Source organism: Primulina huaijiensis, chromosome 2 (assembly GCF_012295235.1).
Source record: "Primulina huaijiensis isolate GDHJ02 chromosome 2, ASM1229523v2, whole genome shotgun sequence".
NCBI lineage: Eukaryota > Viridiplantae > Streptophyta > Magnoliopsida > Lamiales > Gesneriaceae > Primulina > Primulina huaijiensis.
In genome coordinates, this window is record NC_133307.1 from 24,024,707 (window position 1) to 24,093,309 (window position 68,603).

The following is a 68,603-nucleotide window of genomic DNA, read 5'->3' on the forward strand; positions in this document are numbered from 1 at the left end:
ATTTATTCAACAAGTGACATAATCATAAGAATAAACTTTGAAATCAGCCAATCCAAGGCAAACTCAACTAATGTTTAGAAACCTGCAATCAATGGACGATTGATAAAACCAGTATGTAGTAAAATATATGCAGATAAATGGAAAATGAAATTCAATTTAGGTGCAATCCCAATTTTTTTTTAAGTAGCTTGAATAAACACCATAGCTCTCTTATGAAACATCAATAAATTTCTTCCAAATAATTTATTTTAGAAGGTTGAAATGGGAATTACTTGCAAGCGGCTGTGGACATTTAGCATAAAATCATGGAAATGGATCCTCTTTTTCCTCCAGTTGTAAGGCCTGGAAAGATGTGGAACGTGAGTGAGAAGCAGAGATAATTGTTTACTTTTTAGATCATGGAATTGGCTTATGGCCCTACAACTGACCATCGAAAAGACATGAGCCCAATAGAGTGTAGAAAATGATTAAATTAAGTAAGATCCTCATTAAATTTATTGTGATCCTTACAATTGATCGAAAAACAAGTCCATCAGCATAGTCTTGCCAGTGCCCACGCCTCCATAAAGATACAGTCCTTTCACGGGTGCATACAAAGTTTGTGGTATGAAACGGGACCATAACCACCTACTCCTGCAAATCGACGAGTGATAAAATTAATGTGTATAAGAGTAAAGAGGAACACGATTTTTTTTTTTTAAAAAAGACAGTTGAAAATTAGAGCAATGGAACTGTATAAATCTTTTGCCTGGCAATAGCAATTATGATGCTAAAAAATAGGGGCCTAGTTAAACTCACCTCCCAACTTTCTCAGAAGTGGCATATCGATCCAGACGACAAGCTTCTGCATTTTGAACTAGCTCGAGATACAGTCGCTGAAGCTCGCCTAATGTACCTAACTGCAAACAATTATTCAGTATACTTCCTGTGGAGAAGATGGCATCATAAGACACATATAAGAAAATTTTAAACAGGATGTAGATCATTTCTCAAACTCAAAATGTACATTTACATCCACAATCTATGCTATGATGAACTTGTTAGCCAAAATGCTAAAATTCAAAGTATGAAGACAAAAATTATAGAGCAATAAATGAAAGCAAGATCGTATAGATACTGACAAAGCACTAAACATAAACAGAATGCAACTGAAAGTATAAATATTAAGTATGTAAAACAATAGAATCCAGTAAATCAAACACAATCATGTACGAAGTACAATTTCAAAACAGATTTGTCTCCTCCGAAGTTGCTTCGAGGATCTGCACGGACAATTGTTTCCCAAAATACAACAACAAAATCATGTAGCAGCTTAACACGAAGTAACTTCACTTTATCGTCAAAAAACTTAACGGAAGTCAAAACAATCATGAGCTACAACTAACTCAAAAAAGTCGAGATACAAAATACACTCACACATTCATGAGTCATAATTTTCATTCAGATTTTAACTTTAGTTCAATTTCCAACCGAACTAAAATAATCAGGAACAAAATTCAATTCTTTGCGATCACGACATTTAATCATATAAAATATCCACACCTTCACCTCCATTCAGCCTTTTCTAAAGACAATGCAACAATTAATTTGCAATCCAAAAATGGCCATCGTCCTGTTGTCATCTAGACTTACTAAACAGCCACAGAGTTTGGATCTCCGTGATGACCAGAGACCATATTAACACTTGTGCTCAGCTCATCGTGTAATTACAAAATAAAAAATTGTGCAATAATTAATAATTAGCGTACTTGACAAGCATCTCCATCTAACAGTTCCCCAGCAGCAATCCTCCGTTCATATTCTACAAGAGGTCCACCTCCATTTTGTTCTGCCAATAAATCAATTAAAAAATTCAAAATTCATATTCACATAGATAACTGTTTATTCAAAAAGGTTGAGCACATATCAGAGGAACACAACCTCCATTAATAAGCTTAGCTGCGTGTACTGACATGGCTCTGGAAATCGTGTATAATGGATGTCCAAATTGGCAAATTTCTGCATTACTGGATGGGCTGTATAAACCACGGGTCTTCATATCGAACCACGAATCTTGTCTTGCCCTAGATCCATCGTAGATAAAATTCCCTTTACTCGGAAGAGCGTATCTTAATTGCTTTATAGCACGAACAGCCGTTCTCATCTCTGCCCACAGAACCTCAATAAAGTTGCAGCTATTCAAAATACAAACCACTCTAGCTCAGCATCGACGCAGCAGCCAGAAGTTCCTGAATTGGCCCCAGATTCTGAAGCAAGCAGCTGTAAACAAAATTAGAAAGAATTCCGTAACAATTAACATAATTAGATATCACAACTCGAAATCCAGTGGTGCCAATCAATATAGAATCGATCTCTGCTCTTACCACCAAGTCGTTGATTATTTAACAGCCACCTGAAACCAGATTGAAACTTTACTAAAACTACAAAAGAAACGCCAGATGAATTTTCAGTCTATTCTGGAAATATCTTTTAATAAAATAATTGATTGGATCAACCCACTCAATTATACCACAGAAACATAACCGAACATACATATGAAAACAATCCACGAATCTTCGCGTCATCTTTAACCATAATTCCCCAGATTCAGATTTGACTTCCGAATTCAGAATTCTGAACGCAAAACAAAAAGGAAAAAGGAAACGAGGAATAAGAAAAGCAAACCTGATTAATTGTGCATGTGACGAAACTGCGAGAATCTTGATGGGATCAAAAGGAAGGAATATATGTCTGCAAAAATCGAGGAGAACATATAATTTGGTAAAAATGAAATTCCTATATCTTGAGAAGAGTGAGTGGAAGGAGAAGGGGATGTGAAGTTCATGTGCCTTTCCTTTTATTATTATTACTACTACTTTTGTCTCCACTCACTCACTCACAATTTCTTACATATGATTCTGCCCATATCTAAAATTTGAATATTAAAAAAAAAAATTGAATTTTTTTCAGTTATAACAATGATAGTAGTTTGCATTATTATATTACTGACATTGCATGCATATATATTTTTATATAATATAGTTTTATTATAATTTTTTGATCTCATATAATTAATTAATTTGAATGAGAAACTTGTACATTTTTTATTATTATTAATATTAATATATATTCTAATATTAGTTATATCATAATTGTAAAAATTAACGAAGGGTCACACTCCAATTCAAAATGATAAAATTTAAAAAATAAATAAAACCACACCAAAATATCATTTTTTTCTATCAGGCAAATTATCAATAATACCGATACATATATATTCATTTCTATGATTAAATGCCGACTTTCAGAGCGATCCCCTTATTATTGTGATAAAAATGAAAAATAAATAAATAAAAACCATAACAAAAAATCGTTTTTCTCTATCAGGCAATCATTTTCATTCTTGTTTATATTAGCATTTTTCTGTTCAACTTAAGTATCGAGTAGTGAACATATTGTTGGAGAATAACAATATAAAACATATAGAATTTATCATGTTATATTACCAAGAATTGAATGATAAACTACAGCATAAACGTACTTGAAATCTTAATTTTTAAATATTTAAAACGAGTTATTGATCTTCCATATATGCGTGTTCTTCTTTCAGAACCTCTTAGATTATCCATAATCTATAGATTTAGAAATAAGAGAACGTAATACACGAGATTTGAGATTAAATAAATTATTTTTGATATTTCTATTTCATTTCATCTTCTCTGTTCGAGAGAAAGAGAGATATCTATCATCTTTTGAACATGGACCCAAGATAAGTAATGTTAGGTGATCAACCAACTCCTTAATAAATTTGTGTGGAAACCCAAATACTATAAATATATTGGTTGCCACCTATTCTACCACAATAATTCTTCATGTCAATTAATATTGTACAGCACACACACAATTATCAGATTCATTTTTAAAAAAAAGAAAAGAAAAGAAAAGAAAAGAAAAGCTGAACAAAGATTTGAACAGGTAAAACCAACAAATTCTTGATCATCTTCAAAACGAACTAGTTCATATGCTAAATCCCAGGAGTAATAAATTATATGCAGAGATAAATTTAAAAAGGAAATTGAAAATGTAATCCAATTCTAAAAAAAAATTTGGAAATGAATCCAACGAATATATGCAGAGATTTTTTTTCCCTATTATTGAATTCAATATTGTTTTTTTAAAATGAAATTTTGTCAAAATGGTAGTATATTTTTGTACGTAATGATCTACCGACCATTATCTGTAGCAGCATAAGATTACTTCAATAATTACAATATTTTAACGTAAATGGAACATCAGAAAACCGACCTTGTTAACTGTCACCGTAGCAGCCATATTTAATGCGCAGACCGAACTCAAGAGTCCGATGTAAAGCTGCGTGCCCTGCTTGATACAACAAAAAAGCCACACCTTTAGCTTTAGGCATCGTCCCGGCCATCTTCTACGTTTCCATTGTCATCCATGCAGCCATCAACCTCGTACTCCGAATCTCGAAAATGGGTGGCTGTTCTCATCTTCGTCACCCGGTGTCTCCCTTTTTGTCGGTCCGATCCCCGAATTTCGGAAGCCGGGTTGTTCTGTGGTGACTTGCGGGTGTCGCCGAACAGTAGCTACATTCCACTGTTCGTCAAAGAAATGGAAGTTCTCTCTCAGCTGGTGACAGCCCATGATTGGGCTCGTTACGTCGTGAATTCTACTAATATTTCTATATTCAGCCTTGCCCAATGCTACGGCGATTTGAGCCATAACGACTGCCTCCAGTGCTACGCCGCCAGTCGCACGCGCCTCCCGCGCTGCCTGCCGTCCGTGGCAGGGCGGATATTCTTGGACGGATGTTTTTTACGCTACGATGATTACAAGTTTTACAATGAAAGTGTGGACCCGGTTCGGGATAAGTTGAATTGTAACAGTACGATCGAAGGGGTGGAGAGAGGAGGGGTCGATTTGGATTTTGGAAAGAGAGTCGAGGAATTAGTTGATGGAGTTGCGAATAGTGCGGCGGCGGGTGGGGGGCACGCGGCAGCTGAGGTTAGGGGCGTCTTTGGATTGGCAGAGTGTTGGAAGACTGTGAGCGTGGAGGGGTGTAAGACGTGTTTGGGTAAGGCCAGTGAAGTGGTGAAAACGTGTTTGCCTAGCAAGGAAGGGAGGGCTTTGAATGCTGGTTGTTATTTGAGGTATTCTACTCATAAGTTCTTCTCGAATCCGGCAGACGAAAAGAGGCATGGCTCTGGTGAGTTTGATTCTAGTTTTCGGGTTTTGAGGAAGTATAACTTGTGTGTGATTCTTGGTTCTGTGTTTTCTTCTTGTTCTTTCCTGGCTTTGATCACAGTCTTCTATATAGGTGTGTCTCGAGTTGGAAAATCCATGGCAATTGCCTGGTCTGCAATAGCTTTCTGTATGCTCTCTCTCTCTGCTTGTTATGCTGCTTATGCTAGATGGAATAAGAGAAAACAAGGTGTGGTGCCTTCTCAAGAAACTAAGAACTGTCTAAAATATATTATATTTCCGAGTGAACTGAGAGTTTTTAAACCGCGTCACACTTTTCAATGCAGAGCGGAATAATCTTGGTCAGATTTCATATTCTTACAACAAATCCAATTTGCAATTCAAATATGAAACTCTGGAAAAGGCAACAAATTACTTTGATCCTTCAAGAAAATTAGGCCAAGGAGGAGCTGGTTCTGTATATAGAGGAACACTATCAAATGGGAAAACCGTGGCTGTCAAAAGGTTGTTGTTCAGCACCAGACAATGGGTAGACCAGTTCTTCAACGAGGTAAATTTGATATCTGGGATAGAGCACAAGAACCTTGTGAAGCTCTTGGGATGTAGCATTGAAGGCCCTGAAAGCCTCCTCGTTTACGAATTCGTGCCCAGGGGAAGTCTTGATCAATGCCTCTTCGGTATGGATCTTTTCAGATATACATAACGTTTTTGCGTATTTGGTGTAAATGTTTATCAATATTTTGTTTTCCATGTTCAGCTAGGAACAGGATTAAGATTCTGAATTGGAAGGAGCGTCACAATATAATTGTTGGAGCGGCGGAAGGGATCGCTTTTCTTCATGGAGGCTGTGAGTTTAGGATAATTCATAGGGATATTAAGAGTAGTAACGTTCTTCTTGATGAGAATTTAGATCCTAAAGTATCAGATTTTGGTTTGGTTCGATGTTTCGCTGCTGATCAAACTCATCTCAGCACAGGAATTGCAGGCACATTGTAAGGAAAAAGCATTAGTTTAATCTTAGGCTTGCCTTGCAGGGGCGTGTCCAATGCCAGCAATCCACCTCAACCTCAAAGATTTAAGTTTTACGTCCCCCAACTAAAATTCTGAATTCGCCCCTGCTAATATGGTCATACTAAAACAATGCAAGGGTTTTTTTTCACGATGCAGAGGATACATGGCTCCCGAGTACCTGGTGAAGGGACAACTTACTGAGAAGGTCGATGTTTATAGCTTTGGCGTGCTGGTTCTTGAAATTGTGTGTGGTAGGAAAAACAATTCAGTCAAGGAGGATTTTGGTTCTCTTATACAGACGGTAATCCTCTATACTTTTCATGTCTATTTTCTTCCTATCAAATATACGTAAAAGATCGTGTAGGCTAATAAACCCACACGTATCACTTAATCTGATTTCTCTGGCATCAGGTTTGGAAGCTCTACAAGACACATAGATTGACAGATTCAGTCGATCCTTGTTTGGAAGGCCATTTTCCAGCTTTGGAGACATCAAAAGTGCTAAAAACCGGGCTTCTATGCGTGCAGGCATCTGCTACTCTAAGACCATCTATGTCCGAAGTAGTTCAAATGCTTACTGATGAAAACTACGACATTCCTGAACCAAATCAACCTCCTTTCCTAAGCGCTAGCACGGTTTCGTCTAGCTCTGCAAGATCATCCTACAGTTTTACATCGAATGCAGTTAGAAAATTTGAAGAATTCGACCCCTCGACAGATTCTTTTGGTATAAGTTCTAGCGAACAACTCGAGAGCGAAGAACTGACTCAAAAGCAGGTAAAAGACTTCCGTGATTCGAATACAGAGGAGCGCTCTTAGCTATTGCAAGATAGTCCATTATACTCTTGAGTGAAATAGAAAGCTGTAAAATAACGGCTTGGATTTGGTTAAGGGTTATGACGAGTAGTTTCTGTACGGTCCGAAGTAGTGGAAAATTATTTGATGAGTTCTCCAAGCATTTAGGAAAGGGATCACCGGGTGTGGCATCAGCTTTTGTGCATGGCATTAACTTATATGTTGAGGTTGAATCATGGTAATATTCCGAATGTCCTGTTTTTTCCCATCAAATATGACATATAAAACATGTGTAAGAATATTTTGCATGGGGTTCGTTTTTTGTGATAGATGATAGAAATTACATGTTAAACTTGACATTTTTGAATGTGTAACGTGGGATCTTCTTCTGGACCTCAATTGTTTTACTATCATTTATATGCCGGCGGAACACCTGTGTGGTTTTCGGAGACCACAATTTGCTTATTCTTTATTGATTTAGGTAAACTCCCAACCAATTGTGTTTTTGAATTAATTATATGTAGGAACAGTTGTCAAAATTCATGTCAGAAAACGAAAGGAAACAAAAAATAGAATTGTAATTTTTGTACCTCCTCGTGTGTAAAGACAAACCTTGTCTTTTTAGAACCCTAATCGCTTGTGGGACACAAATTTATGACCTAGTCAACCAATGGTACCACCATTCGTAGGAACAGGGGAGTCGGAATCAATCAGCCCATTCAGAAGGTTGGCACTTGGCTTTTATATTTATGACCAGAATTCGATGTCATTTTGTAAGAGTATCTTGTTCATAGATAACGTCACTCTCCCGAATCCCGTGATGTTGAAAAAATCGTAGGGAATTTTTTGAAGAGTTTTATATATGTAATTTATATAAAATTGTGGTAGCATTTCGTGGGATATCTATTGGAAGTGAAAATTCGTGACAATAGTCTTCGGGCATGAATTCCTTCATCCGCATGCAGATTTAAAGCTGTTAATCGCACACTGAGCTTAACTCTCTGAATTTGTAACCGTGAAGAAATCATGGAATTTTTTCTCTTATTGTAAAGATTTTCACAAATAAAATATCAATTACACCCTTAGTAAATTATAAATAAAATAGTAATTTAGAACATGATGAGATGATAAATGATACATTATATATATATGGAAATCAATATATTTGAATAAGATAATGGTTCATGACAATGATATTTTGTACAACTTGAATCAAATATTAAACAAAAATAATAATGAATGACTAATCAATGACTTGTCATCCCCAAGTGGTGTGCTTAACTAAGTTTTGTTAAAAACAAAAATTACGGAGGGGGTAGTTTGTGTTTTATGTTGTTAGAGAGATTGTGTCCTGTACAGATGGAAACATCCATTAATTATTTATTATCGAATAAAAAAACATTGTACCATTGTACTTGGCTCACACTTTTTTTGTTTGCCGACGATATAGTTTGTACGAAACTAAGAATTCAACATGAACCTCAAGATCTAATGATTTTAAACAGTAGATTATGTCTCCATTCTTACAGTATATGTTTCGAATGACGTATGAACGACACTATTGAGAAAAAGTATTATACTAGTTCCAGAAAGCAAGTTGCTGAACTCATTACACACATTTGCTACGACCGAAGTGTACAAGCAAATTCCTTAGAAATCAAAAGAGAAAGGAGAAAACGCTTTCAAACCCGAGAAACGATTCTTTGCCCACCTCTCCGGTCAATGCCGGTGAACAATTCCGTATTTCCACTGAAGTTAAAGGTTGCAGCTGTTTCACAGTAGATTCACCATTATTCTTCTCCATAAGGACTGAGGGAACTTGAGATGTCTTTAGATCCAAGCCGTTAGGAGAATTTATCAAAGAAAACCCAGCTTTCGTCGAGGAATTCGAGGTTTTGCAACGCAAAGCCTGCTTTAGTTCTTGGACGTCTTCTCCAAGATTGGTTGGCGCAATACTAAAAGTTCCCTTATTATGCACAGTATTTTGGTTCGTGTCGCAATCCAGGTCGATTATTTCAGCACGAGTAATTCTAGTACTGGCTAACGCTGGGAAATTCCTTGACTTTTTCCTTATGTGATCGAAAACCGTTTCTTGATTTAGGCTTCTTGGTTCAATATCCAGATATTTAGTGGCAACCTTTCCTCCTTCACTCCAAAGCTCAGTAAGGGCTTTGCCTTAAGGGTGAGCAAACGCAGACATAAGAAAAAGAGCATAACTAGCAGAGTAGAAGAACCATTTAATGAAACTTTTATCATAATTTAACTCACCTTTGTCTATTAGATCAAAGCCATTTGAGCTGTTGAAAATAGGTCTGTTTTGTTTAGGTTCTGAAAGTTCGGGAGATTGGATCAAGACCGTGCCGGTTGGAAACTTATCGTCTCGCATGTCAACAAACTCAACGTCGTTGTCAAGTTCCATATGTTGCTCACGAGTGCGTTTTCTGATGAAAGCGAAGGTCTCTAAAGATGGAGAACAAGCATCATTTGGCACAGGTAAAGGTGGTAATTTTTTTGCCTTTTTGCGAATGTGATCGAACACTGTTCTTTCGTTGATAATTTTGCAGTCGGCATCTCCATTTTCAATAACAACATTGTCTTTGAGTTAGAAAAACAAATGAGAGCAAGTTAGAGGGATGGAGAAGAACAGCACGGGACCCAAAAAAGGACAATTCTTTACCACCTTCTAACTCTTCATCCAGAAGTTTGAAGCTGGGCCTGGAATTTAAAAATTATTAAGCTATATCATACAAAAAGAACTATTTAACTTTGCCGGTAATCGGTATTTCAAGATAAACAGCCGTCACTAAAAGAATATTGCTTAAATATAAGAATAACGTGCATAAAATTTTGTTAGCAGTACTCACATGGAATTTGATTTTTTTGTCAATTCGTTTGAATTGGACTGTTCGATCTCCTGAGCATGAGATGTGCAGTCATTGTCGTCTTTTAGGATAGTCAAGTCGTTGTGAATAATGGAGGAAGGTTTCTTTGGACGATAATTATGGACATTCAAGTCTATCTCAGGAGTGATTATGACTTTCTGATGGAGATCGATACCTACTGCATGGATATCAAATACATACAATGGATGCATTCTTAGCAAGCAATGACAATTGAAAAGTCGTAAAAGAAGAAAGGGATTTACTGAATTCTTCAACTATCAGAGCTGCCTTAACGATCAGTTTTCCTTGCCGAGGCTTCTTGTATAATGCAACAGCATTGTATGGGCTGAAAGAAAATCATGTCAGTCCCAAAAAATTCATGTGACAACAGCAGGGATCTCGTAACAAGCAAATTGTTGCATGAATTTCTGAGATCATTAAATTCAAACATGGGTTCAAGATCTGTAGTTTCCAGACCTTGAGAAATCCTCCAGTCTACAACAGCAAAAAAGAATTTTCAGAACCATAAATATGAACCAAAATTTAAAGCATGTATTGTAGTTACTGAATACCTTATCTTTTCATGAAACAGGATGAGGTTGTCTTCTTCTAGACCGACCATCTGTAAGAGAGAATTTCAATTGCTTATAGTAGCAAATGAATGTGTGGAGAATAGAACATGTTTCTGAAAGCAAAGACAGATTCCTGACATACCATATCAGCATAGTGTCGTTTTGTTGAATTGTGGGGATGTGATAGCCTCGTTAATGTTATCAGTAGCTTGGACTTCCCTTGCTTTTGGCCATCAGTTTCTTTGAATATCATCTCAACTTTTGGGGGTAGTGATTGCAAAGACTCCTTAATATGGTTCCCGTATGGATACTTTCGACCGGTAATTAACTCTATCTTCCTCGGATCAGCCTCAGAAAGGGCCTCGAATGACTTGATTCCCATTGAAAGCAGTGCCTAGTGAGTATTTCAGGTGTAAAGAGCACAAAAGGATTATACATATCATAGATGAAAGCAAACATTTCCATGTAGAACTCAAAGATAAAACAGACCTTCGCAGTCACCATTCCAATTCCTGGTAATTGTTTCAACAAGTATTGACTGTCGTCCCATAACTTCTGATGTAAACATTTGGCTAGCAGTGTTGAATTTAAAGCTCCTCGATAGCTTTTCTTGTACAAAAAATACTCTTTCATGCACTTTGCAATTCGGCACCCATTTGAGCACACAGAGTTCATGTCCTGTGACGGAAGTTGTAGGAGAATCAAGTCAATGTTTAACATGTTAAGTATCAGAAAAAATAAAGCACGACAAATCTAAAAAATTTAAAGAGGTGGCAAAACCTGGCTCATGGATAAGTCATGCACTAAAGGATCTCCAGTCAGGCAGTCATTCACCAGAATAAATATCTTCTCCTCTCTGGTTTGTATACGTTTTTTTCTTTTTCCCTTATCGTCAAGGACATGAAAACGAAGACGACAATCTTTTTCATTGTTTATGTCATTAAGAAACTTTTTTTCATTCCGCCTCAGTTGTATCCCTTCATTTTTAGATTATGTGGAATAGTTATCAACAATTCACAGCTGAAAAGAAAGCTTTCACAGCAACAGATGCATACATGCAATTTCTTCTGCTCGACATATAATGTGAAGGACATCCTCCATGCTGCAGTTTGCAGGTGCTTGAATAATATGTTTCATTGTGTCAAACTTCAGATAATATTTCGTCATCAACCTTCCAGGCTCTGAGCACAAGGAAGGGATAAACAAATTAAAGTCCTGTAGAGCATTATAATAAGACGATTCTGACGTCAAATACGTGAATATACCAAGTGGTTTTAGAAGGAATCCGTCTTCGTCAGTCCAGACCATTTGATATTGGGATAATTCGTTAACCTTCTGAACGCAAATCTCTGACAGAGCATACAGAAATCATGCAAAGTTCATGGATAATGAAAATCAATATGTGATCATCATTAATCAAATTACCTTGCAAATGTTTCTCTATTTGGTCACCAGACAGCCCTTTTAATATCGAGTAATTCTCCGGATTCTGTTGTTTGAAAACTTTAAAAAATGCAATCTAATGAAGGAAGATACAAATAGTGTCCTCTTGAAAGCTAAATGGACGTGCCTTTTTCATTCTCACGTACAAGTATGAGCATTTCATCCATTCAATCGCCATTGTTATATCCGAGACAGTTGCCTGAACTATCTCTGCGGTTAGATGCTCTGTTACGCACGGAAGCAATCTGAAGAATAAAGTATGACAGTTATCAAGTCGGTGACAGACAAAGTGCTTATGCGCAATATCAATGTAAAAACTGGCATTAGATAGTGAGGGAGTGAAGACTTACTGTGATTCCACCATCTCGCATCCATTTAATAGATTCTCGTACAAATGGACCTGAGAGACGATATTAAGCAGGTCAATAACTCGATTTTTTAACTCTTTTTTTCTGAAGGGAAAGGAAAGAGAGCAAATTACGGTTTCCTTTCTGGTCATAATTATGACCATTCCTGTGTCATCAAATGGAGGACGGCCAGCTCTTCCACACATCTGCATAAATTAGAGATGGCCATCATTTCAGGTTAAGACACACTCAATCTTTGTCCAAGTGCATGAACGCTTGGTTTACCCAGACCGAAGACCCAATCCAAGTCTTGAGTTATCTAACTCAAGAGACATACATACCTATTTGCAACAAAAAACAATTGCTAAAATGTATTTAGTAGAACGATAACGCACCTGCAATACCATGGACCGGTCATATTCCATGTACGTACCTTTCTCCTTATTGCTAATACAAGGTCAACGTTAGTACACAGTAGAGTTGTTTACAATTCTGCCTCTAGGATGGCAGATAAGTAGTTGGACAGTTGAACAAGATAGCATGCAAAGCTCCATTTAGGCATGTATAGTGAATATTTATCCAACCCATGCATTATTTATTAAGTGTTAATTTGTAAAAATGTGGCATGATCTCATTGGAAAACTAATAATATAATGGTGTCGAGTTTTCCCACTGGCAACAAATGGCAATATTAAAAAGTTACCAGGAAATGATCGATGGACATACAAGTATTGTGTTGATTTGATGATGACCGTATGTGCTGGCAGATTAATTCCATGAGCCAGAGTGTTTGTCGTGCATAAAATTTGTAGATCACCATTCAGAAAAAGACCTTCGATAAGATTCCGATCTTTCAAAGCCAGTCCACCGTTATGATAACCAACTGTAGAACAAACAACTATTTGGTGTTACGATGGCTCTCTTATCCTATATTACTCAAAAACCAAGATAGATTATGTATGTATGCCTGTAATCATCCCTCCCATTTCAAATTTCTATAGATCACATACCACCGTAAAGCATATAAGATTGCATTTGTTTGTCGCCACATGATAATGATGCCTCCCTTAATCTTTCCTGTTCTTCTCGGCCTTTGATGAAAGGACTTGAATTACCAAAAGTCATCGCTATCTGAGAGAGTCGTTGTGCTGCCTCTTGTGCTCCTTTCCTAGTTGAGCAGAAAATCAAAGCAGATTTTCCACCAGAGTATTGCTTGAGAAGATCTACAGCAAAATATCTCTATTTATGTGACACCAATCCATGAGAAGTTCACCAAAACCAACTGGAGAATTATTAACAAAATTATCTGAACATCAGATTTTTCGGCTCACCAAAAATGTAGTTCTGGAGGCTCTGAATGATCAAAAGAAACATTTTGTCAACAGGAGGTATAGAATCAATAGATCAGGAGTTTAATCATCCAGACATTCAATAAAAGTTCACATAACAAACCTTCTCAAATAAGAAATCATTTTTTGCCCGTGTGTACCCTGCAACAAATCATGTAAAACGTTACCTAAATAATATAGAGAGAATATTATTTTTTATATGCAAAGTATATATGTTACAATAATATCAAAACTATGCAGTCATAGATCTGGTGTTTCTATACTGCTCATAAATTTATGTCCTGAAAGAAATATTATGGCACTAGCATGGAGAAAAAAGTTTGCGTACCCAAAACTTTTGTAGTCAACTTTACTGGTCTCATTTCTTCTCCAAACCTGCAAATTGGCAGTCAGAATAAAATCTAACAAGTAAAGCCACGAAGACAATCACTAGATTGATGCTTGAGGTACCTTTTAATTCCTTGAGATGGAGTCACAAGCCACTCCGCTGTGAAGGTAATAATTAACTATCCAATAACCAAATCTACTGCAGAAACTTAAGCACATATGCCAATTGTTTTGATCGAAGCACAGGCTGAAAAATACCAAGATCATTGATATTTGGGATTGTAGCAGAAACAGCAAGGAATCGGACATGGGATAAAGAACTTGATCTCATCTCAGGATTACAAGCAAGCATTTTAATTCTACTGACAATTGCTTCTAGTGCTGCTCCTCGAGGATCATTCAGCAAATGAACTTCATCAATGAGCACTAGTGCTATATCACTGAAAAAACTCAAACCTCCATCTTTTATGCGATAACGCGTAGCAGCATCAAATTTCTATGTTAAGGAAGGTCAGCTCTTAGCCATTATCAAATCTATCATATAACGAAAGATAGTTTTCGGAAGGAAATAATTATCATGGCCATCAAACCTCGGGTGTAGTTAGAATGATGTCTGCCTCCTGTATGTTGCTGATTCTGTAGAACTCACTATCACCTGTCATCTCGAGACATTTTATTCCCAGTGGTCCAAGCTTCTGAGTCCAATCCCGAAGCTTCTCTTGTACCAAAGCCTTTGAAGGTGCGATGTAGATCTTCACACCATAAGATAAAATTATGCCAGTGAGTTAACACAAAATTGTGAACTTAAGAAAACAACAATTAAGTCAAACAAATCTCCATTTCTATGCTTAAATGATTTTGGAAGCAAGCTAGAGCCGAAAGTTAGTATAAAGGTTCAATGAAACAAGCTACAAAAGAACTTTACAGGGTTTTATTAAATGCCAAGAAGTGAGCATAGGCTTCATGTTCATTCTCTCACATGTCTTACCAAAATAGAAGCAAATAGAAAATATATTGTGATAATTACCTTAATAGTGGATATATTTCGTAATTCTTTAAGATGTGATAAAGGCATGACTGTTTATGGAGCAATATTATCCAGAGACATACTGTTTTAAGTGTCCCTTTAAGATGGACGAAATTTCCATCAGTGCCGATGAATTTTGAGAGAAGCCTCATAATGCATAACTCAAAAAGTACAGTTTTTCCACTTCCAGTTGGCGCAGAAATAACCATGTTTACATCAGACTGGAAGCATGTGGAGAAACATTCACTCTGCAATGAGTTGAAATACCTGCAGGTACATCATATTAGATACAATGCTGTCCATTACAGCTAGAAGCAAGACCAGGAAAGCTTCTAGATGTTCTCTTTTCCTTGGAAGATGATGTTTCCATGAATAGAAAAACTACTGAAATTCATTACTCTCCAGGATCCTTTCCAGATGTCACTCATTGTTCTAAAAGTTGCAAAATTAATTTACTTGGTCAAAGTACAAAATGGCGTAGAAAAAGAAAAGCTTACAATAGTCTGTTCTTTATCAAGGGACATGACCCTCGTAGGCACAGAATCCTTAGTGGGTTGAGGTTTTTAAAATAACTTTCATGAATCAACCACGAAAATCAAAGTTCATTCTTATTCCCATATCAAGTTTAATATTACCAGAGATATTCCTGAACCGTTTTTCCGCGACTAGGCAGAGACACTCAGTCGCTAGCATTACCATATACCGGATAGAGAGCATGGTCTAATTTAGGTCTTTTGAGATCTAGGAAGAGAGTTCTTGAGATTAATGTGATAAATGAGTGAGTACCTGAAGTTAAAGGCTGAGCGAAAAAAGACTGGTAAATCATTCACCGCCTTTAGTGTATACGAATCCATGGAAGAACTAATGATTTATGAACTGAAATTAAACAAAAGTGCTCTCAAAATAAAAATTATTGTATGAACCACCAAGAGGTTTGATTTTTATAGGTGTCAACATAAAATAGGATCAAAGCAACAACAAAATTGTAAATTATTTAAACTTATATCAAATTTTTAACGTTGTGGAACAATGATAGATCGATTGGATTCAGATAAAATGTTTCCTTTCTATTGTAATGTTTATCTAATATTTCTGGACACTTAATCTCCCATAAGATGCCCAATAATTCTGTTCACGCCTTCTTAAATTCAAGTGAAACATCATCGTAGCATTAGTTGACTAGTAATCAAAAAGTTCATGATGAAGCCTGACAAATATATATATCAAATCATTCAATTTTAGCAAAACTTCCAATCAATGTATCATTAAAATAACTTGAACTAAAATCAAGTGACAAGCTGATTATAAGCAAGAACAAGGGTAATATAACAAGATTGTAAACAGAGAAACTCAATTTTTCCACTAAATAATATGCACTTAATATTTTACATTCAATTAACAAAAATTGCATAATAGTCACTCGAATGCTCCTCATCACCAACTTACAAATGTAAATACCTTAATTTATTCCACTATAACTCAAGTTCCGATTCGAAGTACCGCAAAACTCAGTTTATACAGAAAAACAAGCAGATTCAGATTCAGCATTATTCGCAAAGTTGCAAACGTAAAAGACTTACTTTATTTCAATCTACAATTCCGATACAAAAGCTCTGCAAAAACTCAATTTACACGAGAGATGCAGATTCAGATACAGTAATGCGGGTTGGTTTGGCCTGCGGACTTGGCTCGGGGCGAAGATCAAAAGACGCGCCAGAGTATTCGAAAATGAAACGCGAGAGAATTTATAATGTATCGTGGGCCCAAAATTGGCGCGACGGTAAATTAGCCCAAGATATATGGTGAGTTGTCAGTCAGGCCCAACTTTAAGGACCAATATCATTGATTGAACAGAAATGATATTTACTGGGCTAATCGTGTATACGCCATCTACATGAAAATGGAATTATTTATTTATTTATTTTTAAAACAGAAGTATTTTGATAAATTATAAATTCATTTCATCGTGTCTTAAAAATTAAAAAATGGATCGACCATAGTCAAATGAAAAGTGATTTAATTAACTACAATAATCAATATTGTTGGACCACAAAAATATATTTTTTAAAATTATTTCAATTCAAATTATAAAATCAATAATAAGGATTCACCCCGACCCAACCAACTACATGAATTTTGAAAGGGCGTCTCCTGCAATGAGATGGCGGGATTCTTTTCGAGGAGAGCCCAAAAGTCAGTGGTGTTAATGGAACGATTCCGTGGTCTTAGACCTATTAGCATACCGGATATAGCCAAGTAGTAGTCGGGGAGGTTTACATCGATAGGTACAATCTCATTCCAGTTTACAAAAACTGCCCTATTTATTTAGGAAGAAGGTCATGCGTCTCAAGGATTACTGAATTGAGTAGATGCAAATCGATTAAAAGAACAGTCGAATGGAATTTTTTTTTCAATTTTAAAATCAACAATATTAGTCGGAATTTTTTTATAGGTTCATGTTAAGATTGGAACTTGGACCTAACTCAACCCCAAAAGCTAGCTCAAAAGGGAAGGATTGTCCAAGCCCATATATACAACTCCCAGGTATTTCATCCAACCGATGTGGGACAACTAACACAACCCCCTCACGCCCAGGAATGAACATCTGGAGCGTGAAGTTTACAAATGACCCAACTATGGGCAGAACGGGTGGTTCAATACATAAAGGTGGAACCTGAGCTCTGATATCATGTTAAGATTGGAACTTGTACCTAACTCAACCCCGAAAGTTAGCTCAAGAAAGAAGGATTGTCAAAGCTCATATATATAACTCTCAAATATTTTATCTAAACGATGTATGACAACTAACCGTTCATAACAACATTAGTTTATAATTACATGATAAAAATATAATTTCAATTAAGTTAACTATCATTGTAACGTAGCTAAGTGGTTTACAAAATTGCCACGTATCCGCCTGATTGAGCATATTTATTTCATGTCGAGTCATAAAAATAAATGCTTCAAAAAAATCACAAAAAATAAATCAAAGTTATATAAATATATATCTGTGTGTATTTGTTTTTTTTAATATTATAAATTATTTTTATGTAATTTGAAAATTGAATGAAGAATAGTCGGTCCCCCGTGTTTACTTTTATGGGGGATTTATCCAATCCAACCGACTAATATTGTCACGAGCACATGGCCGTTGAATCAGCCGTTTGAAACGCTATTTGCCCACGTATTTGTGCGCATTTTAGCATTTGTTTAAATTTTGAAATAAAATATTTGATACGTTAATTAATGTTTTTTATTTGTATCCTCGGTTTGGTAAACACCTAAATAATTTATTTATTTTTTCTACAATATGATATGTCTGGAGTACTCCTATGCNAGAAAGATGATCACCATTTTCTATATTATTATTTTCTGAATTTTATTTATAGTTTATTTTTAAAAAAAATTCTAAATTCCAGATTACTTCAGAATTCCCTTATACGGATTTCCAAGATTTGCCCCTGCGTATGGTATTACATATGTCTAAATAAAAATTATTGCGAGGCTGAGAACGTCTTACATATCAATTTTATGAAAAAGATTTCTGACTTGATATAACACATGCAAAAATATTATAATTTATACAAAAAATATTATTTTTATTATAAGTATGAATATGATCGATCTGTCTCACAAATATACACCATGAAACCGTTTCACAATAAACCTACTCGTACGTCTAACTGATATTGTGCATAAATCAATATTTGATTCTATTAAATACTTGATGTTTTATTTATAAAACTCCTTATTGTTTTCATTTTTTTAAACGATACTTTATTTTTCACCAAGTATTTTATTCTTAAAAAAGTACTAACTTCACGGACCAGCAATTCCAAGCTCTTCAATTTTACGGGAACACTGGTTCAACCCGTCACTTTTTTCTCTTGTTCTCATTCAAATAAACGATTTTTTTTCTGAGTTGGGAAGAATATTGTTATTATTACTCGTCAAATGCAAAATTATATATCTAAAATTTAAGGTTTTGGTGTGAACATAAGCTGATAAAACATTAAACAGAGATAAAATTTAAAATAAATGTAATATGTATATATATATAAAAAGAATATTCATTTCTCGGTCGTTATTTTCGAGCACAGCATTAACTTGCACGTAAGTCCAAAAAAAATTAAAATTTTAACAATGACATATTTACTATTATTTTGTTGAATTAAATAAATTTCATGGAACATTAAAAAAAGTGTCCAAGTGTGAGTATCACATACGCACATGTGTAAGCAAAGTCTTAAATGTTTTCGGGGGTGGTTGGAGGCAGTTGCCAGTTATAACAGTTACACAAATCCGTATACCATAATTGACTGAATGCTGCCACGTGGCAGTCCTTGCAGCTATAAAGCCTCCACGTGTTACGTTATCGTTTGGCTTCCGCCGTGGTCGGTGGATGGTGGGCCACACAAACCCCCCTGCTGGGTCAGCCGCCACCCCACTCCCCGGGAATTTTTTTATTTAAAAAAAACTCACTTTTATCTTTTAGGGCCCATCTTCTCTCTTTGCATGAGATAATATGTGTATTTGGGGACACTGTATACTCCCAACAATGGGGGTTTATTTCAACCTGTCCGTGCATATCACTCCACATGAGTGATCCGGGTCTACCTCCATGTAAAAAAAAAAATTGACTCAGAAAAATCCGAGCAATTAAATCGACTCTGCGGGCAGGTAGGGTCGAGTTAACCAACAATGGGAGCCACGTACCACATCCGCAGATGGGACAACGGCACAAGTCGATATTATTGTGTAGTCATTCGTTATAAATTAAAAAAATAAGGACTATATCAAGAACTCGGAGAAAAATAAAATAGATATTAAAAAACTCGTGTGAGATTATACATGTATCGCTGTTCAAACAACGACCTTTCGTAAGAAATAAGGATTATAAGAAATAAATACTACGTTACACTTGTCCTTGCGCGTATGACCCTCAATATTTCCAATTTATTGACTTAAGGAAATCACCTGTATAAACGCAAATAAATAGATAGATAAATAAATAAATCTTCTGACACTTTGGATAATCTTAATTAATCAATCAATGTTCCCACCATCTGTCCCCTAAGCTCAAACCTTTGCACTTAAATCACCAAAACTACCCACCTCACCTTCCTTGAACCTTCCCGGTCCTCCCCATTATCGTCGCCTATAAATTCATCACCATTTTTCCCAGAATCTCAACATGCAATACATTGAAGCAAATCAAGAAACCTTGAATCTTTATAGCTTCCATTTTTCCAAATCTAACCTCTAATCCATAAAATCAAAATATTGTACGTAAATCGATTTTTTTTTCCTGTAATTAGTTTCTGCAGTTCATCAACAATGGCCCCGAGTTTTAGCAAAGGTGATTCCAACGCTGCCATTCTTGCGAATGGTTTCGCAGGCTCATTGATCGCACTGGATGAGAAATCAAACTTGACTGTGAATGGTCAAGTCTTCCTCTCTGAAGTGCCGCCTAATATCATCACTGTCCCATCTTCACATCCCGCAGCCGCCGGAGATAAGGTGGCCGATCCACAAGAAACAGCCAAACCTGGCTGCTTCGTGGGGTTTGATACCAAAGATCCCAGCAGCCACCATGTAATCCCACTTGGGAAGCTTAAAAGTATCAGATTCATGTCCATTTTCAGGTTCAAAGTCTGGTGGACCACCCACTGGATCGGGTCCAACGGTTCAGATCTGGAGCACGAAACACAAATGCTTATCCTCGACAAAGAAGACGAACCCGGCAGCAGCAACTACAGGCCCTATGTTTTGCTGCTTCCGCTCCTCGAGGGTCCGTTTCGGACCTCACTACAACCCGGAACCGACGACTACATAGACATGTGCGTGGAGAGTGGATCCACCAAAGTATCAGCATCCTCATTCCGGGCTGCGCTTTACATCCACGCCGGCGACGACCCGTTCACCCTCGCCAAAAACGCCATCAAGGTGGCGCGTGCCCATCTGGGAACCTTCAAGCTCCTGGAAGAGAAAACTCCGCCGGGAATCGTCGACAAGTTCGGGTGGTGCACGTGGGATGCTTTCTACCTAAACGTCCACCCCGCCGGAGTCTGGGACGGAGTCAAGGGTCTGGTAGACGGAGGATGTCCCCCGGGGATGGTGTTGATCGACGACGGTTGGCAATCCATCAGCCATGACGAGGATCCGATAACTTCAGAGGGCATGAATCGGACCTCCGCCGGGGAGCAAATGCCATGCAGGCTGATAAAATTCCAAGAAAACTACAAGTTCAGAGACTACAGAAGCCCGACGGGTAAGAATACGGGTATGGGTGCATTTGTGAGGGATCTAAAGGAGAAGTTCGATAGCGTGGAGTATGTCTATGTTTGGCATGCCTTGTGCGGGTACTGGGGCGGGCTTCGGCCCGATGTTGTTGGGCTACCAAAAGCAAAGGTGGTAAAGCCCAAACTAACACCTGGGCTTGAGACAACGATGGAGGATTTGGCTGTGGATAAGATAGTGAACAACGGAGTTGGGCTTGTCCCACCAGATATGGCTGAGCAGTTGTATGAGGGACTGCACTCGTATTTGGAGTCCGTCGGCATCGATGGAGTCAAAGTGGATGTTATTCACGTAAGTCATTATCATATGTTATGTAAATATTTTATAAGGCTCTACTTACGTATTTTTCAAAAAATATATATGCAGTGGGTCTGTTGGGATAACTTTTTTTTTTTAGAAGACTAATTGTTATAAGAGGTTGTGATTTTTTAAGCAGAAGAATATTGATTGTTAATATTTATTCTCAAATGCAGTTGTTGGAAATGGTGTGCGAGGAGTACGGGGGAAGAGTGGAGCTAGCAAAAGCGTATTTCAAGGCTCTCACGACTTCAGTGAGGAACCATTTCAAAGGGAACGGCGTGATTGCCAGCATGGAACACTGCAACGACTTCATGTTCCTCGGTACAGAGGCCATCTCTCTAGGACGCGTTGGTACGTGATACGGATAATATCCTTGTCTTAATCCAATATATATATGATCCCATGTAAAAAATACACTTAACCTTGCACCCTGTTTTCATCATATCGTAATAAAAAAACGTACACACAGAGTTTTCGAACTTTTGCAATTCCTCAATTTAAGACAAGTTGATTGAGCTTGTGGCTGATGATTTGCACAGGCGATGATTTTTGGTGCACTGACCCATCCGGAGACCCAAACGGCACGTTCTGGCTGCAAGGATGCCACATGGTGCATTGTGCCTACAACAGCTTGTGGATGGGCAGCTTCATCCACCCCGATTGGGATATGTTTCAGTCCACGCATCCTTGTGCAGCGTTTCACGCTGCGTCGCGGGCCATTTCGGGCGGACCCATTTACATTAGCGACTCCGTCGGCAAGCACAATTTCGACTTGCTGAAGACCCTTGTACTGCCTGATGGCTCGATCCTGCGATGCGAGTACTATGCATTGCCTACTCGTGATTGTCTCTTCGAAGACCCCTTGCACAATGGCAAGACAATGCTCAAGATTTGGAACATCAATAAGGTGACACTGATTTACTAATGTGTTGATTGAAACTAAGCTTTCAATTCCTACTCAGAACCAGCATAAATCATTAAATTGAACTAACATCGTTCTTTTTCTACTTGCATCAGTTCACCGGTGTAATCGGGGCATTCAACTGCCAAGGAGGAGGGTGGTGCCAGGAAACAAGACGCAACAAATGTGCTTCCCAATACTCACGCGCAGTCTCCTCCAAGACCGGCCCAGTTGACATAGAATGGAAACAAGGAAGAAATCCAATATCCATAGAAGACGACCAAACATTTGTCATGTACTTGTTTCACCAAAAGAAATTGATCCTCTCCGAGCGATCTACCACCATCGACATATGCCTTGAGCCTTTCGAGTTCGAGCTCGTCACCGTCTCCCCCATCATGACCCTGACCAAAAAATCTGTCCAATTCGCTCCAATCGGGCTAGTAAACATGCTCAATTCGGGTGGCGCATTACAATCTTTGGCGTTTGACGATGGTGCAAATTCAGTTAAAGTTGGAGTCAAGGGAACTGGAGAACTGAGGGTCTTTGCTTCTGAAAAACCAGTGGCTTGCACACTTAATGGAGAAAATGCGACATTTGGGTACGAGGATTACATGGTTATAGTTCAAGTACCATGGCCAAATTCTCCTGGAATTTCTGTAATTGAGTACTCATTTTGATAACAATAAGGTTTTCTTTTTTAAAAAATAACTAATTTATAAATCAGGGGCGTTTTTTCTTCCTGATGACTTTGCGATGTATTACAGAATGTATTATCAATTTGATGAAATATAATGTTTAATTACTGTACGGAACTTTTGTGCAAATGTTAATTTTGGGATTATATGATTCATTCTTCTATATATCTATGAAAGACTAAGATTGTAAAGATGATTGATGTGTTTGTTTCCTCTACTACGGTTTTAAGTTTTGGATCAAACTCCAATACATAACGTGAATCATCCGTTGAAGAATAATGTTTGGATACTAGAACATTCAAGGCCTGGTAGAATTCCAAGTCAAACAGTGGATGAATATGCAAACGAAGAGCAACATGCGGATTCTACGGGTTTATGCCTATTAAACTGGTAACTTGGCCGATGCTCAGTACCATCTCATAGTTTGCACTACTAACTATTATTGTAGTCTGGTAAGAGTAATTTTTTACAAATTTCTTGGTTTATGCCTATCAGACCAGTAACTAGGCTGATGTTCAATGCCATCTGATATTTTGCCATACTTAATTTTGTTCAATATAAAACTTAGGGCCTGGCGGTGATTTGAAATAATATAACAGTTAATCTCTTGTGAGTCAGCTTATATTTGTGAAATTGTGGATGCAAAATATAACTTGAACCTACTGGCTGTAACGTCGACAACTCTGTTTATATGCATTCAAGATGTATAAGAATGTCATTTTGAAACTAATTTTTGAATACTTTGAATGGGAGGATTTGCAGTGCTGGGCCATCACAGAAATGAGAAACCATTATAAGAGGGAGCTAAAGTCAAGATTCTTAATATTCTTATGATTTGTGCTCTTGGTTTTGATAAATGTTACATGTTTTAGCTTTAAATTAAATATGGTCGCTCATGCATCTACCAGATGCATTTTCAGTAGAATTACTTGATATTTTATATTGTATGGAAACCTTGTGATCAGGTGATTTATAGTAAAAGATGCATCTCTGCTCTGCACTACACTAAGTGCAAACTATAATACTCCGTAATGTACAGGAATTTGCTACTACAGAAACTTGTACACAATGCCAAATCCTTTTCAAAAGCAAGCACAAATAATAAAAAATCGAAGCAAACTCTAGTTATTATCTAACTTACAGGTTATTTAAATTTTTTCACTATATTTGGGGATGCTGACTTCGGATGAGAAGACTGACCAGTACTTGCTTTCTTTACCTTGGAAATTGAATGCTTAACCTTTGATCCTATGCCAGATAATATGCCGTATGATTTCTTATGAGAAACTTTTACATCTTTGTCCACTGCATCCACCATGACCGGAGTGTTAGAGCTCAAGTCTGATATTTGATGCACACATGATTCCTCTTCACTGTCTTTTTCTTCGTCTGTTTTCTCTTGACATGCTCCGCCTTAGCTGATTTTTCTGCCTGCAGCTCTTCTTCTTTGGTAGTTGGCTCTTTTTTTATCAATTGAATGATCTACAACTTTTGAGACTTCTTTCATGGGCTCCTGAAGAGGTCATGACAGTGAAGGCTTATCCATCTCTGTTGATTCTGCTGTCTCCATTAGTTTAGCTGCTTCCTCATTCCCACGTTTTTCTCCTTTCTCGGGTTCTGACGGCTTCTGTTTTTCTGCTTCAGTATGTGAATTTTCTGAAGAGTCTCCATGCTGCAGTACTTGAATTTTGTTGCTGCCAAGTGAACTATCCACATTATCGATCTGATCAGCTCTGAGAACTGTAAGTTTATCCGTGGCAGATGCACGGCATCCTTCAATCTCTTCTAGACTAGCTTCATCCAAGCCATGTTGCTCTGGAGTTTCTTCATTAGTGGCTCTTAGTGCTGCATCAGTAGTGGAACCCTGAAGAATGTTGACTGGTGTGACCTTATCTAGTGCCACAGTGGGGGAATTTTCTTTTAAGTCATTAAAGTAGTGTTCTTTTATTTCATCTTCTTCAGTATTGATTCCCTTTTCTTCTGGGACAGCCTCAACGGCCTTTCATTTTCCTGGTTTCTGTTCTTTTCCTTGCTCGACAATTTGAGTTTCTTGACCCACAGCTCTTTGCCCTGCATCAGTAGGGGAACTGCAAAGTATATCTGACGGTGTAACCTTATCTGTAACCATGGTGCTGGAATTTATTTTTAAGTCACAGGAATCATCAAATTTTATTTCACCCTGTTCACTCCTTACTTCTTTTTCTTCCGGGACAGCCTCAACGGTCTTTCCTGGTTGTTCTTGTATTTCTTGCACGACAAATTCTGACACTGGGTCATGTTGAATTGCAGACGCTTCCTTTTCTCCTGCTGTAACTTTGGTCTCTATGTTCTCGTTCGAATTTGCCTCAAAAAAATTCCCCTCATCAGATATTGCAACAAAGCCTTCATCTAATTCTTTCACATCATCATTTGTATCATCACCACTTTGAAGATCATCTTCACCTCGTTCCTGAGCATTTCCCACTCAGAATCCTTGACATGAGGTAAAGGGGGAGAAGTAGACTCTTGGAGTTTGTTGTGTTGGACTTGATATTCTCGACCTTCACGTGCTAATGACATTTCTGTTTCCTTGGTTTTGCTATCTTCACTTTCATTTTCCTCTGGTCCACATTGTACTCCTGTTATTGGTAAAACACTGGAAGCAGCTCTGATTTCAGTAATGGCTGTTTCTGGTTTTATGTCTTTAACTGTTCAAAATCTTCATTGACTATAGATGTGGTGAATTATGTGCTTCCATTAGAGTATCCTTCTTCAAGAAATTCATTTTTTGCTGTGGAATTTTTGTTACCTTTTGGAATATCCTTGGCACCATCATGTTGGGTGATTTGCAGAAGTATCTTTGCCATGAGAGGAAACATCAATCTCCTTTTCCTCAATATAAGTTTTATTGGTTTCATCATCAGCTAAATTCGGTCCAGGTATCATCTCTGTCTTCTTCATCAATTGCCGTTTTCGATATTATCTCCATTTCCTGTAGATAGACGTACTTTGAATGGTTATTATCAGTAAATCAGTTTGTTATGGGGTGGTGTGCGAGTATAACATCTATACCTCTGCCTTTGCTTGCACTTTGTCTGAGGAACAAATCTCATCATTTTCTGCAGCATTAGAAGCTGTACATCTGTTTAATGTTTCTTCATCCTTTATTACTACTCTGATTATGCCATCAACTCCAATTCTGTTGGCTCATCCTCTTGAAACACTAAAACAGAGCTGCTAACCTGTAAATGAGATCAAATAGGTGATTATTAACGTGTAACGAGAAATTAGAGCGTCTTCTAACCATTTTCATTTCTGAAACTGATTTTGCAATCATTTTGGCTTTTTATACACGGTTTAAATTAGGGAAAATGTGAACAGATAGGTAAGGAAGAGGGAGAAGGAAAAAAATTGTGAAAGCTAATAAAATAGTTGAAAGCGATACTTTTTGTTGCTTCATAAGTAATCTCAAGTTTTAACAAGCAGTCTCTCGACAAAAGTTTGTTAAATAAAAATGTGTGTGTATTGGGGGGTGAAGATATTGGACTTTGGAAAAGCTATAGGTCTTCATTTTAATGATAAACCTTTGGTTTTCAGATGAATGATGCATCTTAAAAATCAATTCATGTGCAGGTTTTTCAATTAGTTCGGGTACGACGAAAATGAATTGGTGTGCTAGAAGATATCAGTGTAAATAACTAAAGTTAATTGTAAAATACTAAAATGTACCTCAGGTGTTTCTTCCCATGTTTTAGCTGTATGTATCCTTGGTCGCCCACGATTTGTATAGCAGTAGTTAGGATTTGTTCCTCAAAAGTACTTGTCGGGTCTGTCTTGACATGAAACAAATGCTTTGACAGGCTCAGATTGCTTCCTTTAACAAGGTGTCTTCGGTTTGTTGCGCACCTGTATCAATTTTGTCACCCCGAAGAAGTGTTGGCTCTTCATTCCTAGTACTCAGTATTGACGACTGACGTTTCTGTCGAAGAAGCCATTTCGCTATCCTTTTCCGAATGTTCGTCATGCTTCATTTGTGATCCATGCATCCTCTAGAATAAATGAATTCTCTTCAACTCCTGCTCAGAAAGAAATATGCATCAACTCCTAGTTTTAAAAAATAAACTTAAGCTAAACTTTGATATACTTATTTCAAATTATTGGTGTTTCCCCTACTTCCTCGATACCATTTATTTGATGAGACAATTTTTTTGAACAATAAAGATAAGATAGCTCCGTGGGAAGATTTAACCAAATAGTTAATTAGATAGCTAGTGGTTCAACTTCTATATTTCAATTTAAAAAAAAAAAAACTCTATATTTCAACTTTCTAGTTTATTACCATTCATTTTTAATAGTTCTAATATACTAAATTTTATGTCAAGTTAGATCAACTCGTTTTCCTTCAAAATACTAAAGTTGTAATAAAACTAACTGTTAAGTATGACAAGTGACATTAAATGGATGGACAAGAAGAATGATAAAATTAAAAGAAATTGAAGAGAAAATATTTGATATGTTCACATGACACATGGGATGGGTGGAATTTTAAAGAAGAATAATTGGGCTTTCAACCTGATTTGATTAGGCCCATCTTGGAAACTTTTGATACCTGTCAGCTATGAATGGTAAACTTATTGGGCTTTCAGCAATGGTCCATATACGTATTCATGGCCAATGCAAATCCGGAACTCCAGCCCGAAGTCCTTTATGTTTTGTTTGAGTTGAATAATTTATATTTCAGGAATGTAATCAGAAGCGAAATGGAGTTGACTTGAAGATGTATTTTAAATTCACTATATTTGAGAGATTTAAAATCAATTACCTCGTCAATTTGTCCAAATATTATTATAGATTTGAACCTCTTAGCTTAAATTCGATCAATCCAAATCCAACTTAAAATAATATGATTACGTAGATTTATTGCGATCTTTGTTAATTACATCAATCTTTTTAATAATGTCAAATATTCAACTTATATTGAAAAGATTATATATAAATTTTCCCGTCCTCGCCGAATCAGCAAGGAATGGCGAATGAGGGAAAGAAAAGAGTTGACCTGTGGTGATCATGCTGTATTCATTATCCACAATCAAGTTTATCAACGAAATTACATAGATACAATTAATTTATTTGGCGAGAAACTTGGCATCATCTCTTGAAAACAATTAGTCCATCACGAAACTCGTTGAATTTTCCATAAGAAATAAGGGCTGAAATATTACCCGAAGGCTTCAAAGCTTGATAACCTTACAACAATTGCGAGAGTAGCATATAAATGTACAGCTCTTCCGAAGGTTGTTCGCCCTATATTCCAGCTTTAGTTTTTTTTGTAATCACAGCAACATCATTTAGGGGTAAAGCTTTTCTGGGTATTTTTCAATCCATTCAAGAAAAGCATGAAGCAAACCCAGAAATTCCCTATAAACCTTGTTCATTGTGAAAGATTCAACTTTGAAAGTTTCTACAATGCCTTTATTGTTGAGGCCTCAAGTGCAACTTATAAGCCTGTACTTCCATGGGAGAGATAATGACGTGTCCTTCCTGCGCACCACTTCCAAACTGCTCGCTGTAGCCAAGTATATCAGTGTCTTCGTGTAAAAGATTCAGAGAAGTGGCTTTTGCATTCGAAACTGTAAGACCACTGAACATGTCAAACAGATTGATTGGCTCGTCGGCTATAGATGAACACTGTGACCTCCCTTTTCGGCAATATGAAGAATCCCAGTGTCGCCTCTGCAAAACAAGCACAAATTTGGGCTCTTCAAGGGGCTGCTGAGAGTATTTTGAAGGCCGGGGAACCTTAAAATTCACAATATGCAAATCACATGGCAAGGAAGCCACCAAGGGAGAAAAGGATCTCGGGGGTGGCTGCACAGATATAGCTTCAGCTTTTTTCGCAATGAATATTTGTAATGGGTAGTTCAAGTGTGCACCAACCAGATGAGATAGAAGAGAAGGACTCAAGGGACGAGGATTCAAGGTAGGATTTGCGGATGCAGATACGTTAGACTCCAGGAGGATGTGTAAAAGAACATTCATTGGACGATTATCCATCACCCCTTGGCCCAGACCACGGTCATCATCTCTAACCAGACGACGATCAAGCATGATCTCCAACCACCCATTTTCTAAGCTTGCCACACCCAAAGATTGCCTAGTATGAACAGAGAAGCGTTCTCCATTTGAGCCTACCATGAATGCAAGAGAGGGCATTGGATAATAATTTCCTTGCAAAGGTATCTTGTCATAAGTTTCCCTACGACTCATTTGAAATCCGTTGAGATCAGAGTAAAAGATTCTATTGTTATCAACATTTGTCTTATATCTAGCTATCAGTTCCTTATCATCAAACTCGTGCCCAATTAGCTCAACTTGATACTCTTTCTCAACCACAAATTCCTGTATGGAATTTTCGCAATTATATACACGGGTACTATGGGATACTGGGGTTTTTTCCCACGATGTCTTTGGATTAGAAAAAACTTCCCGCACCAAATGCCCTTCTGCAACCACCATTTGTCCACCAGCAAGGCTGATAGGCTCAGCATTACCATTTGGTTTAAAGAGGTAGGCTCCACTCCCGGAGCTAGAGTACATACCTAGTTCTTCTTCAATAGCAGTTATGTGACCATCCTCGCGACTTATTTTCTGCAGCTGACCATAGCTTACATTAAAGATGAGTGCCTGATGTTGATTGCTGATTTCAACTGTGTCACTTTCTAAATCACTACAAGCATATGGAGAGGGGCAAGATAGCTGCTTGGATGAAGTGAAAATTCTAACGCTTGCTGGTTTGGCCTTCTCACATCCCACAAATCCATTGGCAATATAATATGTCTGTAACCCCATGGCAGGGACAGAAGCTTTCCAGTAAAGCCGATGCCTTCCCGTAAATATCCTGTCAGTATCACAACGCAGTTCAGGAGATATTTGACTCTTCACACAAGTCCAGTTTGAGTCCAACACTGTAGCATCCGGTCTTTCCACAACCACCATCACAACCTCATTTGTTATTTGCTCCAGTGGGTTAAAAATGACTACAGTCTGCAAAGTTCCTTCATGAGCACCAATTGCTCTATGCACAGGTTGTGCATTATATTTAGATCTTGTTTGTGCAGGTTCAAAGTGAGCTGGATTTTGATCATTCTTCTCATGACGGATTCCGAACAGAACTTCAATAGCCTTGGACGTGAAAATTTGTAGGTCTTGTAAAGCCAAATGCATCCGTGTCCCATAGTCTTCAACCACATGGTCCTTAGCCGTACCAGTCACTCCATCATGATGCTGAAACAGAGCTAAGTTCCGTCTGGCAGCTGTTAGCTTATACGAAAACCCAGTAGGCAATTTTTCACATTGTACTCGCTGGCAGTATCCCAATAAAAAAGTCATCATCATTTCTGCACTGCGAAGTGTTTGCTCCAGTACCCGGTCAACAGCCTTGAAGAAAGGCCTGGAGACATAATAGCCACTCCAATAATCATTTTTCCTATCTGCATAGGTGAAGAAATCTCCTGATAGAGAAGGAAAGCCTCCGATCTCACCAGAACCAATTTCGTCAGTATGTGAATAATTTATTCGGTCAGCCTCATTTCGCAGGGTGCTGAAATAGTCATCCAAAGTACCAAATTTGGCCTCTGCATTCGAGCTAGGATCAGAATTAATATAATCGAATAACATTTGATAATTCCTGAATTGAGCTTCAGCCTCATCAATACTGATGTAGCGGAAATCATCACCAAGGGGAACAAGGAGTGTGTTTGTACGGTACAGAGTTGATTTCTTCCTATACTGATCCAATAATTTAACTGCCATCCCCTTGACATTTTCCTGGTCGGTCTCCACAGGATGTTTTCCCCAGGGGCAACGCTCATAGACAAAACCCCGCATTCGAGCAAAGTCAAATTGACAACAAACAGCAGGTTCCGGCCCACAGGTATGTGGAATATCATAAGAATAGAAGGGCATCATGTGAACAAAAATATCAGTTGTTTCTTCGGCATCCCAGCTCTGACGCCATACAAACTCCAAATTCTTGTGCAATGCCAGTTCCTTTTTCAACTCGTAATGCGTTCTCTGTATAAGCATGTTCTCGAAGCCCATGCGCCGGAGAAGATATGCCATGGTGGATGAATATCCAAATGGATCAATAGACCACGAATTTTTAGGAATAACTCCAACGGTTTCATTTAACCACATATTACCCTCTGTTATCTGCAACATGCAAACATACATATATGACTGTATTAGTAGAGAGTAGAGTTTCCGGTCAATCATAATTAGCGAAAAAAACGTAAAGCAGAACTTATCATTTGAAGCACATAAACATAGAGCTTCTGGTGAAAAAATAATAAAAAAGCCAAAGCAACTATTCCACCACGAAAACAAATAATATATAGATTTGCATTTCGGCTAAAAACTTTGTGGGTAAAGGGACATAAATACGTAAGTAAAACAGATACTCCTCCACGTTAACATCACTAAGTAAAAACATCATCATGAAACCTTGGATAACAGGAAAGATATGAAACAAGATAAACAATAGATGCTAGAATTTAACATGACACAATGACATCTAATGAATGTGATGTCATTACTTGACTGTTTCACATGAGTTTTAGAAAACTATAGACATAACAGAAACCTTTCATCTGGGACAAAATTGAAATACAAAGAGACAATTTGCAATCAAATAACTGTAATTGGGTCGGGTGAAACTAAGAAATCTGCCGCCCATCCAAGAGCTTGTTAATTATTTTCTGCGAGAACTAAAAAAGGCTCATGTGACAAGTAGTTAACAGAACTACTGATACCCATACACTTCTAACGACAAATAGAAAGTAAAAAACATACAGAAGTCTAAACGGATGTATCAATAGAGCAATCACATAAAAAATTGAACAAAGAAATTTAATCACCTGTTCGATGATAGCAAAGTAGTGTGAATTAGCCTGCAGATAAAAAAAACAGATAAACGATAGGATTAGACAACTCAACATTAATGAAAACAAAATTGTAAGACAGATAAATGGAAGATGTGAGACAAGAAAGCATTTCTAGACTTTGAAGAACAAATTCCCTGAAAATGCAGGAACAATGTAGGCATGATAGTACATAAAAGAGTAAATGATGGCAGGATGAGAAAAACAGCAAATAAATGTTTCTATGAGTCCAACTGTCCAACGGGCATTACAAAATTAGAAGCACGAAACATCAAACTATCAAAGTATAACAAATCCCCAGATAGAGAAAGGTAAAGTCATAAAGTCGTGAAACAATGTACGTCAACATGCAGTATAACAAGAGAAGCAAAGTAACTCCAATGATTCACAGAAAAAAAAAGAATATTACCTCATCATTCATCACCCATCCACCTCCGACAATTTCTAGCTGTCCATTCCTCACTAAATTGATGAACGATTCTCTTTTAACATCTGAAGCATCTCTCCACCATCTTTCTAAGTACGACATCTCTTCCCATATAAACTTCCTACGATTATCCTACAAGTGTACAAGTTCGATCAGCAAAGTATTATATTTTAAACCTCGAAGCGCTCAAGTTTCTTGATCATTTCATCCAATCATTCGGCTGATCAAATTAAAAAACGAGCACATAATCCCTCTTAACAGCAAGAAAAGTTGATAAGAGTTTTCCTCATTCCAAAAGCTATAGCTTTTATAAGAAGATAACAGCATAGAAACCATACTACACCTAATCACAAAATACACCAATAGTTAGAAATTAACAGTAATACCGGTTTATGACATAAGACGAACTGTTTTAACCTTAGAAAGTGTTTCAACTATAGTATCGAGAATGTGCCTCGACTGCCGATCATAATACTCCTCAACAGTGAGCTTCCATCCAGGATCATTATGTGAATGCGGTACCACAAAAACCTTCAATTTCTCATCATTCCACTCAGTTCCTTTGTAAGTCACGCGCCACCCTTGCTTCCACTCCCCGCCGTCCTGATCCAAGAACTGAATTTTATCGTAGAGCCCTTTGGTGGTAATATCAACAGCGGCATCCAAAACAGTGTCGTTCTGGGACTTGTGGATAACAGGTTTTCGTGGGCGTGGGACGCGGGACTTTGAAGCTCGGAAGTGGAGGGGTTTCGGAACGCCGTAGCGAAGGAGAATGAATATGAAGAAGAGGAATGTGAAAAAGAGGCCGATTGTGAATAAATTAGAGAGAATGAAGTCGCGGGATGTTGTGACGGCGGTGCGCTTTCTGGGCTTAAGACCGGAGCGGGGCTGTTTGACGGCGGGCTTCCCGGTGATGGAGATGGGGAGAAGGGATTGCGCCCATCCCCCGCCGCCGCGGCGGGAGGAGAAAGGCATGCAGTTGACGGAGGGGTGGCAGCGCGAGATCCGTCGGTATTTCTCAAGCCGTGGGGACTGCCAAGGGGGTCGGCCAAGTCGCAGTGGATAATATACTTTAACACCGAAGGGGAAAGATAATTAATACTGTTTACTATCGATGATCTAAAGCGTAATTTGATAAATTATAGTGGGATTAAATTGATATTTGAATTATTTAAATAAAAATAAAAGTGTTTGTTGAAATTAAAATAAAAAAACAAAAAACAAAAGTGTAATATTAATATCATATAAGGATAAAATTGGAAAAAAAAGTTGATGTCCTCTCTAGGTAGTTATTATCATGTCCTCACACTTAATATAATAGTATAGATAATATTCGATCTCATGATGTGAGATAAAAATTAGGAATCAACTTATGTAATAGAGTCGATCCACTTTTTTATTAAGTTTTTCTATTTTTATTAATAGATTATTGGCTACAAATGGTTCGTGCCAATGAAAGCTTTCAGGCAGTCCAATAGCACCGGATTCTTCCTTCACCCCTCAAAGAAAGGAAATCAATTAGTTATTTATCAAAGTCTTATTTATTAAATGACCGCTCTGACCATTTTTTTCATATCAATCATTGGATCGAAAATGGAATGGGCACACTCTGGGCTGCGACAAACTACTTGCCCTAAGTGAATTAACTATTTTTTTGTCGTTAATCCCACATAAAGTTCAAGTAAAGCAATTCATTTTTTTAATTGAAATGATGAATTATTTTTTAAATAAATAATAAAATATTGATAATTCAAGAAAATAAATTTTCAATTACTTTATTTTCTATTGTTTGTATAATAATAATAGAACAATGTTAAATTTTCATGTTTTTTTAATTTATGGGTTAAGGAGGCCAATTACAATTGGTTTATTTTATTGTCACTCTCCGATAAAGGCTCATTCTTAACATGTCTTCTTCCATAATCTCCTACAACCTTATTGAAGGATTCTCGATGATACTCCAGTTTATGTCATGTTTAAAAGTTGTCGATATCAAGAAATATGTGGCTCTGTTCTGGTCTCTGTAGACATGATGCATTCCGACTTCTTATTCTTTAGCGAGTAGGTTCTTACATCTGGAGACTAAATTGAACGATGACGAGCATGGTGTCCATTCGCTATGAAATCCTCTCTCTTAATCACATTGTAGCACTACCTTTGTGTGTCCTGGCTCCCAAGTAATTTCTAGTCCTTTGCACACAGCTCATAGTTCTGCTTCCTTGCTACTTACCGATTTTATGGATGAAACCGATGATCCATTCTCCAAATTCATTTCTCAAAATTCCTCCACCACCTGCTCTTTGGTCCTGAAGTTTAGCACAACCAATCACATTTAATAAACATCGTTCTTTTAGTGGAGGAGTCCACTTAATGGACCGCTCTTCGTAGACGTTCATGTTGTTTGACTATTGCCCTTTTGTGGAGAACACGGTCCTAATGTCCCAATATCGTTCCTTAATCCACCAAGCCTTCGATCTAACTTTCATCTTCTTTTCTTTGAACGCATATTCATTATTCATTTCCAGATCCATCAAATCGCAATCGCGAACATATTTTCCCAGTATGTTATGACATCCCTTATGTATATATTTTGATAGATTTCTCCTCAATCAGTCATCAAAATTAATTCTCAAATTAGCTCTTGCTTCATTGCATGTGCGAAATATATGGTTCACATCCTCAGTGTCATTTAAGCACAAAGTGGAACGATCGTCCATCGTAAACCATCTCTTTACTCTTACATCGTTACTCATGATCTTCTTATGACTCACTAGCTGCATGGATGCACGAATACGGTTTGGTACTTGTGGTTTCCATATGTGCTTTGTTCCTTGATTGATTGAGTTATTTATCATGCCATAAGCTAATCTTACTGTGAAGTGGCCATTGTCGGTGCCCCCCAACAGTTTTTGTCCTCGACACTATTATCTTCTATTAAGGTGTACGTACCCAATTTGTTTTCTGTTTCAAAAGGTAGGAGTCCTTCTAAAGCTTTCCAGTTCCAGCGAACTCATCTTTTCCAGTAATCATTGATTTTTCTCATTTTTTTTCTTCTCTTACAATATCTTTTATCAACACCTTCTGCAGCGGTTCCTCAATCATCAACCTAAATAGAGGAGACTTCTCATTTCTAGCTACCACTTTCCTCATTTTAGTAGATTCATAATAGAGAAAAATTATATATAGATACCTCGATGTGGTGTGAGAGTTCCACTTGAAATCTCGAACCATTTGATTATCATCGGCCAAGGATTTGTAAGCGAAATGTAGAATGATAAATTACTAAAAACTTTCTTTGAGAAACTAGTTAACAATATGAAAAAAAAAAAACACAGCAGACCAAAGCAGAAGCAAGCTCGTAAAAGTAAAGTCGTAACAAGGTAGTCGTACTGGAAGGTGCGGCTGGATCACCTCCTTTTCAGGGAGAGCTAATGCTTGTTGGGTATTTTGGTTGGACGCTGCTTCACACCCAAAACAAAAAGAAGGGATCTACGTCTGAGGTAAACTTGGAGATGGATGTATTCTTTCGTTTCTCGACAATGAAGTAAGACCAAGCTCATGAGCTTATTATCCTAGGTCAGAATAAGTTGATAGGATCCCCTTTGTTATGTCATCATTCCCCCCACGAGGCCTGTAGCAAGTACAGTGTCCTTAAAACATATTCTTCCCCTCCGGTATGTGCTCCGAGGATCAACTTGTACGTCTGTTTCTCGTGATACAACGGAACAACTAACAGTAACCTAGCACGAGGTATTACTATGACGAACTGAAAAAATACCTGAACCCTATCACGAGGCAGAAATGAGCAGCAGAAGCCGAAACGATGAAGAGAGTATGAAGAACGAAAATATAGGAGAGTGTGTTGTGTATTCTTGAAGGACTTGAGGATGTCACAATATATAGAACTTTTATCACTCATGCTATTACTTTTTTCCTATGTGAGACATTTCCTTATACTTGTCAATGCCTTGCTTGTCCAATATTCCATTCAAATGAACAAGCCCAATAGGCCAAAATGGTTTAAATCCAACAGGAGTTCACCCCAAGGTGTCTCTTTGACTACTTCATCAACCCCATTCAATAACTTTTCTGCCATGATCACTTCCCTTCCTTCATAGTGTCTCGGTGGATCCTGGTGATGATCTTTCTCTAGTATGGTGTCATAGAGATTGTAGGTATTCATTGGATCCTCTGTTACTGTATTGGTGATCACCTTATGTTCTATAATTTTTCCACCCACATGTTCCTCTGCTGTGGCCGCTTGTCTAGATTTATGTTTTTCATGAATCATTTCTCTGTTAGTGTCCGTTAATTGTGTCTGATTCTTCATTTCATACTAGTGGGCTCTTTCGCTTCCGGTGTTTTCTAGCTCCTTATAATTAACTTGTACATTAGGCCTTCTACCTCTGCCATCCAGGATTCTATGATTGTTCAAGCCTTCATGTGTTTTTTCTAGTCCATCCATGTAAGGGACGTCCATATCAGTGACATCTTCAAATGCAAGGGTTCATAACGATATTTATTTTTTTGGAAGAGATTTCCTTCCATTTCCGCCCCTTCTTTCTTACTTCCGTTGTTTCCAAAATTTACATAGATTTTCTCCTTGTCAAACTTGTGATTATTCCGTGTTAACATCATCCATGGCTCGAATTTCTCCTTGATTTTCGCTGGCTGAGGATATTTCCCTTGTTGATATTAATTTCGTTGCCTGCTCTACTTTGATCGTCTACCAAAATTGCTTCCAACTTTCACAAAAAAATTCCTGGTCGTAATACTTTTTTGGGGAAGAGAGATATCAAACCCAAGCAAGTAGTTTCTCTGTATTGTCAACAAGGGGGTGAAGTTGGGAGACCATTCTTTGGTGATCAAATAGTGGTCCATTATCATCCATGGGCCTTCATCCTTCGCATATTCATAGTCATCGATTGAGGCAAACTTGACGATGTAGTAGTCGTTCTCGATAGCTACCATCTCAATTGTAGCCTCAAGCTTCCATGATGCTTTGATACGCCGGAAAAGAAAAGTCCCACAACTTTGATTATTAAGGTTTGGCGCCATGGCCAATGTAGTCTTGCTTTTTCCTCCATTGACAGTTTGATCTGCGGGCATCGTTCCTTCTCAATCTGCTCTACAGTGTCTTCATTGCTATCGTCCGAGATGAACCCTTCCTCCTCCGGATAGATGGCTGTTTCCCCACTGATATCTTTTCCCATAAGTGTATCCTTGAATTTGTTTTACTCTTGCAGCATCGTTCGATAAGTTTCCTTGGTTGCCCAAATGGATATTTGGTATGCAATTACCCATTATCACGTCCCCTTTCAGATCCATGAGTTTGGTTGCCTATTGATTGCTTCGATTTCTTAGTGCTTCGTTCAAGAATGTCAGCCTCTTCTTGAAAGCGAAACGGATACGGTCACAAAAATTTAGATTTAATATTAAATAATAATGATCTGAAAAACATTATCATATAAAAATATGTTGTTGTAAATAATATCGATGATGATAACATTTTTCCAAGAAAATAATCTTCCACGTAATTTTTTATTTTATGTTGTTATATAATAATAGAACAATGTTACATTTTTTCACGCTTATTATGTTTTAACAACAAATTTCTAAAAATAATTTTATAAAGAATCTCTCTTATGTGTCTACTTATTTCAAAACACTTAATTGATTAAAATTTTCTGTTTTTAATTTTTGGTAAAAGGTCAATCTACTTTCATGTTTTGGGTATTTGGCACAATAATGAACTTATAATATAATATAAAATTAGTAGGGTTTATTGAATATGAAAAAAAAAGTTGAACCTTCAACTTAGCAGTAGGCGTTGAAACTATTGTTGGTTCGTTGTTACGATCTTCTTCTATATGGAAACAATGGGCCTACTTTCGAATGCATCTTTTATGATCAGAAGGTAACATATTTTCTTCACAAAAACTCTTGTGAGACGGTCTCACGGATCAATTTCGTGGTTCGAATCTCTTATTTGAGTCGTCCATGAAAAAGTATTACTTTTTACGCTAGAAGTATGATTTTTTATTGTGAATATCGGTAAGATTAATCCTTCTCACAGATAAAAATTCGTGAAACCGTCTCACAAGAGACTTACTCAAATTTCTTATATTTGATACTGAAATCCTCAAAACACGTGAAATATAATATATAGATTCTCCCTTTTTTTAGGGTCTGCGCATACATGCAACAATTAAAGAAAGCCTCATACAGAAAATGAAACAAATTCTGAAAGAAAGTCATCTTTTTGCAATTAAAAACGTAATTGTTGCAGACAATCGTCAGAAATACAAGACAAACACATAAATACAAACTCATGTTTATGAATAAAACTAATGTCTACGAGATTTTCGATGATACTTTTTCATCAACTATGTTTGAATTCAAGAGCTTTAGAGATTTGAATAACGATGATGTCATTGATGAGAATGAATTTTTTGGTAAGATGGTTTTGTTTTTAATTTACTTATTGATCTATTACATTTTCTATCATTTTTATGTTTATTTATAAGTTTTTTTTATTTTTTTTCTAGATGTCATTGGTAAAATAATAGCAAGAGACTCACCTCAAAATAAAGAAATTAGTGGACAAGCTACAAAACTTATCGATCTTGTCATTGATCAGATGAAATCAGTTGACTCGTCAGTTGAACTGATTTCACTCTCGTTCGGCTGCACTGATCAGCTGGGCTTCTTCATCAGTTGAACACTCATTCGGCTGGCCAGGCTTCTGAGGTTCTCCTGCTGATCCGCCTATCAATTGGACGATCAGCTGAACTGCTCATTTGACATATCAATTCGTCTAATTCAGTTTGTACGAACAGTTGGTTCTTCAGTTTGCGATTTAGATTCCTCAAAATTGATCCTAGCTTCTGCACACTTAAGATAAATTATTAGTAACAAAATAACAATTTTTGTTAATATCAAAATCAAGATTGCGAACTTTAAAAGTTCCAACAGTAAGTATCCGTTTAACATATTAAATGTTTAATAATAAATATATAATTTATAGGTTATTGTATCAATTTATAATAAATATGTTATTGTATCATGTCTATTCGATGACTTTTCAAATTTCAAATTAGAATATGAAATCCCTTATTGAAATTTAAAGCACATTAAAAATTTGTATCTTGTTTATCATTTTATTTTATTACAGTTATTGTTGTACATAGTACATAAATTTATATGTGTATACGATATAATTGACAAACACATTATGTCATTCATTGTCTAATACAAGCGTGATATTAATTTTCAACCGAAATACAAAAAATGACTCTTTTATTCATTGTTAAGATATATATGAAAACAATAAATATTTCAGTTTGATAAAAAATCACGTAATAGAAAAAGTAAAACAGATTATCATATATTAGTTTTTCACCCTTGCGAGGATAAATATTTTATCTAATTGATGATTAAAATTATATATATTTCTCAGATTCTCTTAGACCTCGGATCCGACCCATTTCGGTTCGTGCGGTCTTCTCTCTCAGGTGATGAAACCTTTCGCCATCTGCTAACCATCTCCTCTATTTTTCTTCGAGTTTTTATGTTAGTCCTTTTCGTTCCTTTTCTATTTTGCATGAGTTTCTGATATCAGGGAGAAAAATATTAGATCTGCGTGGTTCATGTTTAATCATGAGTGTCCTTTTTCGTCCGATTAATTTTTTATTATGATTTGGAGTGATGATGCCTTTTGGGAAAAGATTCAATTTTCTAACCAAATTTTGGGTAATCTCTGAAGAAGGGTTCGTGAGTGTGTAGTTAGTTTTAATTGTTAGCTGATTTGTTTGGAATAAATGATGTTATGTTTTGCGAGAGAATTGAAGTTATCGTTGTGATTGTCGAGATGGGGAATACGTAGAAGAGCGAAATCACATGCGTAGATTGCTGATTTAAGAACAACGAGACCTAATTTAGGCTTCGTTGGGTTTGATGTGTAGTGGAGAGCTCATCGGCTCAGCTTTGATCAATGGTCGCTAATTGAAATTATGTGCCCTTAGGTGGGTTGGACCAGTGGAGCAAGTAGGGTGGACCTGAAATGAAATTCAAATTCTAATTTTATGTGTATTTTTCTTTACAAATTCGTTTTCCCTGAAAATTAATTAAGCAGATCCTTGACTTAAGTCACTAAGCAGATACTTGACTTAAGTCACGGTCTTTCGCATTCGCAATGCTTGTTATTTCTCCAATTTGGTTTTATTGTAACATATCTTGTTTTGTGATGATCGGGAGACGTGCTTAATATTTACAAGTAGCTTTACTGGAAAAAGATATGACATGAATTCGAATGACAAGGGAGTTTTTTTTCCCTCTAATCAGTGACCTTTGATACGTATCACAAATTCAAGAAACCGGGAATGTGCGGTCAACAAAATGCCTGCACAGAAGATAGAAACAGGTCACAATGATGTTGTTCATGATGTTTCCATGGATTACTATGGGAAATGTGTGGCAACAGCATTATCTGATGCCACTATTAAGATAATCGGTATCAGCAATAACTCTACATCTCAACATCTGGCTACCTTGAGCGGCCATCAAGGGCCCGTCTGGCAAGTTTCTTGGGCACACCCCAAGTTTGGTTCGATTCTCGCTTCTTGTTCTTATGATGGTAAAATCATTATCTGGAAGGAAGGTAATCAGAATGATTGGTCTCAATCTCATGTCTTCACGAACCACAAATCATCTGTCAATTCCATTGCTTGGGCACCTCACAAGGTCGGACTTTGCTTGGCATGTGGTTCTTCAGATGGTAATATTTCTGTCTACGCGGCTCAATCAGATGGTAGTTGGGCAACTACGAGAATAGAACAAGCCCACCCTGTGGGAGTGACTGCTGTTAGTTGGGCTCCTTCCTTGGGCCCTGGTGAATTAGTTGGATCTGGACTGCTGGATCCTGTGCAGAAGCTGGCTTCTGGTGGCTGTGATAATACTGTGAAAGTGTGGAAACTCTACGGTGGTAACTGGAAAATGGATTGTTTCCCGGCTCTGCAAATGCACTCAGATTGGGTGAGAGACATCGCATGGGCACCAAATTTGGGGCTTCCAAAATCCACGATGGCGATTGCTTCTCAGGATGGAAAGGTTGTTATATGGACTGTGGCAAAGGAAGGTGATCAATGGGAGGGTAAAGTATTAAAGGACTTCAAGGCACCGGTTTGGAGGGTTTCCTGGTCTCTGACCGGGAACTTGTTGGCCGTGGCAGCTGGGGACAATAATGTTACACTCTGGAAAGAAGCCGTTGATGGAGATTGGCAAGAGGTCACCACAGTTGCTCCATAGAATAGAGTTTTTTTAAGTTGTTGAAAGGGAAATAGATTGTTTTATTAACTATGCTTCTGGGTTTTGTTGATGGCCATTTTATTTTCTAAAGTTTTTAATATGCCATACTTTGTTGTTCAATCTTTCTGTCTGGAATGAACATGTTAGTCCGATTTAACTTGGTTTTTGAGGATATATTTTATTACTGTGTAAAAAGATAAAGGAGAGAATATAACATACAGTGGTTAAGGATGGCAATGAGATGACACAGATTTGTCATCTCTATCCCCAAATTTCATCCTTATACCTATATCCATTCATATCTTTGTTTTTTCGGGTTTGAGGATTTCATCCCCACCCTCATATCCGTCCTGATCTCCGTTTTGCCGGGTTCCGTTTCAAAAATATTAATGAGGCAAAACGGAAGCAAGTATGAGAATTTCACATACTAAAACTTATTAGCATCTATCATTAATATTAATAATAATATTATTATTAATATTTTAAATAATATTATTATTATATTATTAATCTAATAATATTATTAATATTATTTTCGAGACAAGTTCGAAGATAGAGATATCTCTAGATTATAATTGTCTCGAATTATTTCAGGATTTTAAAAAAGTCTTGAACCCAAAAAATCAAAAGTCCCCGTCTTCGTTTCGAATTTTATCCGCAAGTCTCCAAACCCAAGGGAAAAATTAACATCACGTGGTTTTGTTTTATAAATAGAGAACATTTTTTTTTATCTGGATATGGTCAAAATATATCGAATATAATGCTAGAATGTGCCCTTAATTTTTTTTTATCATTTTTTGTAATATATTAAATTTAAAATATAAATTTTGATTAAAAATTATACAATAATAGGGAAAATATTAAAATAGGTACATATGATTTATTCTAATTATTGGTAAATAAAAAGATCTCCCGAAGTAAAACCAAATAGAAGTAAAACCAAATAAAAACATGTGTTAGTTATTTTTCGCCCGACTGGTATCTACTTTTAAAGGCATAGATAATATGCACTGGATCAAAATATACTTAATATATAATTTGAAACCTAGGAGGGAGATCTGTACAAAGCAGCCCCTCTGCAACAATGTTGCATCCAAAAACATACTACCTCATTTAGTTAGCAGCAAACCGAAAAAAACATAGAAAGAGTAAATTTCTCTGAAACAAGAATAGTTTTGACATAAGCAGGCATTGAACTGTGAACTCTATATACACATACATAATCAATAAAAACATATTTAAAAATCTAAACATAAAAGATTCTGCTATACCACTTCGCCTCACCCCATCAGTATGTAACATAACCTAGCAGAACATAACTGCAAGAAAATTCCACTCTCTAGACAGAACAACAAACATCTCTTGGCCCCGTTGAACCCCCGCGCAATAAAATAAAAACAGGACTCTAACTTAACATCGCTTAACTTAATATATATACAGAGATGGCGACTGTACCATTGACTTGCGCTTACAAGGTAATAGCATGATCCCGAGTAACTCGGAACTCTAAAGGTTATTTGGTTCGTTGAGAAGTGAATAGATAAGAATGCTGGATAAATGCCTGCTAAGGGCAGACGACCACGCACCCAAGAACTCTACAAAAGAGCACGAGATATGATGTCATTCAATCAATATTTTATTTTAGCTTACACTTGTTTGAAGGAAAACTGCTTACATGCTTGTATATCACGGCCTTGGAAAAGGGCTGACACATTCATACAGAGGCTGCCATAAATTGGTGAAACCGTTGCACCCGTTGCTGGTTCTTAAGGGAATATGTTCCTGCTGGTGTGTTTTTCCTTCTGCGTCCCAAACGAATAAAGAAGTCCTCGGTGTCAAGGACGTAAAAGATCTGAAAGCATGATATTTGGTTAGACGTATAAGAATTCCCCCACAAATAAACGGACCATCAGATATTAACCAAGATTCAGTGAACCACATTTAATCTAAGAATTGATTATGTTGCTCGAAATGAATCTAAAATTACCAAGTCTAGGTCCCAGACAGGCAATGATATTTGAGTAAAGAATTTTATGACAGCATATTGTGAAAAAGAGTGAAATTCGAATAGTAGAAAGATAGTGAATAGATAAAGCAACACAATACAAATTTTTCGCATTTCAAACATGAGAGTCTACACTCTACATACAAGTTATAAATGTCTCGTGTATCTCTTAGTTTAGATTGTAATAATCATATTTTTATGTAGACAAGAAATATCTTGGATTCACTGTGAAAGGAAATAATTCCTAAATAAGACATAAACATGCTCTCAAAGATTTATCAAAATATGAATTCAAATCTTATCCTAACATATCGTCTTTCATCGAGGAAAAGAACATGGATTACTGTGGAGCAAAATGCTCGAGCAACCAATTTAAATTTCAACGAGCATCCGTGCACTCTGCCCAAAAAATGAGAAAAGAGGAAGTTTTATCCTACAAGAAACTAATAAATTGAAATTTCAGGAATTATTTTACCCAAAATAACTACGACTATGTCGATTATAGACTACGACTATGTCGATTATAGACAAAGTGAAACAATATAACTACCGAGGTAAAAAACATCAAGGAATATACTGAACTAGAAAATATTCCTAAATTACATTAAAATAATTGGTAGGAAAGCCTTGTCACGCGCCCCTGGCGCGTGAGGGGGGTGCTCATGTGATCCTGTGCCTAAACTAGATTAATGAGAAACATACCTTCGACGAAGTCGCTGACATCTTACATTCCAACCCATTCATGATCAAAACATTTTCTGTGGCCATAAATAGAGCAGTAGACTCTTCAAGATTGGCACATGTGCGCATATTCCTGCACACCAAACAAGCAGGTCTTCTATTGAATACATAATTCCCAACATTTCCGAACGTGAACTCTGTGTTTTGTAATCTCACCTTTAATTGATCAGACTAATGGTAGTAACCATAATGACAGTAACAAAATGCGTGTTTGACCTCCCTTTTTTTCTCACATTAATTTAGCCATGTCATAATACTAAATCTAGGGAGTGGCAATAGCATCAGGATACCGAGTTTCCTAGTACGACACCCCAAATTTTGCTCCAAAAGTTACTAAAGCGAAATTATTGTGAAAGTGCTGCTTCTGAGGCCAAAAATCCATCCAAAATCAAAATTACTCTTTATGGTTATAAGTGCCATTTAAAGTACCATGAAGAAATGCATCAAATCCGTTAGTGACGGACTAATTCAAATGAAACGCTGGTGACAAGTTTATTTATGTCTACCGTTTGCATGCCTTCTAAACCGAGAAAACAGACCCCAAAACTTGTAACTACCAAAAAGGTTAATTTACGGGTGATTTCCCTTGATAATTGAGTTTATGCTGACAATGCTGTTATTTCATGTTATAAAATTTTAGGAAACAAAATATCAAAAGATAAATGATTAACATAGGTCCACATTACAGCAGATGTGCCCCATGATCCTCCTGATTTATTTCCTCATAACTATAGTAAAATAATGTCAGTGTCCACATACAAATTCTTATCACTGTCTATAAAAAGAAGCACCACTATCGTTCAAGTTGCGTGACTTCGAATTGGAACTGATATCAATACCTATTCAGCATAATCGCGGATGACTCCTTTTTTCCTTGATCGACTGAAAGATAATCATTACGGAGATAAGTTGCGAAACTAGGATCCACTGAGACTGCCACGACTTCAGACTTCTCACTTCCGTCATCCATCAGTTGTATAGATAAATGGGTAGGAGTTGATGACTACAACAAGAAAGAAAACAGCTCAGCATCCAAGCAAATTTTTCAGAAACCTCAAATGCATGTGAATAAAGTTAACTTGATTCGAAGTGAAAGGAAACATACACATTCAAGCCTGTATATATTCTCTTCGTGCAAAAAAATTCGGACGTTTTCATAATAAACCGAATCGACGTACTTTTCTGGCTTCCTAGATTTTTCATATTCATACAACTGAAGCAGCTTAATATCCACTTCATCACTCGAAACAGTTTGGAGCTGCAGAAAGAACACAGGATTCAAAAGCAAGCTGTGAAATTTGAACTCAATTGCAAAGAAGGTAAACCAAAATTTAATGAGGATACCTGTTTGACCAACTTATATATCAACTTATCCAAGGTAAAGAGCACATATGACTGGTTTCCAATCAGTGATCGACAATCATCTTCAAATTTAGTATTATCAGAAGATCCATCAAGTAACCTAAACAATGCACTCATGAACCTGCATTTGAAATTAAGAGCTATCAATACAAAGCAACATAGATTCCAAGTCTTTCAAAAACTAAAATATGCTGCTACTAAACAACCTGGAGTAGGGATCAATACTTTCATCCTTCGTGTTTCTCCATTTGGATTCGCAAGATAATGAATTCACCTTAGCTGATAATATCCTTTCATACAATTTCTGGAAGCATAGAATAGTAAAGTTTCATAATCAAAATGTAACTCGTTAATCAGCATCTTGTAAAACCTTTATAAATTAATAATGTAGGAACCATGATATTTTACTAATTTAGAGATGTATTAATTAAAAGAAAAAGTAATAAACTATTATTTAAAAGAGTCTTTTTTCGATTCAATGAATGTTGATTTAATTACATAAAAAATCATGGTGTTTCACTGATGTTCATATGATCTTTCTTAAACTAATAGAAAAATAAATTCACTGTACATATATATTTATAAAAACAAGTAAATGATATTATTTTTTAATAATTAAAAATATTCATCATATTGAATTGTAAATAAAATTCACTTGCATGTATGCCTTTAATGAGAAAAGTAAGACATGAAATCCATGAATTTATACAAGTATCCGAAAAATTATTATCTTATTAATTTATCGAAATTATTAATTTAACATATTGGCCCAAGTAGGGATCGAGAAAGAAATATTATTTTAGAGAAGTTATAAATTTATTGAGTATTAATTTATAGATGTTTTCCTGTTGATGCTACATTGGTCAAGTAGATGTAACAGATAAGAGCGAAGAGGTTTCAGAGAGAATTTCCATTATAACAAGATCAACCAAACAGAAAAGGATGTAAGCATACCTCATGCAGCCTGAAAAGCACATAAAAGGTGTCATTTCCATAAAAGATCCGTCGATCTTTTTTCTCCTCGCCCACAGATGGATAAGCTACACGCTTTGATAAAGGCTTACAACTCCGCAAGAAATGTTCAGACTGTGACACAGATGCACCATCTCCTCCAATATAGTGAGCTTCACTAGTATTCTCCGCCTCACCTTCACTCTCCACTTTGCCATCAATGTCATCAGGTTCTCCATCGTCCTCTTCCTCGTGTTCTTCTCGCGAACACTCATCGGCAGCAGACTCACTACCCGAAACATCTTCTCCTGCCTCAGAAACATTCTCGCTGTCCTCATCATCAGCATCAGCATCATTATCATTTTCACCGGCAGCATCTGGGCAAATTTCTTCATGATGGCCTGTCTGACCTTGGGTCCTGTCATTGCCATGATTTTTATCAGGCAAGGCTTGTGAACTACCATCCTGATAGGCGCCAAAATTGTCTTCAAAATCACCATTTGGAGACAGCTCGCCCTCTTCTTTCTCATTTTTACCAGGGTCAACAGAATCCTCGTTATATCCAACAAGTCCGATGCCTTCTGTGGACTCCCCATTTATTGGTTGATTCAATCTTGATGAGTCCCCGCCCTGTTGTACCAATGGAGACATGAACATGTCCAGTCAAAAAAGAAAAGACAAGCGAAGATGAACTACCACACACTCCCTTCTCCAAAATTTAGACACAAACAGTGCAGTGCCTTAAATTTTGTAAAAAAATGAAGCAATAACAAGAAATGAAGAGGGAGTGTCCAAGAAAATAATAAATAAAATGTGGAGTAAAAAAATGAGCAATGCTTGTTCCAATCAAAGAGTTTTGTCAGGTCAAGAAACTCACATGTGGTATATCTTCTGCATTAAGCTTGGATACATTGTCTTCCTCAATTGGATCATTATGTGTTTGTACAGAATTTTCTCCGCGACCTTTTATTTCAAAATAAACCTTAATTAATAATTGTCATAAAGCAAAAAGGTATACAGTGTAACTACAAAAGACGTGGAAATTACGACCAACAATGTCATCAACAATTAGCAACAACAAAATAACATCAACACCAAAACTATTAGTAAAAACAGAAGCTTCATAATTTAAAGCACAATACCATGATTAGCATCTGATCCAAATGTGACAGGTACATCAGGGTTTGTTAATCTTTCACCAGATACAACAGGTAGTCCCTCTTTAGCAAGAGAATCAACATTTGTGATGCCAGTCCTGCTGAAATTCAATCGGTGCGTTGAAGTAGGACTGCCATTGCAGATAGGATTCCGTTGCTTCAAGATTGTGGCACTACCATCGGCATTTGGACTTCCTTCACTTTCTACAATGTTTGTCCAGGTATTTTTAATGGTTTGACGCTTAGAGACACCATCATCTTCAGTAACATCAGAACCAAGAGGGCGGGAGTGAATACCCAGTATCGGCTCGAGAAAAGTGGTCCAGAATCTCAAAACTTTATTGAATTGCTCTTTTGTTGAGCAGACCTCTTCACACGAGTACTTGATAATTTTATAGACATCTTCATGAATTTCAGAATCAGCATATTCAAATTCAAGGTCTGGAATGATAGAGTGCCTATTTCCAGCGGAAACACTAAGTAGCACATCATCTTCTTTCTGTCTTTTCTCCTTGATTTCTTTGATTTCTGCCACTAATGCTGTTCATTAAAAGCATAAAAGGAAAAATGAGGACCACATCACAAATTGATAGCAACACCAGGTTAACCACATAATTTTCCACGATATCTGATCCATATCTCATGCGGAAGAGAGGATCAAAATACCATGAGGATATCACAAAATATTCTAAAAGATGAGGCACGTGCAAGATTCAGAGACAAGTGTAATAGATCGTAAATACCATTTCCTTACATTTTGTGCCCAAATTCTTTGAATCTTGTTGCTTGAAATAGAAACTGCGGTGATCAAGAGACTTGTAATGATTTTTAGAATATATTTCAGCCCAAACTTTATTAAAATCTGAACGGCACTTGGTCCACTCCTCCTGCTTCTGCTTGAGGCGGGTCAGGATAACTGGCAACGAAAGAGATGAATTTCTACGCAAAATATCCATCACATCAAGACCATGGTCACCATATAGACGTTCAATACATCTTAAATTCAGAGCTGCAGGCAATAGCACCGAACTCAGCAACAATATACATATCTTTTTTGAGGTAAACAAAAGAACGTGAATACATTTCCAATGTAAGTACAAATCTGAGATTCTACAATGCAACCTGTGAAATGGTCCTCAATACGTATGGGACCATCTGAACCAATTGAATTATTGTTAATGCCATTCAAAAGTTCCTCTGCACGCTTGGCAGTTGAACTGACAGACTCCAACAACATGTCAAGCTCAAATCTGAAACATCGAAAGACAACCCCAAATGTTAAATCAGGAATCAGCAAAACTCATAGCCATATCCAGAGGAAAACTCTAAGAAATAGGTAAATGGAAAAGACCACAAAATCAAAATCTATAATTCAATTTACAAAAATGTGAACATGGGCAAAACAATGCAAAAGTTCATTCTTTCCTTTCATCAACTGATAAGATATCCATCGGTATAAAAGACCGACGAAGAAATGGTTTGACAAAGGAGTCAAAGTTTATCAATAAAACGGACAGATTTTCCGATTTCCGTTGACAATAAGATCATACCGTCCAATAAGAGAGAAGACAGGATATTTAGATGGTATATTACCTATCATCTTCACATCTAAACAGACTTTCCTCATACTGGTTTCTGCGCATGTGCTTAAAGGAGTAATCCTCACTACCGGAGGTCACAGACACCCAATGATCATTTAAAACTAGTGCACCAAGCTCCGACCTCTGACTAGCTGAAGCTATCGGATACTGCAAAGAAATTTTTTTTAAAAGAATAATTTCATGAACATAGTTCTAATATGGCCAGAAGGTAAGATTGGGAGCAAATCAGAATTCTCACATCGTCAGGAAGAAGCCTATAACTGGGAGAACAACTTCGACAATCAGAAAGGTCAAGTTCTTGAATGGACTTTCCCCAGTATTTTAAATTGTATCTCTCCTTCTCTTTCCCGCCTTCCACCTCACGCCTTTGTTCTTTCTCTTTGTCCTCTATTTTCAAGGCTTTTGAAGAATTTTCTTCAGTCCATAATGTTTCTGCAATAAATAAAGCATTATTGCTAAACTATACAACCATAAACTGAATGGTTGCTTATAGTCCGGAGACTTTTTGTCAGGCAAGTCAGGAAGGGGAAAAGCCAGTAAATTCCACTCAAGCAGAAGTGCAGACAAATATATAAATGCTCTAAATAATAATCTACACTATGGTGAGAGGAAATACATACTTTTGCCCATGACACCAGCTAGAAATCCATCTGCACAACCCACTACCGATAAGAACATAAAATGATTCAATATATAATAAAAATTCACCCAAATGAAGATTCGCAATTACCAATTCTCTCGCAGTGTTCGAAAAATTCGTTAAATCCCTCCATAAGGTCAGGATATTTTCCAAGTAAATCAGCAACCTGAAAGAGCGTATGTAAGAGCCGGATAGAGTAATATATATTCACATTCCAACCAAATTTAAGGGTTGGAGAGGACATAGGAAGAGTTGAGAACTTAAGTTAAGCAATTATGAAAGTTAGATATAGAGAAAATTAGGGGAGCAGATAAACGATAATTTCTGAAAAATACTACCAAATTAAGCAAGTGATGCGACCTCTAAATTCAGATATCCAAAAAAATCTACGTAATTGTGAAAAGGGGTAATAGATTGCATACCAAACCCTGCAGCTCCTTCCTTGTAATGATTTCTGTGCTGTAAATGTGAAGACATTTCAGGAATGCCTGGTAATCATCTTCGCTGCCAAGCCTCTCTTTAACTTTTTCACAGAAAGTGAACTCTTGACTGTACATACCTGGAAAAATCAAACACAGTTGCTAAGTTAGTTTAATTTTTCATTTTCCAAAACAAAAACATACCTCATCACCTTTTAAATCTTTGTACCAAAAAAATAGTTTCTATCCTTTCCAACATAATCGTTACATTTAATTTAAATCTTCAATACTTACCATAAGTTCTCTATTCTTATATTATATTTTAAAAAGATATACTATAATTTATAATTTTAAAACATCTACTCCTATACACAAATATCAACTCGAATATAACAATAATGTTTACCAAACAAAATATCACATTTACATGATTTGGTCTGCACAATAAAAAGTGTTTCCTTCGAAAATAATATGAAACTATCTTTTTATCTCCTAAAACTATTTCTTGATATTTCCCAAATATTATAGAAAAAAAACGTGTTAAATGTTGAAAATTTTGTACCTTGTTATGTTGAGCACGGCAAGATGGGATGGAAAAAGTTTGTTCCTTGTTATGTTGAGCACAGTAAGATGGATTGTAAACAGAAATACAGTGCAAAAAGACAAATCATAGAGGAAGAATTACTCGCTTTCTTTAACTAGTTCACCTATTTAACTTAAATTTCCCTTTTATTCTTGATTCTTGAAAAAATTTACTGTTGACAATACTGTGCAACACACTCAATTACCACTTTATGACTGATAGTCAGTGGTACCACTGATTCTTTTGTCGGCTAGAATGTTCTATTACGAAATAAAACCAAAACAAAACAAACTTTCAATAAAAAAACAACAGGGGCTTTGTTAACTCACTTTTCAATGCATCTTTATCATCGTAGGATGTGAGATTTGAGTTTCCTCCAAAGTCTCCAACTTTCTTGGCAGATTTCCTTTTATCAGAGAGCCGATGCATGCTAATGTCTCCATTGTTTTCATTTTCGGGGTCTCTGTCTTCTTGATCACGATTTCTTTTATCCCTGTTCTCCTTGTCTACATGCTTCTTTTGATCCTTATGCAACTTCACAACTGTCTTTTCATCATCCATATCTGGACGCTCAACACTAAGATCACGTTCTCCGTGGGGGCTAATGATCCGATCCCGTCGTGGTCGTTGCTGGAAGTTGTAGGGCATAATTTTCAGTCGGCACGCAGTGAAAAAGGAAAATGGCGGTATTGTAAGAATAGATGCCAAGAAATCAGACCTTATCCATGAGAGAATGTCTCATTGTGGGTATGGCAGAGCTCCTCTCATCATAACGAGGAAAAGGACGGCCAAAAGATGCATGTGGAGCAGATGCAGTAGCTGAAGAATCTGGAAGAAATCTAGTGAATTCATCAAGGAGATCTGGCTGGTCATTAAAAAGTGCTGCAACCTGCAAGGGCATTTACTACACCTTAATTGTCATGAACACCTCAACGATAAAAGTTGACACACAAATGAACGTAAAAGTATCTGTCTATATCATTTCAACCAACTCCGTCGCAAGTAAAACACATACCTCTTGGTAGACCTCAGTGATACCCTTGTGTTCTTTCCGGTACATATTCAAAATGTCTAGGAAAGACTTATAAACATGATCATCATTTTGAAAGCGTTTCTGCAGACAAAAACGGAAAAACCTTAATTACAAACTAAATCAAGAACAGTAATCATCGGTCGAGAAATTAGAAAATCAACCTTAATCTTATTTACAAAACTGATAGCCTCTTCAAATTCAACTGTCCTTTTTGGTGGAGCCTCTTCCTCATCAGTGAGGGTAATTTCGTATCCCTTAGGCAAGAAGGTGTTAAATCCAAGAATCAGATTCGGATGCCCTTTGAACAATTCCTTCACCCGAGCTATAACACCAGCAGTATCGATTCTGTGTAACAACAAGTTCAATATCATTAAGATTCTAAACTGCATAATCGAACAGATTTAAGGAATATATATCTACCTTTGAGCCTTGAAATCTTTCATAACATCAAGGAACCTATCATATTTTTCCCTCTGATCTTGGAACATATCCTTAACTTCCTTCAAATATGTTAGTGCATCATTGGTGGTAAGTTTTTGTGTGCTACCAGAAGAAACTCCAGCAGTACCACCACCACCTAGAGTAGCAGTACCACCACCACCAATTCCGTTGACTCCACCTCCTCCTCCGCCTCCGACTGTACCTCCGCCTCCGCCTCCACCACCTCCTCCGCCTCCGCCTCCACCTCCACCTCCACCTCCGCCTCCGCCTACTACACCAATAGGAGCATGTGGGGGCCCATACCTATATAACACGGAAGAAAAGGTAAAACTTTAAGTTAGGATCATTCAGAATGATGGAAAAAATTTAGAGAATAATTAAGAAAACGATAAAGCATCTTGGATTTCTCCGTGGTGTTCTTTAAAAATATATTATCTGTTGACAATTTAACTCTGTCAACATTTTTCGGCTAAGATCAGTCTACTTTTATTCGTGTAGCATTGTAAGAATGCAGCCAAAACAAGACCAACAATTATGAATCCTGGTTGTTGCTGTTCTGTCCCATAAAAACATATAATCCGTCCACAGTTATAATACTATCAACATTTAACACCTAGGTTTTGTCGCACTGGTGAAGAATCCCGATCAGTAGAATCTTCGGAATGCAGCCAAAACACAATTAATTGACTATATATGATATAGTCCTACACAAAACACACCAATCAAAAATAGCCAGTGACTCGAAAAGGGGGGAAACAATCAATCCATGCAAAATAAGAACTTAGAAAGAATAAGATTCACAAAGATTCAATTTTTGACCCTGTCACGACCTACCAGCCCTCAACATCTCTTAGTCATAACACAAATCGACAGTCTTCCCAGACGTAAAAACATGAGCAAAACCTCAGAATGAAAAATCCCACATAATAAAGACAAGAATTAGACGTATTTGACAAAAAAAGTAACGAAAAAAGAAACGATCAATTCAAAAAAATTTAATAACCGATAAAATAAAAAACTTACGATTCTCCTCGAGAAGAAGGGCCGAATGGCCGCTTAAATTGAGGGTTCACATACACCTCATCTCTCAATCGCTTCATCAGTCTGTACAAAAAACACAAAGAAAACACGAAACACAGAGAAAAATTTAACTCCACGTCAGGAATAAGTAAGACAGAAAATAGAAAAACAGAATCAAAAACTGCAAATAAGCATGTTTCATCCAATTAAACACTGACCTGAGATTCCCTTCCCTTCGATGAAAGGAAAAAAAATGAGAACAGCGCACAGATCTAATCTAGCCAACCGAAAAATAAAGAAACCAGTTTAAACTGTCCGGATCAAATTCCAGTTCAAATCAAGAAACCGCTTCTTGATTATTCCTCCACCGGCTCCTCTCTGTTTCCCAATCTTCGAGTTCTCTGTCTCATTAACGTTGGGAAAACAACATAAACTGGAGCACGAGAAGAAACCATGCGAAAAGGTTAAGGAAAAGGAACGAAGAGAGAATTGTTTTTGTGTAGTTTTATACGAGGCCAAAATCCCAGCGTGACAGTGTTTTAATATCAAGAAACCAAATGTTTTATATTTTTGAAGAGTGGAGGAAGTGAGGTTTCTTGTGGGCTCTATGGATATTGCAATCTTTCAAAAACTTGGGCTTTGTTATTTAAGGGCCCAATTTCAATTTATTAGTTAACCGAATAATTTTCCACCATCAAATTAAAATTAGTATAATTAAGCCCATAAACACGAACTTAAGTAAATCTATATCATATTATTAAATTTGAGACACTTAGAGTAATTAATTTTTGATATTATAGTCTGTTTTAATAATTATACATATCAATACAACGTTAAAACTATAATGTAAGTTACATGTAGACTGTATTTCAGCGGATAGAGTCTTTGTTTCTTAGGCATTAAGTTAAATTTATAGGTTCAATTCTTACGGAGGTCATTTTATTTTATTCTTTTTTTCTTATTTATTTTTTAATTTATATGTCAAAATTACAGTATAGTTCCTCATTGTTTCTTATAATTATATTTTGATCATCATTTAAATATAAACCAAATGAATTGTAAAAAATATTATACAAGCACGCAACACATGCGTCGGTATACTAATTATCATTATTACACGATAAAAAGGTTAGACACTATGAGAAAGTAGGAGAAACTACTACAAGCAGTTGTCCCTTCTGCTTTAAATTTTCTTACAAGTTTATATTATTAATCCATGCAAAAAGCCTTTGTATACACATAGTTTTTACAGTAAGAATTTATTTTTTATGTTTTAAATATGAATTTGATCGAACTATCTCACTGAAATAGATATCTGATCTCATCTCAAAAAAGACATATTGTTTTAAAAATTGGCTTCCTCAAACAATAAAGCAATATATTTTAATTAATATGATTATTTTGACAACACACCATTTAAAATATAACTAACAAATGATATTCTAGTTATATGTACATAATCAAATATCACAGAAAAAGTGCTTTACTTAAATCACCTAAATATACCTGAAAATATTAAGATAATGTTATTATTATTAATTAACAACCCCTCGATTTGAAAAAAAATCCTGATAGAGAAATATTTCTGTCAATGTTTCAAATAATGTATATCGACCAAATATGAACATCGTAATATTATAATCTTCGCACCATAAAAAAATTTTCCAAGAACAAGTAACAACACAACAACAAGATTACCTATATATTAACAAGACCAAACACCAACTATGGTCAAAGAATCAAAATTGACTTGATGATATATTTTGAATAATTGTGTCGTTGCCATTTTTTAACAACTATTATATTTGTAGCTAGGGATTTAGAAAATGGACCCATATATTTTTGGGCCCATTAAAAGTTGGGCAATTTGTTTGTGATAATTTAAAAAGCAAGACCAAGCTTGAGTTTAAAACAAACCCGGTCAGGGGCCCCTTAAATGGTTGGGCCTGTAGTAAAGTCCTATATTAGGGTTTTAAAATCATAAATCCCTAATCCCATATATTCTATTTATAATTATAACAAAAATTTATTGTAACACTATCTCATGAGTTCATTTTGTGAGGCGATTTTTGCCCGATCCAATTCATTAAAAAATCTATTTTTATGCCTAAAATAGTATTTTCATGATAATTATAGATCGGATCAATCCGTCTCACGGGTAAAAATCTGTGAGACTGTTTACAAAAGACCTACTCTTGTAATAAAAATTTCATTTTGGAGGTAACGACGATTCAGTCCGGTGATTATTTTAACTTGTTTTATTCCCCCTTCCCATTTCTTGATTTTTCTTTGTGATGATTGTACATCATCATCTGATCTCCCCTTATTCTTCATTATTTTTTCCCGTATTCAAAGTTTTAAATTTAAATTTCAATGACCATTTACAAGATTTATAGAATATATTACTTATGAAATTTCGCTTTGATTATTAAGCAAATATCTAATATTATTATGGCATAGAGAGTGCTACAAATCTGCATACATACATTTATAAATAATATTTAAGTGATTTAATGTATTTTTACAATATTCTTTTGAGATTTGAGTTTCCAGTATCTGCAACGTTTTTATTGGACATATGAATAGAGATAATAAACCCAACAATTTAAAAAAAAAATTAAATGAAAAACTTGTATCCCGACTTCACATATTATCAATCAAATCATTAATGATAAATCATACATCAATTTAGAGTCCATCAATAATTTATGTATCAATTCAAAATTATGCCGAATGTTATAATTGGTCGAGTTTTAAATATTTAATATTGCATTTTTTGAATTGAGTGATTTGAAATCTACAATTTCGAATTTATTTATATTATAAAAAATTTGAATTTTTACTCTCTCTTCGTTTTGAATATTAAGGAATTCACTCATATACTTACATATTAAGTATGATTTCACAATTTTCATGTCTTTGTTCATCAGACATTTCATTTATTTGATTGCATTTTAATTAGTTCATATCTACATTTTGTGCCGTTTTATATTTAATCGGTTCACCATTACTGCTAAAAATATTTAAAAATTGGAAATAATAAAAAACAATCAGCTGAAATTTTCACGTGCATTCGTCTTAATTATTTTGCCAACAAATAGTATTTCGTGCCAGAACAACAATAAAAATCGACTCATATATCAGTTCGAAGATCGCAAATTAATTATAAGTGTATATGCGCGGACACGAACTCTGCTAATGGAAAAATAAATAAAAATAAAGTAGGGAAAGTCGTTATGTATCGATCAAAATTAGCATAATTTGTTAATAGTTCTGTAGGTGTCGTCCACAGACCACATGCACCCTTAATCATAAATCCAATAAAAATCATTTTTTTTTTTCAAAAATCTAAAATTATAGAAAACCAACCTTCATAAAGAAAGATAAAAAAGCTATTTTCCAACAAAAATTCCGCGACAGTATTTCTTTAATTAGAAGTAAGAACTTGGTAGAATTGAGTCATTAATTTATTTAACAAAACAATTATTATTGATATTTTTTTTATTACTTTTTAACTCCCGTTGGGTTGTTGGCACCATTATCGGTAACATTATGAATACTAGTTACTCTGCACACGCGATGTAGAACCATCCAATGAAAGGCTCATTGACTCATTGTCTATTCCATTAATTCGAACGTCATTGAGATTATTTCCATTAATTCTTCTTCTTGTATCATCTTGCATCTAACCAGAATTAAGGATCTTGGCTCTAATATTAGTTGTATAATCAAATCTTTATAATTTTACCAAAAATGCACATAGTTATAAAATACAGTTCAAATATTTGAAAATATATAACGCTATTTTTTTTATTATCATTTTTTTTAAATGAAAATATCCATTAATCAATTAATGTTCCCACAATCGTGGTTGATGGAATTACAAATAATATCTGGAGGATGATACGTAATAAAAATATTAGGAAAAGATATTGCCGCGCGTGCCAATGTGTGAGCCACCATATTTGCTTGTCTTCTAGCATGTTGGATTTTGAAAGAAGGGTGAGCTTCTAGAATTTGATTGCACCCCGCACCCGAAGATAATCGATCCAAACTCTGTGTAGTCTACATTCTTTGATCTTATTGTCTTGACTACCGTCTCTGAGTCCGTTTCAAAAATAACATCCTGGAGTTCCAACGAGGATGTCCATTTAAAAGCATCAAGAAGAGCGAGTGCTTCAGCCTCTTTAACATCAAACAATCCACATGTCACACAGGTTTTGCTCACCATGAAGTTCCCCATTGAGTCTCTTACCACAGTTCCAAATCCCACCGCTCGTTGTTCTTTAAACAAGGCTGTATCGACATTGCACTTCATAGATGGCTCAGGTGGTTTCGTCCAACGAACATTCTCATTCCGACGAGAGATTGAATTTTGTCCTTGTATAGATTTCCTTTGAGCTTGATTCCACCTCAGTACCATATCAAAGCCGAGTGACACAGTGATATGAGGTGGTCTAGATACCCCATTCCATAGCTTCTCATTTCGGTATCTCCATAAGCTCCATAATACAGCCGAGAAGTTCGGTTGCCCTGTTGTGGGGCACTTGTTCAGACTTTTAAACAGCCACTTCGGAAAGGAGTCCTCTTCTCTTGCGCACTGTGATACCAATTCCTCAAACTTTGCCACTTTCCAGCACTCTTTTGCATATGGACAATCAATGAATATATGCCAATTATTTTCCAACCCCGATTCGCAAGTCACGCATTGAGAAGGCACCTGAATATTTCTGGATTGGAGCTTGATACGACATGGTAGATAATCCCGCGCTGCTCGCCATAAGAACGATCTAATCTTAGGGGGTGTTGAGATGTGCCACAGCTTTGCCCAGTTTCCATCCTTCTGATGTGCTTGTGTATGGTTCATGATGTTGTTCATAATTTGATAGTATCCAGACTTTACTGTGTAAGCTCCATGCCGACTAAAATTCCACATTCGTTCATCTTTGGAGGCTATCGGATTCAACGGTATTTTGGTAATCTCCAATACATCTCGAGGGATAAACGTTCCTTGGATTAGTTCGAAGTTCCACTGTTTTGTCTCTGGAATAATGAGGTCCTTCACATATGTAATTTCCTACTGGTTCGGGTATATTGTTTGGACATATAGATTGTTGGGATCTCGTAGCAACGGATGCGTCCAGATATTCACAAGTTGGCCATCTCCAATCTTCCAGCGTAAACCTTGAGCCAGAATTGCTTGTGAGCACCAAATACCTCTCCATATAAAGCTTGGGTTTGATCCCAATCTTGTTTCCATGAAATCCTTCTTCGGAAAATATTTAGCTTTGAGAATCCTTGATAACAGTGTATTTGGGGTTGAAATGAGGTTCCAACCTTGCTTGACAAGCATGGCGAGATTATAAGCTTCGAGATTTCGAAAGCCAAGACCACCACTTTCTTTTCGCGTGCATAATCTGTTCCAATTTGTCCAATGGATCCCTCTCGATCTCTGGGTTGTAGAACCCCACCAAAAGGAGTTCATCATTTTCTGTAACTCATCAAGAAGAGATGTAGGTAGTAAGAAGCAATTCATGCAATAAGATGGCAGCGCTTGGGCCACCGATTTCAATAACACTTCTTTCCCTGCTTTTGAGAGAGAGTTTCCTTGCCAATTTTGAATACGGTTCCAAAGTCGGTCTCGCAAGTAACTAAATATCACTTTTTCTTTCTAACAATCAGAGATAGAAGGCCAAGGTATCGTCCCGTATCCAGTGGTTTCGACACCCCAAGGGTAGATGACAATTCCTGTTTTTTCCAGCCTTCGATATTTTTGCTAAAGAAAATACCGGATTTATCAAAGTTAATCGCTTGTCCACTAGCCCTCTCATATGTGGTTAATATCCTTTTCATCTCTACACATTCTGCAGTTGTTGCCCGGAAGAATATAAAGGAGTCATCGGCAAACAACAGATGAGATACTTTCGGGGCGCGACGACAGATTTTCACCCCATGCAATGTGCCTCTACTATCTGATTTCTCTATCAAAGTTGTTAAGCCCTGAGCACATATTATAAATAAGTAGGGTGAGAGAGGGCATCCTTGGCGGAGTCCTCGTTCTGGGATTATTGGTCCAACAAGATTGCCATTTACCCGAATCTGGTATTGCACCGTTGTAATGCAGAGCATCATAATAGCCACCCATTTGTCATCAAAACCCAGCCTTAGCAGCATGAGCTTCAAGAATCCCCAGTCGATGCGATCATATGCTTTACTTATATCAATTTTGAGCGCCACATCCCTATGTTTTCCTCGATTCCTTCGCTTCATATGATGAATTATCTCAAAAGCTGCTATCACATTATCCGTGATCGATCTGCCCTTGACAAAAGCCGCTTGAGTCTCTGAAATTAATTTTGGCAAAAGCATCTTGAGTCGATTTGCCAACACCTTTGCTATCACTCTATACATTACATTACACAGGGAGATCGGCCGCAGGTCTTTTATTGTACTTGGGTTAGCACACTTCGGTATAAGGGTAATAATAGTGTCATTGAGCTTAGGTGGGAACTTTACCTGCTGCAGCCATTGCTCACATTGCTGGAACACATCTTTACCCACGAGGTGCCAGAAATTTTGGAAAAAAGCAGGATCATATCCCTCTGGTCCAGGTGATTTGTTTGGGTCCATTTGGAACAGCGCCCCTCGGAAGTCATCAATGGTGAAAGGAGACATAAGGAATGTGTTGTCCTCTACTGAAAGTTTTGGTTCAATCTGGTTTATCACTTTGTCATAAGATGCATTTCTTGATGAGAACAGTTTCTCAAAGTATGTATGGACAATGCGGCCAAGGTTCTGCGGATCAGTGAACTCCACCCCTCTATCATCAATCAAGCTTTGAATTATAAATTTAACACTTATTTGGTGCATGAAGATATATCTCATTGACATTAATAAAAAAAAAAAGATAAAACGGTTAATTACAAAATGTTTAGTCGTGTTTGGGAGGTAACATATGTAAAAAAAAAAATTTATATATACTTTATTTGAAACAATATATTTTGTTTTGATATTTTATCATTTTAATTGAAAAATCAATCACCAATTACTGGTAGAGATTAAAATTAAATTTTAAAGATCATTTACAAAATATATAGAATATAGTATTTATGAATTTTCACTTTGATTTATTAAGCAAATATATAATATTAATATGGCATAGAGAGTACTATAAATCTGCACACACACATGTATAAATAATCTTTAAGTAATTTCATTTAGTTTTACAAAATTCTTTTGAAAATTGAGTTTCCAGGATCTATAATGTTTTATTGGACCTATACACAGAGATAATAAAACCAACAATTTTTTTTAAAAAAATCACTAAATAAAAATTTGATGTAACTTGATATTTTGACTCCACATATCAATTAAACCATTTATGATAATTCATACATCAATTTAGAATCCATCAAATTTATGTATCAATTTAAAATTATGCAGCGTTGACAATTGATGGAGTTTTAACTCGTGACAGAGAATATTTTCAAATGAAAATTCACTATATTATATAAACCTATGAAATGAATTTTCCCACACCAGAATCAAACTCGATACCTGAACCGAGTTTCAATGATGGCGAAGTTGCACAATGAAACCCAAGTTTGAAGGGATACTTCATCTTCTCATAACTCTTCAAACAAAAGAGATGGATGCGGCTAAATTTGAAACACATGCAACAACAAACGTTCACCTGCATGTATTTGCCACAACCGTGACCCTGTAATTACAAGTGGAAATGATTTTCTAAGAAATGAACAAGATGAAACAGCTTATTGTACACGACTTAGAGCAGCGAGAATCTTGATCGAGGGGATTGAGCAAGTCGATTGTGGCATGAACAAATTGCTTTATCCAGAACATGACTCAGCTATTGACATTGTCGTGGCTGAAAACTCTCAGTCGATAAAAGAGAGTTTATCAGGTTCTCTAGTCTCTTGGCACCTGCAGTAGGTCTGAGAACAGTGGCATTACCCACAACTGAACATGGATCAGTCCCATTTTCACGACTGCCTATGCACCATCCTCCAGGAACAATCATGTCTTGATTCCTAAACAAGAGTTCGGCATCAATTCTATCGAGAACGGGGTCATCACGAGGAAACTTCCTTGCAAATGGAGCATTGCTATCTACCATCCTCTGCATGTCTAGAAGAGTAAGGTAGTGGGGATGTTGCTTTGGAGGGTTGTCCCATGATATGAAGTGGAGATCACTGTTAACTGTGGTGTTACGAAACTCATGAGCATTGCAGACAACAGTGTGGAAATAACCTTCAGGAGAAGAAATGAAGTTTGCGTAGTACATGAGGACGGTTCGAGGTAAGTTGTCCCATCCCCATATGCAGTAGTCGATGAAAGATCGAGACAATGCCATCCAAGCCGATCCTGTATGGAAAATATTTCAATGAACATGGAACAAGAATCTTCTGAAACACAAACAAATTTCTCGGAATTTCAAAAAATCCCTCCTAGGAAGAATTCACCATTTCCATCACAAACTAAAATTATGCTACAGATTGTTCATTGTTCCCAAGGTTTTATCACTGAAATTTTTTTCTAACTCAAATATTAGTGTTTCAATTTGCCTCTAAATCAAATACCCTAGTGGGTAGGTAGCTAATTAGCAAATATTTTGTGTTCAACGTCGCATTGGTGCATATTTAAACTGGAGTCTCGTAAAGTTGGCACCAAACACAGAAACGGCTGTAAATAAACTGATCTAAAAGACAGCACAGATTTGTGCACTTGTTAAAAGTAGTTAATACTCAATCATCTTTAAGTTATCGTATTCAAAGGATCTACTTTGCAGTCCTTGAAACATAACAATGAGTCAATGAGCCTTTCATTGGATGGTTCTACATGCCTTAGCCAATTAAAAAGGAAAACCATAACAATCGACGGCGACAATTGATCCAACACTAGAGACAACCCAATTTATATAATTGGAAGTTAGAAGGTGAACATCGATAATCAATTTTTTAAAATCTCAGTATATATATAACCATGCTCAGAATGGAAAATCTAATGCTTCATAAGAAATGGAATTGACAACCTCACCTCCCCACAAACCCAATGAAAAAAATAGGCCAGAAGCCATAAAATTTATTTTAAAAACCTCAGATGTTCATAGCAAATATTCATACTCACCATTCTACCCCAGGTTCCAAACTTTGGGTTAAAATGCCGAAAACTCTTTGATAATACCCGCCTGAAGCCAGAATTTGTCAACAACTCAACAGATAACTCTCAAAAACAATTTTGGAAAAGCATTTTTGTCCTTGATTTAGAAGACGAAAAGGGTGAGTAAAAAACAGAACCTGTTTATTAGCTACCCAACACAAACCTCATGATTAAGTTACCTTCAAGTCATTAGAAAATAAACAGTATTTTTTGAGATGGAAACTAAGTTGAGCATTTAGATGAGGAGAAAAGGATCAGACTGGTAAGCAGTGGAGTATTACTAAAATTGAAATGACACGAAAAATAATCTTGGAACCGAAGTTTTTCAAAAAGGATCACTCCATCAACAACAGGATTCCAAACCAACAAATGAAGTTTCCAAAAACTATTTGGCACAATGGACATAACAAAAAAGAAAATCATCCAAAACTCGTTCCCATACAATTCAGCCTAAAAAGCAACGTATCTCACAGAGCAAACACAAAAAAATGGAAATAAGATGAGCAAAACTACAAATGCCTAAGCATACCGGTAAAGAGTTTAAATGCTGTGGGCACGCTTCTGCGCTGCGTAATCCAGAACACATCAGCCTTTTTGGACATATACAATCCTGGATCAATAATAACCGGCTTTGCCCTTTGAAATCTGTAAAAGTACGCATAAATTATGGTCATAAATCACTCACAATCCAAGAAATTCAAATTATTAGAGCAGAATTGGATAATTTACCGATGTCTACTTACTCTTTCCAGCCAATATTACTGGTATGGTCAATGAAATTGAGATCCCGAGGTAAGTATGAAAATGTATGCAGCAGATCTGGTTGTCGTTAAGAACCACAAATTAGAACAAAACTTTAACTTCAATTCAGAATAATTTAATATTATAAAAACTTAGCAAAGTCCTATTACCCCAAACCATCAAATTCGGCCAAAATATCCAATCTTTCCGCCAAAATTGCCAAAAAAGAAAGAAAAATAACCTAGGAAGAAAGCGTTTAAAATCCAATATTACCATCTTGAGTGACCAGTGGGTAATCAGAGGCGCTGAGATTTATAAACCAATCCCATTCCCCACCTTCCTTCAGCAAAATGGCAGCCGCGTGTAGGGTATTCGCCACCATGGTTGGCCCGCGATAAGTCACCAAATTAGCCTTGGTAATCATCCGGACATTGTTGAATCTCCTAAAAATGAAGTGCGTTTCAACGTAATTCTGCAGATCGAGTCGTTCCTCGGTGGATGATTCCGCGTCGAGGTGTACAACATATTGGTTTCTGGGGTGGTACAGTGCCTGGAGCGTGCGGCGGAGCATCCCACCGTCACCGGTGGAGCCAGATATTAAATAAGCAAAGCGCGGGGGCGGAGGAAGGATGGAAACGGGTAATGTGTGGAGCTTCGACTCAATAAATATAGATGAGACTGACATAGGTGAGTAGTAGCGGCGGAGCGGCAGCAGCGGCGTGCCATCCGGGGAGGTTAAAGTGGTAAGAAATAGAAGAAACAAAGAAACTATGGAGCCAATTGCTAGTGGAAAAATCCATTTTCTCTCCATTGTTTGTGGGTGGCGCAGGTGTAGATAGTAGTTCTTGAGCTTCTTCATTTCATCCAATTCTCATCGAATTTAAACAAAGAAAAAGTAAAAACGATCCTGGACTGGAGTTATAGACGAATAAATTGTGGGTTTTGGAGAAAACATAAATCTGAAAAGGCAAAAGGGATCTTCAGGGAGAATTAAGGAGATTGAAATTTATCAGTAGAGTGCAAAGGAAAGAGCGATGGAGGTGGGTGAAAGGTGAGGATTTGCTGCTGTTAGTTTGGTTTTGGTTGTGAATTGCGCCTCATTTCCTTTCTTCAATTCAATATATTACCTACTATTTCAAAAAGTACAATATAATACTATATATAATTTTCTTTAACAAATAATATAGTATTATATTGTACTTTTTCAATTTGATTTGGTCATCAACAGATAAATGGATTATATGTAATTTAATAGGTGAAGACCTTAAATGCAAGACAAAAATTTGTGTGAGACGATTTTATGGGTCGTATTTGTGAGACAGATCTCTTATTTGGGTCATACATTAAAAAATATTACTTTTTATGCTAAGAATATTACTTTTTATTGTAAATATGGGTAGAATTGACTAATCTTACAGATTAAGATCCGTAAGACGGTGTTAAATGATATCCACTCTAAATTTAATTGCCACGTTTGACTTAATTTTGGAAGTTTAATTGAATTTATTAAACCAAACTTAAGACCAAGTTTGAACTCGTGAGTTGTCACCACAGCACACAGCTGGCCCAATAATTAGCACAAATTTTTTGGCAATAAGTTTTGTTATTAAATTTTATTCCGTTCACTTTCTGCTGACAGTTATCAACAGAAGAAATATGAAGTTACAGCCAAACCTCAAAATCTGAGGTGGATGGCTCCAATCTCTGCAATTTCCATGCATATACATCCCTCAATTCCACCTCCATTGCTCAGCTTCACTCTCACCACCATCTTCGTACCATACGAAAACCTCAGTAAAAGTCGAGCCCATCTCACAATCTTTGCTTTATCACCATCACATTCGTCCAACAAGGATGTCTGGAGAAGGCAAAACCCATCCTCTTCACTCGGTACAACGCCATATAAACATCGAAATCGTAAGCAAAATGCAAGTTTTCTTGATCACAATGTAGATATGGACGAGCTGTTATCTTCCATTGGTCAGACATCAGATGAGCACGAACTGTACGCTCTTATGTCACCTTACAAGGACCGTAGCCTCTCCATACGCTTCATGGTGACGCTTCTCTCGCGCGAGTCCGACTGGCAGCGCTCGCTTGCGCTGCTCGATTGGATCAATGAGGTTGCCCTTTACACCCCCTCAGTGTTTGCTTACAACGTGGTGCTGCGTAATGTGCTGCGAGCTAAGCAGTGGGATCATGCCTACGGGCTGCTTGATGAAATGCGCCAAAGAGCTATCTCGCCTGATAAGTATACTTATTCTACTCTTATTACGAATTTTGGAAAAGAGGGCTTGTTTGATGATGCATTGTCGTGGCTCCAGAGGATGGAACAGGACAGCGTGCCGGGAGATTTGGTTTTGTATAGTAATTTGATCGAGTTGTCTCGTAAATTGTGTAATTACTCGAAGGCTATCTCAATTTTTTCGAGGCTGAAGAGATCAGGTATAGCGCCTGATATTGTTGCATATAATTCAATGATTAATGTTTTTGGGAAGGCTAAGCTTTTCCGAGAGGCAAGGTTGTTGATTAGTGAAATGAGGAGTGCGGAGGTTGTGCCCGATACAATCAGCTACACAACGCTTTTGACTATGTTTGTTGAGAATCGAATGTTTTTGGAGGCATTGTCTGTGTTTTCCGAAATGAGGGAGGTCAATTGCTCGCTTGATCTCACGACATGTAACATTATGATCGATGTGTATGGGCAGCTTGACATGGCAAAAGAGGCAGATAGGCTGTTCTGGAGTATGAGAAAGATCGGGATTGAACAGAATGTTGTTAGTTACAATACCCTTTTGAGGGTTTATGGTGATGCCGAGCTTTTTGGGGAGGCAATACATCTGTTTAGGTTGATGCAGAGGAAGGATATTGAGCAGAACGTAGTTACATACAACACTATGATAATGATTTATGGAAGGACCCTTGAGCATGAAAAGGCTAATAATCTTATCCAAGAGATGCAGAGCCGGGGCATTGAGCCCAATACAATTACTTATTCAACAATAATATCGATCTGGGGTAAGGCTGGGAAGCTAGACCGAGCAGCAATGCTTTTTCAGAAGCTACGAAGCTCTGGTATTGTGATAGATCAAGTTCTTTATCAAACCATGATTGTAGCATATGAGAGAGCTGGCTTAGTTGCTCATGCGAAACGTTTATTACATGAACTTAAGCGCCCAGATAATATTCCGAGAGAAACTGCCATCAGTATTCTTGCTGGAGCTGGTCGAGTAGAAGAGGCTACGTGGTTATTCAGACAGGCTGTTGATGCTGGAGAAGTAAAAGATATAGCGACCTATAAACGTATGATTGATCTTTTTTCTAAGTATAGAAAGTACACAAACGTTATTGAGGTGTTTGAGAAGATGATAGGGGCAGGATTTTTACCAGATTCTGATGTGATAGCACTTGTTCTGAATTCCTATGGTAAGCTACAAGAGTTCGACAAGGCAGATGTTGTGTATAAGGAGCTGCAAGACGAGGGTTGTGTTTTCTTGGATGAAATTCATTTTCAGATGCTGAGTCTTTATGGTGCAAGAAGAAATTTTGAGATGGTTGAAACACTGTTTCAGAAGCTGGACCAAAATCCCAGCATTAACAAGAAGGAGCTTCATCTTGTTGTTGCTGGCATATATGAAAGAGCAAATAGACTAAACGATGCATCTAGAATCATCAACCAGATGAGCGACAAAGGGATTCTCAAATCTTGATTTTTATTGTTAGCCTAAATCCATTGATGAAGAAACACTTTTTTTTTAGTAATAGAAACATTGTTTCTCAGCCCCTTGTAAAGTGCAATTATTTTTACTGTTTCATGTGTATATATTCAATCACTGTTTCCATATATTTTCTGGTGGTCTGAGTGACACTAGTGCAGGGAAAATGCAGAAGGAAAGAATGTTCTTATTAAAACTTTTTTGGCTGCATAATATAAATCAATCTATAGGTTCTTTACTCTGCAAAAGGCAAATGTTCCTCATTTTTTCATTTGACATCCTCTCATATCTGAATGATCTTATAAAAAAATATTTTATTCAAAACACAAAGAATGACATCTAATATGTACGTTACATGCAAAATTTTTGAAGCTGTGAAAAATGAATTACCAGATGGAAAAAAATAGAATTGGCTGGAAAAAAAAACAAGAATTGGCTGGGGAAAAAACAAAGATTTGGCTGGAAAGAAAACAAAGAATTTGGTGGACATAACGTTGAAAATCTGATTCCAGAATTCAAAACCGAGCTCCTCATTGTGGTTGACAGTAGTTAGTCCGCAGCTTGCTGTGGCATTCTGGAAGTCGCTGTAGGATAAACCAACTCCACAAGTGAATCATTTAGCGATGATTCTGTTATGAACTGCAGGTAAATTTTTATGTGCGATCAATGCATTAATACACTCCTTTTTCTAGAAGTACGGAATTTATTGATTCTAGCAATTTGTTCAGTAAATGAACAATTATATATATGTATCTAAACCAAGTAGATGCACCTTGATTCGCACGCTTCTTTATATTCAATGCAAGATTGTCTATGATCAGCTGTTTTACTATAGCGCAGGCCGTCATAATTTTGGAAGAATATTTCCGGTTCTTTTTGAAGGCTCTCATCAGTTGTAGTACTATAACGCAGGCCGCCATAATCTCGAATGAATATTTTTTGTTCTTTTTGAGGGTGCGTGGAGAAGAAGTTGTGAATGCTTATTGCATCAGGACGAAGATCTAATCCCACCACTAGCATAGCTAAATTTTCAAGGGATTCAGCAGAAATTCCATAATCCTCATTCAAGAAAAATTGGAAAGGTACTGATTCCATGCCCTCAACATCTTGTGAGTTGATACATGGAGTACACATGCTTCCGGACTCTTGCTGGGATGAAGGCCAGTGACACGAATTATGATCCATTCGCTGGTTCGACTGCTGTTCTT

General features: G+C 36.7%; 11 protein-coding genes and 1 long non-coding RNA gene across 20 annotated transcripts in view; 5 read left to right on the forward strand and 7 right to left on the reverse strand.

Annotated features, from left to right (window-relative positions):
• The window catches only part of LOC140970778 (uncharacterized), a 6,502-nt gene extending 3,663 nt beyond the window's left edge, over positions 1–2,839 (reverse strand). For all 4 annotated transcript variants that reach the window (XR_012174187.1, XM_073432679.1, XM_073432678.1 and 1 more), the window contains exons 1-6: positions 2,665–2,839; positions 1,921–2,259; positions 1,749–1,828; positions 799–899; positions 511–633; positions 273–342 (exon numbers count right to left, since the gene is read on the reverse strand). Coding sequence is in view for 3 of the 4 variants with exons in the window: in XM_073432679.1 (XP_073288780.1) it covers positions 273–342; positions 511–633; positions 799–899; positions 1,749–1,828; positions 1,921–2,143 (597 nt within the window). In the remaining variant the exon portion in view is untranslated. The remainder of the gene's footprint in view (positions 1–272; positions 343–510; positions 634–798; positions 900–1,748; positions 1,829–1,920; positions 2,260–2,664) is intronic.
• Positions 2,840–4,261: 1,422 nt separating this feature from the next.
• On the forward strand, positions 4,262–7,401 carry LOC140970779 (cysteine-rich receptor-like protein kinase 42). Its single transcript, XM_073432681.1, has 6 exons — positions 4,262–5,206; positions 5,318–5,431; positions 5,529–5,879; positions 5,960–6,194; positions 6,370–6,514; positions 6,625–7,401. The coding sequence occupies exons 1-6, from the start codon at positions 4,438–4,440 to the stop codon at positions 7,030–7,032; spliced, it is 2,022 nt and encodes a 673-aa protein (XP_073288782.1). The 5' UTR covers positions 4,262–4,437; the 3' UTR covers positions 7,033–7,401.
• A 1,041-nt stretch (positions 7,402–8,442) lies between these two features.
• On the reverse strand, positions 8,443–16,656 carry LOC140970780 (DExH-box ATP-dependent RNA helicase DExH17). Of its 4 annotated transcripts, XM_073432685.1 has the most exons (28): positions 16,536–16,656; positions 15,742–15,831; positions 15,039–15,222; positions 14,519–14,680; positions 14,187–14,424; positions 14,052–14,088; positions 13,930–13,976; positions 13,705–13,742; positions 13,584–13,605; positions 13,263–13,475; positions 12,979–13,135; positions 12,648–12,699; positions 12,387–12,458; positions 12,256–12,305; positions 12,033–12,150; positions 11,888–11,951; positions 11,728–11,811; positions 11,518–11,643; positions 11,243–11,439; positions 10,952–11,140; positions 10,605–10,856; positions 10,463–10,512; positions 10,368–10,385; positions 10,154–10,236; positions 9,873–10,068; positions 9,689–9,723; positions 9,277–9,603; positions 8,443–9,183 (listed from the first exon to the last, which is right to left on the reverse strand). In XM_073432685.1, the coding sequence occupies exons 2-28, from the start codon at positions 15,807–15,809 to the stop codon at positions 8,666–8,668; spliced, it is 3,597 nt and encodes a 1,198-aa protein (XP_073288786.1). In that variant the 5' UTR covers positions 15,810–15,831; positions 16,536–16,656; the 3' UTR covers positions 8,443–8,665. The 4 variants fall into 4 exon arrangements, with proteins under 4 accessions (XP_073288786.1, XP_073288785.1, XP_073288783.1 ...); XM_073432684.1 differs by having other exon boundaries at positions 9,873–10,065; positions 12,256–12,458; XM_073432682.1 differs by having other exon boundaries at positions 12,256–12,458.
• LOC140970782 (uncharacterized) lies at positions 9,066–10,616 on the forward strand. 2 transcript variants are annotated; one of them, XR_012174189.1, is made up of 3 exons: positions 9,066–9,190; positions 9,334–9,501; positions 10,483–10,616. It is a non-coding gene; the product is annotated as an uncharacterized lncRNA (long non-coding RNA). The 2 variants fall into 2 exon arrangements; XR_012174188.1 differs by lacking the exon at positions 10,483–10,616 and adding an exon at positions 10,033–10,405.
• A 3,446-nt stretch (positions 16,657–20,102) lies between the features above and the next one.
• LOC140970783 (galactinol--sucrose galactosyltransferase-like) lies at positions 20,103–23,267 on the forward strand. The gene is made up of 4 exons (XM_073432686.1): positions 20,103–21,546; positions 21,729–21,906; positions 22,095–22,462; positions 22,573–23,267. Exons 1-4 carry the CDS (start codon positions 20,293–20,295, stop codon positions 23,134–23,136), a joined length of 2,364 nt encoding a protein of 787 aa, XP_073288787.1. The 5' UTR covers positions 20,103–20,292; the 3' UTR covers positions 23,137–23,267.
• Positions 23,268–28,184: 4,917 nt separating this feature from the next.
• LOC140970785 (alpha-mannosidase 2-like) lies at positions 28,185–33,564 on the reverse strand. Its single transcript, XM_073432687.1, has 4 exons — positions 32,917–33,564; positions 32,482–32,631; positions 32,049–32,081; positions 28,185–31,344 (listed from the first exon to the last, which is right to left on the reverse strand). Exons 1-4 carry the CDS (start codon positions 33,472–33,474, stop codon positions 28,606–28,608), a joined length of 3,480 nt encoding a protein of 1,159 aa, XP_073288788.1. The 5' UTR covers positions 33,475–33,564; the 3' UTR covers positions 28,185–28,605.
• Positions 33,565–40,896: 7,332 nt separating this feature from the next.
• Positions 40,897–41,962, forward strand: LOC140970786 (protein transport protein SEC13 homolog B-like). Its single transcript, XM_073432688.1, has one exon. It carries the CDS (start codon positions 40,897–40,899, stop codon positions 41,803–41,805), a length of 909 nt encoding a protein of 302 aa, XP_073288789.1. The 3' UTR covers positions 41,806–41,962.
• Positions 41,963–42,940: 978 nt separating this feature from the next.
• LOC140970787 (paired amphipathic helix protein Sin3-like 2) lies at positions 42,941–54,303 on the reverse strand. Its single transcript, XM_073432689.1, has 24 exons — positions 53,977–54,303; positions 53,762–53,842; positions 52,718–53,041; positions 52,459–52,642; positions 52,280–52,378; positions 51,983–52,153; positions 51,594–51,894; positions 50,685–50,821; positions 50,353–50,428; positions 50,243–50,272; positions 49,861–50,054; positions 49,615–49,769; positions 49,144–49,271; positions 48,776–49,030; positions 48,007–48,561; positions 47,742–47,827; positions 46,868–47,494; positions 46,120–46,217; positions 45,896–46,034; positions 45,657–45,809; positions 45,391–45,554; positions 44,513–44,624; positions 43,481–43,657; positions 42,941–43,400 (listed from the first exon to the last, which is right to left on the reverse strand). The coding sequence occupies exons 2-23, from the start codon at positions 53,836–53,838 to the stop codon at positions 43,520–43,522; spliced, it is 4,203 nt and encodes a 1,400-aa protein (XP_073288790.1). The 5' UTR covers positions 53,839–53,842; positions 53,977–54,303; the 3' UTR covers positions 42,941–43,400; positions 43,481–43,519.
• A 3,431-nt stretch (positions 54,304–57,734) lies between these two features.
• Positions 57,735–58,694, reverse strand: LOC140957740 (uncharacterized). Its single transcript, XM_073415112.1, has one exon. The coding sequence runs from the start codon at positions 58,692–58,694 to the stop codon at positions 57,735–57,737; it is 960 nt and encodes a 319-aa protein (XP_073271213.1).
• Positions 58,695–61,113: 2,419 nt separating this feature from the next.
• Positions 61,114–64,781, reverse strand: LOC140970788 (beta-glucuronosyltransferase GlcAT14B-like). Of its 2 annotated transcripts, XR_012174190.1 has the most exons (5): positions 63,953–64,781; positions 63,682–63,757; positions 63,468–63,583; positions 61,540–62,143; positions 61,114–61,451 (listed from the first exon to the last, which is right to left on the reverse strand). XR_012174190.1 is itself a non-coding variant. In XM_073432690.1 (4 exons), the coding sequence occupies exons 1-4, from the start codon at positions 64,536–64,538 to the stop codon at positions 61,629–61,631; spliced, it is 1,293 nt and encodes a 430-aa protein (XP_073288791.1). In that variant the 5' UTR covers positions 64,539–64,781; the 3' UTR covers positions 61,439–61,628. The 2 variants fall into 2 exon arrangements, 1 of the variants encoding a protein (XP_073288791.1); XM_073432690.1 differs by having other exon boundaries at positions 61,439–62,143.
• Positions 64,782–65,296: 515 nt separating this feature from the next.
• Positions 65,297–67,633, forward strand: LOC140970789 (uncharacterized). The gene has a single exon (XM_073432691.1). The coding sequence runs from the start codon at positions 65,371–65,373 to the stop codon at positions 67,387–67,389; it is 2,019 nt and encodes a 672-aa protein (XP_073288792.1). The 5' UTR covers positions 65,297–65,370; the 3' UTR covers positions 67,390–67,633.
• LOC140957754 (uncharacterized) overlaps positions 67,615–68,603 on the reverse strand; it is a 1,715-nt gene continuing 726 nt past the window's right edge. The window contains exons 1-3 of the mRNA XM_073415136.1: positions 68,168–68,603; positions 67,751–67,979; positions 67,615–67,635 (exon numbers count right to left, since the gene is read on the reverse strand). The exon at positions 68,168–68,603 is cut by the window's right edge and continues 726 nt beyond it. Coding sequence (XP_073271237.1) covers positions 67,615–67,635; positions 67,751–67,979; positions 68,168–68,603 — 686 coding nt within the window. The remainder of the gene's footprint in view (positions 67,636–67,750; positions 67,980–68,167) is intronic.

Excerpts from the sequence above, each read along its gene's own strand:
- LOC140970787 (XM_073432689.1), bottom strand. The coding sequence starts at position 53,838 with ATGAAGCGATTGAGAGATGAGGTGTATGTGAACCCTCAATTTAAGCGG. Across the intron at positions 49,272-49,614 it reads TTTAGATGTGAAGATGATAG|ATTTGAGCTTGACATGTTGT; the intron begins GTAATATACCAT and ends TCGATGTTTCAG. Across the intron at positions 47,495-47,741 it reads ATGCAGAAGATATACCACAT|GGCGGGGACTCATCAAGATT; the intron begins GTGAGTTTCTTG and ends TTGGTACAACAG.
- LOC140970783 (XM_073432686.1), top strand. The coding sequence starts at position 20,293 with ATGGCCCCGAGTTTTAGCAAAGGTGATTCCAACGCTGCCATTCTTGCG. Across the intron at positions 21,907-22,094 it reads CATCTCTCTAGGACGCGTTG|GCGATGATTTTTGGTGCACT; the intron begins GTACGTGATACG and ends TGATTTGCACAG. Across the intron at positions 22,463-22,572 it reads AGATTTGGAACATCAATAAG|TTCACCGGTGTAATCGGGGC; the intron begins GTGACACTGATT and ends TACTTGCATCAG.
- LOC140970788 (XM_073432690.1), bottom strand. The coding sequence starts at position 64,538 with ATGAAGAAGCTCAAGAACTACTATCTACACCTGCGCCACCCACAAACA. Across the intron at positions 63,584-63,681 it reads AGTAATATTGGCTGGAAAGA|ATTTCAAAGGGCAAAGCCGG; the intron begins GTAAGTAGACAT and ends GTACTTTTACAG. Across the intron at positions 62,144-63,467 it reads AGCATTTAAACTCTTTACCG|GATCGGCTTGGATGGCATTG; the intron begins GTATGCTTAGGC and ends TTTTCCATACAG.
- LOC140957740 (XM_073415112.1), bottom strand. The coding sequence starts at position 58,694 with ATGTGGAATTTTAGTCGGCATGGAGCTTACACAGTAAAGTCTGGATAC.
- LOC140970786 (XM_073432688.1), top strand. The coding sequence starts at position 40,897 with ATGCCTGCACAGAAGATAGAAACAGGTCACAATGATGTTGTTCATGAT.
- LOC140970785 (XM_073432687.1), bottom strand. The coding sequence starts at position 33,474 with ATGCCTTTCTCCTCCCGCCGCGGCGGCGGGGGATGGGCGCAATCCCTT. Across the intron at positions 32,632-32,916 it reads TAGTTGAAACACTTTCTAAG|GATAATCGTAGGAAGTTTAT; the intron begins GTTAAAACAGTT and ends GTACACTTGTAG. Across the intron at positions 31,345-32,048 it reads ACTTTGCTATCATCGAACAG|ATAACAGAGGGTAATATGTG; the intron begins GTGATTAAATTT and ends TGCATGTTGCAG.
- LOC140970789 (XM_073432691.1), top strand. The coding sequence starts at position 65,371 with ATGGCTCCAATCTCTGCAATTTCCATGCATATACATCCCTCAATTCCA.
- LOC140970779 (XM_073432681.1), top strand. The coding sequence starts at position 4,438 with ATGCAGCCATCAACCTCGTACTCCGAATCTCGAAAATGGGTGGCTGTT. Across the intron at positions 5,432-5,528 it reads ATGGAATAAGAGAAAACAAG|AGCGGAATAATCTTGGTCAG; the intron begins GTGTGGTGCCTT and ends TTTTCAATGCAG. Across the intron at positions 5,880-5,959 it reads TCTTGATCAATGCCTCTTCG|CTAGGAACAGGATTAAGATT; the intron begins GTATGGATCTTT and ends TTCCATGTTCAG.
- LOC140970780 (XM_073432682.1), bottom strand. The coding sequence starts at position 15,809 with ATGGATTCGTATACACTAAAGGCGGTGAATGATTTACCAGTCTTTTTT. Across the intron at positions 13,476-13,583 it reads CCTCCAGAACTACATTTTTG|ATCTTCTCAAGCAATACTCT; the intron begins GTGAGCCGAAAA and ends ATTTTGCTGTAG. Across the intron at positions 11,644-11,727 it reads ATTCCTTCTAAAACCACTTG|AGCCTGGAAGGTTGATGACG; the intron begins GTATATTCACGT and ends CCTTGTGCTCAG.